The sequence below is a fragment of the Hordeum vulgare genome, chromosome 7H, assembly GCF_904849725.1.
Source record: "Hordeum vulgare subsp. vulgare chromosome 7H, MorexV3_pseudomolecules_assembly, whole genome shotgun sequence".
In the NCBI taxonomy this organism is placed as follows: Eukaryota; Viridiplantae; Streptophyta; class Magnoliopsida; order Poales; family Poaceae; genus Hordeum; species Hordeum vulgare.
In genome coordinates, this window is record NC_058524.1 from 107,636,063 (window position 1) to 107,708,151 (window position 72,089).

The 72,089-nt window shown below is 45.7% G+C and overlaps 2 protein-coding genes across 2 annotated transcripts; one reads left to right on the forward strand and one right to left on the reverse strand.

The window, feature by feature from the left end:
* The first annotated feature begins 34,963 nt into the window (after window positions 1-34,963).
* On the forward strand, window positions 34,964-38,803 carry LOC123407117 (MACPF domain-containing protein At1g14780-like). The gene is made up of 8 exons (XM_045100172.1): window positions 34,964-35,422; window positions 36,091-36,332; window positions 36,724-36,928; window positions 37,033-37,116; window positions 37,197-37,380; window positions 37,462-37,631; window positions 37,743-37,807; window positions 37,907-38,803. The coding sequence occupies exons 1-8, from the start codon at window positions 35,126-35,128 to the stop codon at window positions 38,538-38,540; spliced, it is 1,881 nt and encodes a 626-aa protein (XP_044956107.1). The 5' UTR covers window positions 34,964-35,125; the 3' UTR covers window positions 38,541-38,803.
* LOC123407116 (microtubule-associated protein 70-3) lies at window positions 38,729-44,513 on the reverse strand. Its single transcript, XM_045100171.1, has 11 exons — window positions 44,336-44,513; window positions 44,172-44,257; window positions 42,310-42,375; window positions 42,057-42,227; window positions 41,443-41,613; window positions 41,183-41,338; window positions 40,956-41,102; window positions 40,719-40,790; window positions 40,057-40,623; window positions 39,786-39,970; window positions 38,729-39,234 (listed from the first exon to the last, which is right to left on the reverse strand). Exons 1-11 carry the CDS (start codon window positions 44,496-44,498, stop codon window positions 39,195-39,197), a joined length of 1,824 nt encoding a protein of 607 aa, XP_044956106.1. The 5' UTR covers window positions 44,499-44,513; the 3' UTR covers window positions 38,729-39,194.
* Between the last annotated feature and the right edge of the window lie 27,576 nt (window positions 44,514-72,089).

Genomic DNA, 72,089 nt, shown 5'->3' on the forward strand with positions numbered 1-72,089 from the left:
TAATCGAGTTAGTTTGGTTAGGATTTGATCCCTAGTATCCATTATGTTCTGAGATTGATGTTGTTATGACTTTGCTATGCTTAATGCTTGTCACTAGGGCCCGAGTGCCATGATTTCAGATCTGAACCTATTATGTTTTCATGAATATATATGTGTTCATGATTCTATCTTGCAAGGTATAGACGCCTATTACGAGTTATGATCCGCATCCCCCAGGGTGAGAATAACTGGGATTCTTTCCGGTTATTACCATCGTTTATGGAGTTCATGTATTCACTAAGTGCTAATGCTTCCGTCCGGTTCTCTATTAAAAGGAGGCCTTAATATCCCTTAGTTTATATTAGGACCTCGCTGCCACAGGAGGGTAGGACAAAAGATGTCATGCAAGTTCTTTTCCATAAGCATGTATGACTATATATGGAATACATGCCTACATTACATTGATGAATTGGAGCTAGTTCTGTATCACCCTATGTTATGACTGTTGCATGATGAATACCATCCAACATAATTATCCATCATTGATCCATTGCCTACAAGCTTTCCACTTATTGGTCTTTGCTAAGTTACTTTTTCGTTGCTATTGTTACAATCACTACAAAACTGCTACTGTCACTTTTCCCACTGTTACATTAACTTCCATATTACTTTGCTACTAAACACTTTGATGCAGATATTAAGTTTTCCAGATGTGGTTTAATTGACAACTCACCTTCTATACTTTGAGAATATTCTTTGGCTCCCCTTGTGTTGAATCAATAACTTTGGGTTGAATACTCTACCCTCGAAAATTGTTGCGATCCCCTATACTTGTGGGTTATCATGCACCTATTTGGCATAACCCCATTTTATATTTATTCAACAGGAAAATAAAGTGCATCATGTTATTCTACACATTTTTCTAGGCAAGTTAAATATATAAAATATTTGAATTGGGTTATGATTATTTATTTATGCAATAAACCCTTTTTAACATGTCATTTACATGAACTAATTGAAATAGAAACTTTAAACATTTTGAACATGGTTGAAAGTGGGATATTGTGAATCTAAATGAAATTTTAATCATTTTACAGTTTAAATCATTTTTATCCATTGAAAAGTTTGTGAGATATTAAATCATTTTACATTCTAATCTTGTTTTGGACTCTAATTTGCATGATTCAAATGAAACTAACGCGGGACTGACGTTGTTTTCACCAAAACTGCCATGGTGTTGTTTTTATGCAGAAATAAAAGTTCTCGGAATCAAATGAAACTTTTTGTGGATTTTTTCTGGAAAATATAAGAATTATTGGAGCGAAGACCCACCAGAGGGGGCCACCTGTTGTTGCCAAGCCAACAGGGCACGCCCACCCCCTCGGCGCGCCCTAATGGCTTGTGGACATCTCGTAGCTCCTCCGGCCATAATTCCAGTCGTATAAATTCACATTTACGGAGCCGCCGCCACCTCGTGTTCTTCCTCGCGAGGGCTAATCTCGATTCCATTTGGGGCTCTAGAGAGGGGGATTCGTTGATGTTGTCATCACCAACCCTTCTCCATCAACAATTCTATGATGCTCACCACCGAGAGTGAGTAATTCCTTTATAGGCTTGCTGGACGGTGATGGGATTTGATGAGATTGATCATGTAATCAAGTTATTTTGATAGGGCTTGCCTAGTATCCACTATGTTCTGAGATTGATGCTTCTATGACTTTTTTATGCTTAATGCTTGTTAGTAGGGCCCGAGTGCCATGATTTCATATCTGAACCTATTATGTTTTCTGTGAATATGAAAGTTTTAGATCCTATCTTGCAAGTTGTATGCACCTATTACGTGTCATGATCTACATACTCCAAGGTGGCAATAATCAGGATTCTTTTCGGTGATTGTCGTAGATTGAGGAGTTAATGTATTCACCATGTGTTAATGCTTTGTTCCGGTTCTCTATTAAAAGGAGTCCTTTATATCCCTTAGTTATCCTTATGGGCCCCGTTTCCATGGGAGGGTAGGACAAAATATGTCATACAAGTTCTTATCGCAAGAATGTGTGACTATATAACGAATACATGCCTACATTACATTGATGAGTTGGAGCTAGTTCTGTGTCGCTCTACTGTGTAACTGTTACATGATTTATATCATATAAATCATTATACATCACCGGTCCACATGCCTATACTTTTCATATATTGCATCTTGCTAAGTTACTATTGTTGTTGTTGTTGTTGTTACAATCACTATAAAAACTACCATTGTTACCACTACTACTACTATTTTGTTGTGCTACTAAAATCTTTGCTACAGAGAGATATCCCAGGTGTGGTTGAATTGACAACTCAGCTGCTAAGACCAATAAATATTCTTTGGCTGCCCTTGTGTCGAATCAATAAATCGGGGTGAAATACTACCCGTGAAGATTGTTGCGATCCCGTGTACTTGTGGGTTATCAACGGTCCCTCGGCGCAGCCATCTACATCACCATACCAATCGGCTGCCTCTTCTTTGACTATGGCAACACCGGCCTGGGATCAAGTTTCTCCCATTGTGTAACGCCCTGGACACACCCGCCGGTGGTCGTTACTCTTGGAGGGATCTAGATTGTCCCCACATATCAATACTAGTCTTTCCTGCGCACTTTGTCCTCACGCATCGGTCACCCATCCTAGAACTACTGCAAGCCGAGCACGCTTAACATGGGAGTTCTGTTCGAATGGGCTCCCGAAAAAGGAAGAATTCCTTATTGATATGACTAGTCTATCATCCCTAATAAGCTAGGCTATCACATATGCCACCACTCAGAGCAACTGACGTCCTCGTCGAGCCACAGGAGCGTTCCCTCTTGGCACAAATATCTATGCATCCAGTCCAGTACATGTGCCATGCCATGTGCCACGACGGGTTACAAATGTCATGAACAACATGATCGCCCCGCACACACCCGTCGGTGGTCGTTACTCCTGGCAGGATCTAGACTGTCCCCACATATCAATACTAGACTTTTCGGCACACTTTCTCCTCACTCATCGGTCACCATCCTAGAACTACTCCAAGCCGAGCACGCTTAACACGGGAGTTCTGTTCGAATGGGCTCCCAGAAAAGAAAGAATTCCTCTAACATCCTCGTTGGGCCATAGGAGCGTTCCCTCTTGGCACAAACATCTGTGCATCTAGTCCAGTACATGTGTGTCATGTCGTGTGCCACGACGGGTCACAAACGTCATGAACAACATGATCGCACACCTATCCGCACGCATCCATGTAACCGCGAGGGTCGGCTCTGATACCAACTTGTAACGCCCCGGACACACCCGTCGGCGGTCGTTACTCCTGCGGGATCTAGATTGTCCCCATATATCAATACTAGTCTTTTCTATGCACTTTGTCGTCACTCATGCGCACGTGGGATCAACTTCCCGGTCGGTCACCCATCCTAGAAGTACTCCAAGTCGAGCACGCTTAACCTGGGAGTTCTGTTCTAATGGGCTCCCGGAAAAAAAGGAATTCCTTATTGATATGAGTAGTCTATCATCCCTAATAAGCCAGGTTATCACACATTGTCACTCTGAATTCCCTTACCATTCAGGACACGGGTACATAATGGATCTTCAATTCTAGTGCATCTTCGCATATGTCTGCATCTAGTAGTACGCTATCTTCCATTCATCCCTCCATTCTCTTTCCCTCAATTACAATTAGTGATGGCTCTACTGTTCATGTTTCATGTGTTGGTTCATCCACCATTCCCTCTTCCCAATCATCGATTCTTCTTCGTGAAGTTCTAGTAGCCCCTGCTCTCATTAAAAATATAGTTTTTGTCTGTCTTTTTACTATTGATAACCAAGTTTATGTTGAGTTTGATCCATTCGGGTTGTTTGTGAAGGATCACCACAACAATACGGTGATAGCTCGGTTCAATAGCTCTCGCGATCTCTACACCATCCACGACGCACCTTCCCCGACACCTCAAGCCATGCATGCTTCCGTGACCCTCTAACATCGCCGCTTGGACATCCCAACACCAACACCATGTCCAAGCTCCTTCAAGTTTCAGCTTCCACATCCGAGATTCCCATGACACCAACCTGTGCCAAGCCTGTCAAATGGGAAAACATGTTCGATTGCCTTTTGGCACTTACACAACCAGTAATACCTTTCTATTTGAGACTTTGAGTTGTTGCATTGTGACCTATGAACCTCTCCCATACCTGGTGTTTATGGTTTTAAATATTACCTTGTACTTGTGGATGATTACTCTCACTATATATGGACCTTTCCCATTGTCAACAAATCTGATGTTCATGGTGTTCTCGTTAATTTTCAGTGATATGTATACACCCACTTCTCCCTTCCCATTCGCTTTGTACAATGTGATAACAGACGAGAATTTGACAACACACGCAATCGCGAGTTCTTTCTACATCATGGCATTTTCCTACCTACGCTGCTCCTGGCCCTACACATCTTCTCAAAATGGAAAAGCAAACCGCTCGCTACGTACTATTAACGACATGATGCAGACTCTCCTCATCCAAGCCTTCATGTCACCTAAATTCTGGATAGAATCCCTCTGTCATGCTACCTACCTCCTCAACATTCGTCCCATCACCAAGTGCCCTAAATTTTGACCATACGAATCCCTATTTCTTGTCTCACCCACCTATGATAGCCTGCACATTTTTGGTTGCTTCCCCAATATCAGCGCAACAACACCTCACAAACTCTCTCCTAGAACTTTACCATGCGTGTTTCTTGGCTACTCTGATTTCCAAAAAGGATGTCGTTGTCTTGATTAGCAGATCGGTCGTGCCCTCATCTCTTGCCACGTCACCTTTGATGAAGCAGTATTCCCCTTCGCTTCCCACTTCGCGCCGGATTTTCCGCTCCACTCTCTACCACCAAACATGTCAGCCACGACTCCAATCATGGTGACGTCCATGGCATGCATGGCCCTGTTCACGTGGTCTTGTCACCATAGTCCCATCACCTGAACCCATCACCACCTCGATACCTGACCCGCCCGTGCACGCAACATCTCAGGGATCCACTCCCCTCACTCTCCCAATCATTGCTCTGCACCCACTCCAAGCCCACCACCCACTGCTGCTCCCTCTGGTTACCATGCAACCAATCGCTCCTCAGATTCTCACGGGCCCACCACCACTTCATAAATTATCGATACGATCAAGACGTATCAAAAACCGATGCAACCTCCATCAAATTTCAATTCAGAGTGTCCATATCCTACTCATGCTAATGTTCAATGTTAATTATTATCAATGCATGACTATGACCGTTTTCGCTATTTAGTTGGTCGCTACTCAATCTATTGCTAGCCTTCACATGTACTAAGTGGTAATACTGCTTGTTGCATCCAAAGTATTGAACCCAAGTTATGCCAAATGAGTCTGTCATACCTACCTATATGCGGTATTAACGTGCCACTCCAAGTAAATTTGCATGTGCCACCCCTAAACATTCAGATCAACATATGTTTTGTGTGCTCATATCACTCATGGAGCGATGGGGCAGTCGGTATCTTCCATGCTAAACATGTTATTATAGAGATGGGCGTTTATTCACCTGTCATTGCACGATAAAGGCTGGTAAAAAGGATGCGCAGTCCTGCATAATTAAAATAAATTAAACAAAACTCCTGGGACAGTTGATATGTTGGAAGGCACCCGTGGATTCGGTCAACCATTGTTTGTGTATGGATGGTGGAAAGGAGTAAACTTTATATTTCCACTTGGAAACCGCCAATAGTGTGTTCAGCATGGAAGATATTGAAAACTCTATCGTGGCATTGACAGGAAAAGCACACCACCCAAAATTACAATTTCATCTTTGTTTTAAACCTTGAGCTCTCGCACCTCTGCAAATCAATGCTTCCCTCTATGAAGGGCATTTCTATTTAATTTCATTGTTATTTTGTTTTATTTGAGTCATCATCTTCTTACTAAAAGCACCACTATTGTCATTCTTATCCATTGGGTATAGTTAATGTTGGATGTGAGCATAACTGCATCTTTTCTACTGTGAATTACAATATTTAGTCATTGCTTGGATCTCATAGGTTCTCCGTGTTTATGATTTGCGGTCTCAGAAAGGGCTAGCGAGATACCATATCATTATATTACATCATGATTGTTTTGAAAAATTGTTGGCATGTGAGATATCTTATTATTTCTCGCTAGTTGGTTATGTTATTGCCATGAATGAATATGATGTTTAATTTTTATCATGGATATGGTTATTTATGATTTATGCTGAAAACCTGAACACTAACTAAGCATACATATAGCTACGAGAAGAAAAGAGTTTGTAAATGTTTTCTTTATCACTTTCAGTTTATCAACTGAATTGCTTGAGGACAAGCAATGAGTTAAGCTTGTGGGAGTTGATACATCTGAGACGGGTCTACTTTTACAAACACATTTGCTCTTGTTTTGGACTCTCATTTGCATGATTCGAATGAAACTAACGCAGGACTGGCGTTGTTTTCAGCAAAACTGCCATGGTGTTGTTTTTATGCAGATATAGAAGTTCTTAGAATCATACGAAACTTTTTGAGGATTTTTTCTCAAAAATATAAGAACTATTGGAGCGAAGATCCACCAGAGGGGGGCCACCTGTTGGCGCCAAGACAACAGGGCCCCCCCTGGGTGTGCCCTAATGGCTTGGGGCCATCTCGTGGCTCCTCCGACCATAATTCCAGTCCTATAAATTCACATTTACATAGAAAAAATATGAGAGAAGTTTTCATTGCATTTTGCGAAACAGAGCCGCCGCCACCTCATGTTCTTCCTCGGGAGGGCTAATCTGGAGTCCGTTTGGGGCTCCGGAGAGGGGGATTTGTTGTTGTCGTCATCACCAACCCTTCTCCATCAACAATTCCATGATGCTCACCACCAACAGTGATAAATTCCTTTATGGGCTTGCCAGACGGTGATGGGATTTGATGAGATTGATCATGTAATCGAGTTATTTTGATAGGTCTTAATCCCTAGTATCCACTATGTTCTGACATTGATGGTTCTATGACTTTTTTTATGCTTGATGCTTGTTAGTATGGCCCGAGTGCCATGATTTCATATCTGAACCTATTATATTTTCTCTGAATATGAAAGTGTTTAGATCCTATCTTGCAAGTTGTATGCACCTATTACGTGTCATGATCCACATACCACAAGGTGGCAACATTGGGATTCTTTTCTGTGATTGTCGTAGTTTGAGGAGACCATGTGTTAATGCTTTGTTCCAGTTCTCTATTAAAAGGAAACCTTAATATCCCCTAGATTTCTTATGGACCCCGCTACCACTGGAGGGTAGGACAAAATATGTCATGCAAGTTCTTATCACAAGCATGTATGACTATATACGGAATACATGCCTACATTACATTGATGAATTGGAGCTTGTTCTCTGTCGCTCTATTGTGTAACTATTACATGATTGATGTCATCTAAATCATTATCCATCACTGGTCCACATGCCTACGATTTTCATATATTGAATCTTGCTAAGTTACTATTGTTGTTGCTGATGTTACAATCACTATAAAAACTGCTACCATTACCATTACTACTACTATTTTTTTGTGCTCCTAAAATCTTTGTTGCAGAGAGATATCCCAGATGTGGTTGAATTGACAAATCAGCTGCTAAGACCAATAAATATTCTTTGGCTCCCCTTGTATCAAATCAATAAATCAGGATGAAATACTACTGGTGAAGACTGTTGTGATCCCCTATACTTGTGGGTCATCAATGGTCCCTCGGCGTAGCCATCTACATCACCATACCAATCGGTTGCCTCTACTTCGACTATAGCATCGCCTGCCTGGGATCAAGTTGCTCCAATTGCTACTCTGAATTCCCTTCCCACCCAGGACACAGGTACATAATGGATCTTCGATTCCGGTGCATCTTCGTATATGTCTGCAGCTAGTATGATATCTTCCATTCATCCCTCGATTCTCTTTCCCTCAATTAGAATTGGCGATGGCTCCACTGTTCATGTTTCATGTGTTGGTTCATCCACTATTCCCTCTTCCCAATCACTTCTTCTTCTTCGTGAAGTTCCAGTAGCCCTGGTCTCATTAAAAATATATTTTGTGTCTATCATTTTACTATTGACAACCAAGTTTCTGTTGATTTTAATCCATTCGGGTTGTCTACGATGGATCTCCACAGGAAGGTGGTGATAGCTCGGTTCAATAGCTCTAGGGATGTCTACACCATCCACGGCACACCTTCCCCAATACCTCAAGCCATGCATGCTTCCATGACCGTCTGGAGTCGTTGCTTTGGACATCCCAACACCAGCACCATGCATGCTCCTTCAAGAATTTCAGCTTCCACATGACCGAGATTCTCACGACACCAACCTGTGTCAAGCGTGCAAAATGGGAAAACATGTTTGATTGCCTTTTGGCACTTCCACTACCAGTAATACCTTTCCGTTTGAGACATTGAGTTGTTGCATTGTGACCTATGAACCTCTCCCATACCTGGTGTTTCTGGTTTTAAATATTACCTTGTACTTCTGGATGATTACTCTCACTATATATGGACCTTTCTCATTCGCAACAAATCTGATGTTCGTGGTGTTTTCGTTAATTTTCAGCGATATGTATACACCCACTTCTCCGTTCCCAATCGCTTTCTACAATCTGATAATAGACGAAAATTTGACAACACACGCAATCGCAAGTCCTTTCTACACCATGGCATTCCCCTACCTACGCTGCTCCTACCCCTACACATCTTCTCAAAATGGAAAAGCAAAACGCTCGCTTCGCACTATTAAGGACATGATGCGGACTCTCCTCATCCAAGCATTCATGCCACCTAAATTCTTGATTGAATCCCTTCGTCATGCTACCTACCTCCTCAACGTTCGTCCCATCACCAAGTGCCCTAAATTTTCACTATACGAATCCCTATTTCTTGTCTCAGCCACCTATGATAGCCTGCACATTTTCTGTTACTTCCCCAATATCAACGCAACAACACCTCACAAACTCTCTCCTAGAACTTTACCATGCGTGTTTCTTGGCTAATCTGATTTCCACAAAGGATGTCGTTGTCTTGATTTGCACAGCGGTCGTGCCCTCATCTCTCGCCAAGTCACCTTTCATGAAGCAGTATTCCCCTTTGCTTCCCACTCCGCGCCGGATTTTTCCGCTCCACTCTCTACCACCAAAACTGCCAGCCACGACTCCAATCATGGCGATGTACATGGCATGCATGGCCCTGTTCATGTGGTCTTGTCACCACCGTCCCATCCAGCCGAACCCATCACCACCTCGATACCTGACCCACTCGTGCACACAGCATCTCCAGGATCCACTCCCCTCACCCTCCCAAACATTGCTCTCCACCCTCTCCAAGCCCACCACCCACTGTTGCTTCCTTTGATTCCCATGCAACCAATCGCTCCTCAGATTCTCAGGGGCCCGTCACCACACTATCTCCCACTACCCCCAATGCAATGTTCGCGACCTCCCAATTCCAACGCCAAAAATGCTACACCTACGTAACCTTCTACGTGATGTTATGTAACTTTCCTTTTTCATAAACTTATCGCCCCCTGAATTTGTTGGGATGGGCCTGGGCCTTATTTTCTTCCAACCAAACTAAGCCACGTGAACTGCTACATAAGTTTTTGTAGGATATATATGTACATGTAGCAAAGCTCTTCCAACGCCCACTGCCTCCCCGCTGCTCCTGATTCTGCTCCTACTAACGATCACACTATGTACACTCGCACCACGACAAGTTTTCATCTCCATGCAAAACGCCTCAACCTCGCAGCCTCGTCTACTCCTCTCTCTCCCCTATTCCCTCTTCTTACAAGGTAGCTCTCCCCGACCCCAACTGGTTTAATGCCATGGAGGAGTACGCTTCTCTACTCCTTAACAACACATGGTCCCTTACCCCTCGTCTACACGGTGCCAATGTTGTTTCTGGCAAATGGGTTTTCCGGCATAAATTTAACTCCAACGCTTCTCTCTCTCTCTCCTTCCCTCCCTCTCTATCTATCTATCTCTCCCTCCCTCCCTCCCACCCACCCTCCCTCCCCCTCCTCTCTCTCTCTCTCTCCCTCCCTCCCTCCCTCTCCCTCTCTCTTCCTCCCTCTCCCTCTCTCCCTCCATCTCTCTCTCTCTCTCTCTCTCTCTCTCCCTCTCTCTAGCTAGATGGGTTTGTCGGCGTGATTCTCATCAAGCCGGCATTGACTTTGATGAAACATTCCCTCACGTGGTCAAACCAAGCATGATCCGTGTTGTGCTCAGTCTTGTCATTTCTTCATCCTCGACCATTCACCAGTTATATGTCAAGAACGCCTTTCTCCACGAATCTTTCAGTGAGACTATTTTCTGTTGGCAACCTCTCGGATTCGTTAATTCTTCCCTCCCTGCCAAATTGACATCTGCAAAAATTATTGTATGGCCTAAACCATGCCCCACGCGCATGGTTTCACCGTTTTGCCACCTTCATTACCACCCTCGGCTTTTCTTCCTTCTTGTTCAGATTCTTCCATCCCCCTCCTCTCCCTCACCCTCCTCTCTCTCTCTCCCTCTCTCCCTCCCTCCCTCCCTCCCTCTCCCTTCCTCCCTCTCCCTCTATCCCTCCCTCCCTCTCCATCTCTATTCCTCCCTCTCCCTCTATCCCTCCCTCCCTCTCTCTCTCTAGCTAGATCGGTTTGTCGGCATGATTCTCATCAAGCCGGCATTGACCTTGATGAAACATTCCCTCACGTGGTCAAACCAAGAATGACCCGTTTTGTGCTCAGTCTTGTCATTTCTTCATCCTCGCCCATTCATTAGTTAGATGTCAAGAATGCCTTTCTCCATGGATCTTCCAATGAGACTATTTTCTGTCGGCAACCTCTCGGATTCGTCTATTCTTCCCTCTCTGACCATGTTGTCATGTGCACAAATCGTTGAATGGCCTAAACCATGCGCCACGCGCATGGTTTCACCGTTTTGCCACCTTCATTACCACCCTCGGCTTTCCTTCCTTCTTGTTTAGATTCTTCTCTTTTGATTCTCAAGCCCCACAACCAAACTTCGTATCTCCTTCTCTATGTTGACGATATTGTGCTCAGAGCCTCTTCTGATTATTTTCTTAACCACATCATCCTCTTCCTTCGCAATGAATTTTGCATGACTCACCTCGGTCCTCTCCACCATTTTCTTGGGATTCTTCGGTCTCGTTCTCCCTCCAGCGTGTTTGTCTCTCAATGCCAATATATACTCGATCTCCTTTCTAAGGCCGGTGTGACAGACTGTCATACGTGTTGCACACCAGGTGAAACTGGTTCCAAGCTCTCATCCGATGGCGAACCACTATCCGATCCTACCCTATACCACAACATCTTTGGAGCCCTCCAATACCTCACTCTCTTCGCCCTCCCACCCTCCCTCCCTCTCCCTCCCTCCCTCCCTCTCATCTCACTCTCCTCTCCTCTCTCTCCCCCTCTCCCTCTCTCTCTCTCCCTCTCTCCTCCATACCTCCACCCCTCCCTCTCTTGATCTCTCTTGCTCGCTCTCTGGCTAGATGGGTTTGTCATCGTGATTATCATCAAGCCGGCATTGACTTTGATGAAACATTCCCTCACGTGGTCAAACCAAGCATGATCCGTGTTGTGCTTAGTCTTGTCATTTCTTCTTCCTGGCCCATTCACGAGTTAGACGTCAAGAACGCATTTCTCCACAGATCTTTCAATGAGATTGTTTTATGTTCGCAACCCCTCGGATTCGTCAATTCTTCCCTCCATGGCCATGTTGTCATCTGCACAAATCGTTATATGGCCTAAAGCATGCGCCACGTGCATAATTTCACTATTTTCCGTCTTCATTACCACCCTCGGCTTTCCTTCCTTCTTGTTTAGATTCTTCTCTTTTGATTCTCAAGCCCCACAATCAAACTGCATATCTCCTCTATGTTGATGATATTGTGCTCATAGCCTCTTCTGATTCTTTTCTTAAGCACATCATTCTCTCCCTTCGCAATGAATTTTGCATGACTGACCTCGGTCCTCTCCACCATTTTCTTGGGATTCCCGTGTCTCATTCTCCCTCCAGCGTGTTTCTCTCTCAATGCCAATATGTACTCGATCTCCTCTCTGAGGCTGGTATGACCGATTATCATCCCTATCGCACACCAGGTGAAACTGGTTCCAAGCTCTCTTCCGCTGGCGAGCCACTATCCGGTCCTACCGTATACCGCAGCATCACCGGAGCCCTCCAATACCTGACTCTCTCTCGTCCCGAAATCACCTATGTTGTTCAACAAGCGTGTTTGTACATGCATGATCCTCGCCTCCTTCCACAAAAATGTCATAAATTCCAAAGATTGCAGTGGTGCTCGTGATATTTCAAAATCAAAATATTTTTTAAACCATGCATAATTTCCGCCCCGGGATGCCAAGTCCATGCTTTGGAACAGCTTCAGCAATGAGGCGACGAGTACGTATCCACCAATAGTCACTCTATGGACTTGAAACAATCGTCCTAGAGAATTTCATTGGGAATCGGGTCTGTGCACCACAAAGGCACAGAAATAAGCAAGTAATTAAAAGGTGTTCAATTCAAGAAGAAGTCAAAGAAAAAGGAGATGAAAAATAGCAGCCATGACCATGCCGCCGCCTCCCTCCCTCCCTTCGTCCTTCCTCCTACCTCCCTCCCTCCTTCCTCCCTCTCCCTCCCTCCGTCCCCTCCTCTCTCTCTCCCTCCCTCCCTCTCCCACCCTCCCTCCCTCTCCCTCTCTCTCCCTCTCTTTCCCTCTCTCTCTCTCTCTCTCTGGCTAGATGGGTTTGTCGACGTGATTCTCATCAAGCCGGCATTGACTTTGATGAAACATTCCCGCACATGTGTTGGGGAACGTCGCATGGGAAACAAAAAAATTCCTACGCGCACGAAGACCTATCATGGTGATGTCCATCTACGAGAGGGGATTTTCGATCTACGTACCCTTGTAGATCGCACAGCAGGAAGCGTTAAGAAACATGGTTGATGTAGTGGAACGTCTCAGTCCCTCGATCCGCCCTGCGAACCGTCCCACGAACCGTCCCGTGATCCGTCCCACGATCTGCTCCGATCTAGTGCCGAACGGACGGCACCTCCGCGTTCAGCACACGTACAGCTCAACGATGATCTCGGCCTTCTTGATCCAGCAAGAGAGACGGAGAGGTAGATGAGTTCTCTGGCAGCATGACGGTGCTCCGGAGGTTGGTGGTGACCTTATCTCAGCAGGGCTCCACCCGAGCTCCGCAGAAACGCGATCTAGAGGAAAAATCGTGGAGGTATGTGGTCGGGCTGTCGTGGCAAAGTTGTCTCAAATCAGCCCTAATACCTCGGTATATATAGGAGGGAGGGGAGGGGCCTTGCCTTGAGGCTCAAGAGAGCCCCAAGAGGTCGGCCGAAGGGGGGAGGAGGATTCCTCGTCCAATCCTAGTCCAACTAGGATTGGAAGGTGGAGTCCTTCTCTTCCTTCCCACTTCCCCTTTTTTTCTTTCTCTTTCATTTTTCTTATCTCCTGCGCAGGGGCCTTCTTGGGCTTGCCCACCAGCCCACTAAGGGATGGTGCGGCACCCCTAAGGCCTATGGGCTTCCCCGGGGTGGGCTGCTCCCCCCCCCCCCGGTGAACATCCGGAACCCATTCGTCACTCCCGGTACATTCCCGGTAATGCCGAAAACTTTCCGGTAATCAAATGAGGTCATCCTATATATCAATCTTCGTCTCCGGACCATTCCGGAAACCCTCGTGACGTTCGTGATCTCATCCGAGACTCCGAACAACATTCGGTAACCAACCATATAACTCAAATACGCATAAAACAACGTCGAACCTTAAGTGTGCAAACCTTGCGGGTTCGAGAACTATGTAGACATGACACGACGGACTCCTCGGTCAATATCCAATAGCGGGGCCTGGATGCCCATATTGGATCCTACATATTCTACGAATATCTTATCGTTTGAACCTCAGTGCCAAGGATTCATATAATCCCGTATGTCATTCCTTTGTCCTTCGGTATGTTACGTGCCCGAGATTTGATCGTCAGTATCCGCATATCTATTTCAATCTCGTTTACCGGCAAGTCTCTTTACTCGTTCTGTAATACAAGATCCCGTGACTTACACTAAGTCACATTGCTTGCAAGGCTTGTGTGTGATGTTGTATTACCGAGTGGGCCCCGAGATACCTCTCCGTCACACGGAGTGACAAATCCCAGTCTTGATCCATACTAACTCAACGGACACCTTCGGAGATACCTGTAGAGCATCTTTATAGTCACCCAGTTACGTTGTGACGTTTGATACACACAAAGCATTCCTCCGGTGCTAGTGAGTTATATGATCTCATGGTCATAGGAATAAATACTTGACACGCAGAAAACAGTAGCAACAAAATGACACGATCAACATGCTACGTCCATTAGTTTGGGTCTAGTCCATCACATGATTCACCCAATGATGTGATCCAGTTATCAAGCAACAACACCTTGTACATAGTCAGAAGACCCTGACCATCCTTGATCAACTGGCTAGCCAACTAGAGGCTTGCTAGGGATAGTGTTTTGTCTATGTATCCACACATGTATCTAACTCTTCATTCAATACAATTATAGCATGGATAATAAACGATTATCCTGATACAGGAATTATAATAACAACTTATTTATCATTGCCTCTAGGGCATAATTCCAACAGTCTCCCACTTGCACTAGAGTCAATAATCTAGTCCTCACATCGCCATGTGAATTACATTGTAATAAATCTAACACCCATACAGTTCTGGTGTTGATCATGCTTTTCCCGTGAAAGAGGTTTAGTCAGCGGGTCTGCCACATTCATATCCGTGTGCACTTTGCATATATTCACGTCCTCCTCCTCGACGTAGTCGCGGATGAGGTTGAAGCGTCGTTTGATGTGTCTAGTCTTCTTGTGAAACCGTGGTTCCTTTGCTAAGGCAATGGCACCCGTGTTGTCACAAAACAGGGTTATTGGATTCTGTGCGCTCGGCACCACTCCAAGATCTGTCATGAACTGCTTCATCCAGACACCCTCCTTAGCTGCCTCCGAGGCAGCCATGTACTCCGCTTCACATGTAGAATCAGCTACGACGCTTTGCTTGGAACTGCACCAGCTTACCGCACCCCCATTAAGAATAAATATGTATCCGGTCTGCGACTTAGAGTCGTCTGGATATGTGTCAAAGCTTGCATCAATGTAACCCTTTACGGCGAGCTCTTTGTCACCTCCATATACGAGAAACATCTCCTTAGTCCTTTTCAGGTACTTCAAGATATTCTTGACCGTCGTCCAGTGATCCACTCCTGGATTACTCTGGAACCTGTCTGCCATACTTATGGCCAGGCTAACTTCCGGTCTAGTGCATAGCATTGCATACATGATAGAACCTATGGCTGAAGCATAGGGGACGGAACTCATTGTATTTCTATCTTCCTCAGTTGCTGGGCACTGAGTCTTACTCAATTTTATACCTTGTAATACTGGCAAGAACCCTTTCTTGGACTGATCCATTTTGAACTTCTTCAAAACTTTATCAAGGTATGTGCTTTGTGAAAGTCCTATCAGGCGTTTCGATCTATCCCTATAGATCTTAATGCCTAGAATGTAAGCAGCTTCTCCTAGGTCCTTCATAGAGAAACTTTTATTCAAATAACCTTTTATGCTCTCCAAAAGCTCCACGTTGTTTCCAATCAGCAATATGTCATCCACATATAATATTAGAAATGCCACAGAGCTCCCACTCACTTTCTTGTAAATACAGGATTCTCCAACCACCTGTATAAACCCAAATGCTTTGATCACCTCATCAAAGTGTTTATTCCAACTCCGAGATGCTTGCACCAGTCCATAAATGGATCACTGGAGCTTGCACACTTTGTTAGCATTTTTAGGATCGACAAAACCTTTGGGTTGCATCATATACAATTCTTCCTTAAGGAAATCGTTAAGGAACGTCGTTTTGACATCCATCTGCCACATTTCATAATCGAAAAATGCACCTATTGCTAACATGATTCTGATGGACTTAAGCATCGCTACGGGTCAGAACGTCTCATCATAGTCAATTACTTGAACTTGTGAAAAACCCTTTGCCACAAGTCGAGCTTTATAAACGGTCACATTACCGTCAGCGTCCATCTTCTTCTTAAAGATCCATTTGTTCTGAATAGCCTTGCGGCCTTCAGGTAGTACTTCCAAAGTCCACACTTTGTTTTCATACATAGGTCCTATCTTGAACTTCATGGCCTCCAGCCATTTGTTGGAATCCGGGCCCACCATTGCTTCTTCATAATTCGCAGGCTCATTGTTGTCTAACAACATAATTGATAAGACGGGATTACCGTACCACTCTGGAGCATTACGCGATCTCGTCGACCTGCGAGGTCCGATAGGAACTTGATCCGGAGTTTCATGATCATCATCATTAACTTCCTCCTCAACCGGTGTCGCAACGATAGGGGTTTCCCCTTGCCCTACGCCACCATCTAGAGGGATGAGAGGTTCGACAACCTCATCAAGTTCTATCTTCCTCCCACTCAATTCTCTCGAGAGAAACTCCTTCTCGAGAAAAGCTCTGTTCTTAGCAACAAACACTTTGCCCTCGGATTTGAGATAGAAGGTATACCCAACTGTCTCTTTTGGGTAACCTATGAAGACGCACTTTTCCGCTTTGGGTTCCAGCTTTTCAGGCTGAAGCTTTTTGACATAAGCATCACATCCCCAAACTTTAAGAAACGACAACTTTGGTCTTTTGCCATACCACACTTCGTATGGTGTCGTCTCAACGGATTTTGATGGTGCCCTATTTAAAGTGAATGCAGCTGTTTCTAATGCATAACCCCAAAGAGATAACGGCAAATCAGTAAGAGATATCATAGATCGCACCATCTCTAATAAAGTACGATTACGACGTTCGGACACACCATTACACTGTGGTGTTCTAGGCGGTGTCAACTGTGAAAGAATTCCACATTGTCTTAAGTGAGCATCAAACTCGAAACTCAGATATTCACCCCCACGATCAGACCGTAGGAACTTGATCTTCTTGTTACGATGATTTTCGACTTCACTCTGAAATTGTTTGAACTTTTCAAATGTTTCAGACTTGTGCTTCATCAAGTAGACATAATCATATCTACTCAAATCATCATTGAAGGTGAGAAAATAACGATATCCGCCACATGCCTCCACACTCATCGGACCACACACATCGGTATGTATGATTTCTAACAAGTCACTTGCACGCTCCATTGTTCCGGAGAACAGAGTTTTAGTCATCTTGCCCATGAGGCATGGTTCGCACGTGTCAAGTGAATCAAAGTCAAGTGACTCCAAAAGTCCATCAGTATGGAGTTTCTTCATGCGCTTTACACCAATATGACCTAAGCGGCAGTGCCATTAAAACATGGCGATATCATTGTTAACTCTAACTCTTTTGATCTCAATGTTATGTATATGTGTATTATCACTATCAAGATTCAATATGAACAATCCTCTCACATTGGGTGCATGACCGTAAAAGATATTACTCATAGAAATAGAACAACCATTATTCTCTGACTTAAATGAGTAACCGTCTCGCAATAAACAAGATCCAGATATAATGTTCATGCTCAACGCAGGCACTAAATAACATTTATTCAAGTTCATAACTAATCCTGATGGTAACTGAAGTGAAACTGTGCCGACGGCGATTGCATCAACCTTGGAAGCATTTCCCACGCGCATCGTCACTTCATCCTTCGCCAGCCTTCGCTTATTCCGCAGTTCCTGTTTCGAGTTGCAAATATGAGCAACAGAACCGGTAACGAATACCCAGGCACTACTATGAGAGCTGGTTAAGTACACATCAATAACATGTATATCAAATATACCTGTTTTTTCTTTGGACGCCTTCTTATCAGCCAGATACTTGGGGCAGTGGCGCTTCCAGTGACCCATACCCTTGCAATAATAGCACTCTGTTTCAGGCTTAGGTCCAACTTTGGGTTTCTTCGTTGGATTGGCAACAGGCTTGCCGCTCTTCTTTGAATTACCCTTCTTTTCTTTGCCGTTTCTCTTGAAACTAGTGGTCTTATTCACCATCAACACTTGATGCTCTTTACGGAGTTCTGACTCTGCGACTTTTAGCATCGCGAATAACTCACCGGGTGACTTGTTCATCCCTTGCATGTTATAGTTCAACACAAAGCCCTTATAGCTTGGTGGCAGTGATTGAAGAATTATGTCAGTGATAGCCTCTTGCGGGAGTTCAATCCCCAGCTCAGCTAGACGGTTTGAGTACCCACACATTTTGAGCACATGTTCACTGACAGACGAATTCTTCTCCATCTTGCAAGCATAGAATTTATCGGAGGTATCATACCTCTCGATCCGGGCGTTCTTCTGAAAGATAAACTTCAACTCCTGGAACATCTCATATGCTCCGTGACGCTCAAAGCAACGTTGAAGTCCCAGCTCTAAGCCATACAAGACTGCACATTGAACTACTGAGTAGTCCTCCTTACGTGTTAACCAAGCGTTCTTAACATCTTGGTCAGCCGTAGCGGGTGGTTCATCTCCTAGCGCAGCATTAAGGACATAATCCTTCTTCCCAGCTTGCAGGAGCAACTTAAGATTACGAGCCCAGTCTACAAAGTTGCTTCCATCATCTTTCAACTTAGCTTTCTCTAGGAACGTATTAAAATTCAGGGTGACTCTCGCGTGAGCCATTGATCTACAACAAAAATATATTCAAAATGGACTTAGACTATGTTCAAGATAATTAGAGTTTAACTAATCAAATTACTTGCTAAACTCCCACTCAAAAAGTACATCTCTCTAGTCATTTGAGTGGTTCATGATCCAATTCCACTAGCTCAAGTCTGATCATCACGTGAGTTGAGGATAGTTTCAGTGGTAAGCATCCCTATGCTAATCATATCAACTATATTATTCATGATCGACCTTTCGGTCTCATGTGTTCCAAGGCCATGTCTGCACATGCTAGGCTCGTCAAGCTTAACCCGAGTGTTCCGCGTGTGCAACTGTTTTGCACCCGTTGTATGTGAACGTTGAGTCTATCACACCCGATCATCACGTGGTGTCTCAAAACGACGAACGGTAGCAACGGTGCACAGTCGGGGGGAACACAATTTCGTCTTGAAATTTTAGTGAGAGATCACCTCATAATGCTACCGCCGTTCTAAGAAAAATAAGGTGCATAAAAGGATTAACATCACATGCAATTCATAAGTGACATGATATGGCCATCATCACGTGCTTCTTGATCTCCATCACCAAAGCACCGGCACGATCTTCTTGTCACCGGCGCCACACCATGATCTCCATCAACGTGTCGCCATCGGGGTTGTCGTGCTACTCGTGCTATTACTACTAAAGCTACATCCTAGCAATATAGTAAACGCATCTGCAAGCACAAACATTAGTTTAAAGACAACCCTATGGCTCCTACCGGTTGTCGTACCATCGACGTGCAAGTCGATATTAACTATTACAACATGATCATCTCATACATCCAATATATCACATCACATCGTCGGCTATATCACATCACAAGCATACCCTGCAAAAACAAGTTAGACGTCCTCTAATTGTTGTTGCATGTTTTACGTGGTGACCATGGGTATCTAGTAGGATCGCATCTTACTTACGCAAACACCACAACGGAGATGTATGAATTGCTATTTAACCTCATCCAAGGACCTCCTCGGTCAAATCCGATTCAACTAAAGTTGGAGAAACCAACACTCGCCAGTCATCTTTGAGCAACGGGGTTGCTCGTAGCGATGAAACCAGTCTCTCGTAAGCGTACGAGTAATGTTGGTCCGAGCCGCTTTGATCCAACAATACCGCGGAATCAAGAGAAGACTAAGGAGGGAAGAAAATCGCACATCACCGCCCACAAAAACTTTTGTGTTCTACTCGAGATGACATCTACGCATGAACTTAGATCATGATGCCACTATTGGGGAACGTCGCATGGGAAACAAAAAAATTCCTACGCGCACGAAGACCTATCATGGTGATGTCCATCTACGAGAGGGGATTTCCTATCTACGTACCCTTGTAGATCGCACAGCAGGAAGCGTTAAGAAACGCGGTTGATGTAGTGGAACGTCCTCACGTCCCTCGATCCGCCCCGCGAACTGTCCCACGAACCGTCCCGCGATCTGTCCCACGATCCGCTCCGATCTAGTGCCGAACGGACGACACCTCCGCGTTCAGCACACGTACACCTCGACGATGATCTCGGCCTTCCTGATCCAGCAAGAGACACAGAGAGGTAGATGAGTTCTCCGGCAGTGTGACGGCGCTCTGGAGGTTGGTGGTGATCTTATCTCAGCAGGGCTCCACCCGAGCTCCGCAGAAACGCGATCTAGAGGAAAAACCGTGGAGGTATGTGGTCGGGCTGCCGTGGCAAAGTTGTCTCAAATCAGCCCTAATACCTCGGTATATATAGGAGGGAGGGGAGGGGCCTTGCCTAGAGGCTCAAGAGAGCCCCAAGGGGTCGGCCAAAGGGGGGAGGATTCCTCCTCCAATCCTAGTCCAACTAGGATTGGAAGGTGGAGTCCTTCTCTTCCTTCCCACTTCCCCTTTTTTTCTCTTTGATTTTTCTTATCTCCTGCGCAGAGGCCTTCTTTGGCTTGCCCACCAGCCCACTAAGGGCTGGTGCGGCACCCCTAAGGCCTATGGGCTTCCCCGGGGTGGGCTGCCCCCCCCCCCCAGTGAACATCCGGAACCCATTCGTCACTCCCGGTACATTCCCGGTAATGCCGAAAACTTTCCGATAATCAAATGAGGTCATCCTATATATCAATCTTCGTCTCCGGACCATTCCGGAAACCCTCGTGACGTCCGTGATCTCATACGGGACACCGAACAACATTCGGTAACCAACCATATAACTCAAATACGCATAAAACAACGTCGAACCTTAAGTGTGCAGACCCTGCGGGTTCAAGAACTACGTAGACATGACACGAGGGACTCCTCGGTCAATATCCAATAGCGGGACCTGGATGCCCATATTGGATCCTACATATTCTACGAAGATCTTATCGTTTGAACCTCAGTGCCAAGGATTCATATAATCCCGTATGTCATTCCCTTTGTCCTTCGGTATGTTACTTGCCCGAGATTCGATCGTCAGTATCCGCATACCTATTTCAATCTCGTTTACCGGCAAGTCTCTTTACTCGTTCCGTAATACAAGATCCCGTGACTTACACTAAGTCACATTGCTTGCAAGGCTTGTGTGTGATGTTGTATTACTGAGTGGGCCCCGAGATACCTCTCCGTCACACGGATTGACAAATCCCAGTCTTGATCCATACTAACTCAACGGACACCTTCGGAGATACCTGTAGAGCATATTTATAGTCACCCAGTTACGTTGTGACGTTTGATACACACAAAGCATTCCTCCGGTGCCAGTGACTTATATGATCTCATGGTCATAGGAATAAATACTTGACACGCAGAAAACAGTAGCAACAAAATGACACGATCAACATGCTACGTCCATTAGTTTGGGTCTAGTCTGTCACATGATTCACCCAATGATGTGATCCAGTTATCAAGCAACAACACCTTGTACATAGTCAGAAGACCCTGACCATCCTTGATCAACTGGCTAGCCAACTAGAGGCTTGCTAGGGATAGTGTTTTGTCTATGTATCCACACATGTATCTAAGTCTTCATTCAATACAATCATAGCATGGATGATAAACGATTATCTTGATACAGGAATTATAATAACAACTTATTTATCATTGCCTCTAGGGCATAATTCCAACAACGTGGTCAAACAAAGCATGCTCCGCGTGGCCGATTCACCAGTTAGATGTCAAAAACGCCTTTCTCCAAGGATGTTTCAATGAGACTGTTTTCTGTCGGCAACCCCTCAGATTCGTCAATTCTTCCCTTCCTGGCCATGTTGTATTCTGCACAAATCATTGTATGGCATAAACCATGCACCAGGCGCATGATTTCACCATTTTGCCAATTTCATTAGCACCCTCGGCTTTCCTTCCTTCTTGTTCAGATTCTTATCTTTTGATTCTCAAGCCCCACAACCAAACTGCATATCTCCTTCTCTATGTTGACGATATTGTGCTCACATCCTCTTCTCATTCTTTTCTTAACCACATCATTCTCTCCCTTTGCAATGAATTTTGCATGACTCACATCGGTCCTCTCCACCATTTTCTTGGTATTCCTGGGTCTCGTTCTCCCTCCAGCGTGTTTCTCCCCCAACACCAATATGTACTCGATCTCCTCTTTAAGGCCGGCATGACAAACTGTCATCTGTGTCCCACACCAGGTGAAACTGGTTCCAAGGTCTCTTCCAATGGAGAGCCACTATCCGATCCTACCCTATACTGCAGCATCCTTGGAGTCCTGCAATACCTCACTCTCTCCCTCCCTCCCTCCCTTCCTCCCTCCCAACCTGTCTCTCTCTATCTCTATCTCTCTCCTCTCTCTCTCTCTCTCTCTCTCTCTCTCTCTCTCGCGCGCTAGATGGGTTTGTCGTCATGATTCTGATCAAGCCGGCATTGACTTTATGAAACATTCCCTCACGTGGTCAAACCAAGCATGATCTATGTTGTGCTCAGTCTTGTCATTTCTTCTTCCTGGCCCATTCACGAGTTAGACGTCAAGAACGCCTTTCTCCATGGAACTTTCAATGAGACTGTTTTCAGTCAGCAACCTGTCAGATTCGTCAATTCTTGCCTCCCTGACCACGTTGTCATCTGCACAAATTATTGTATGCCCTAAACCATGCGCCACGCGCATGATTTCACTATTTTTCCACCTTCATTACCACTCTCGGATTTCCTTCCTTCTTGTTTAGATTCTTCTATTTTTATTCTCAAGCCCCACAACCAAACTGCATATCTCCCCTATGTTGACGATACTGTGCTCACAGCCTCTTCTGATTCTTTTCTTAACCACATCATTCTCTCCCTTCGCAATGAATTTTGTATGACTGACCTCGGTCCTCTCCACCATTTTCTTGGGATTCCCATATCTCATTCTCCCGCCAGCGTGTTTCTCTCTCAACGCCAATATGTACTTGACCTCCTCCTTAAGGCCGGTATGACCGACTATCATCCATGTCGCACACCAGGTGAAAGTGGTTCCAAGCTCTCTTCCGATGGCGAGCCACTATCCGGTCCTACCCTATACCGCACCATCACCGGAGCCCTCCAATACTTGACTCTCTCTCGTCCCGAAATCACCTATGTCGTTCAACAAGCGTGTTTGTACATGCATGATCCTCGCCTCCTTCAACCAAAATGTTATAAATTCCAGAGATTACAATGGTGCCCGGGGTATTTCCAAATTGGAATAGTTTTGAAACCATGCATAATTTCCGTCTCGTGATGCCAAGTCCATGCTTTGGAACAGCTTCAGCAATGTGGCGACAAGTAGGTATCCACCACTAGTCACTCTATGGAATTGAAACACACATCCTAGGGAATTTCATGTGGGAACCAGGTGTCTGTCACGAGGAAGGCACAGAAATGAGCAAGTAATTAAAAGGTGTTCAATTCAAGAAGAAGCCAAAGAAAAAGGAGATGAAAAATAGCAGCCATGACCATGCTGTCGCCCCCCTCCCTCCCTCCCTCTCTCTCTCTCTCTCTCTCTCTCTCTCTCTCCCTCTCGCTAGGTGGGTTTGTCGTCGTGATTATCATCAAGCCGGCATTGAATTTTATGAAACATTCCCTCACGTGGTCAAACCAAGCATGATCTGTGTTGCGCTCAGTCTTGTCATTTCTTCTTCCTGGCCCATTCACGAGTTAGACATCAAGAACGCCTTTCTCCACTTATCTTTCAATGAGACTGTTTTCTGTCGGACCCCTGTCAGACTCGTCAATTCTTCCCTCCGTGACAACTTTGTCATCTGCACAAATTGATGTATGCCCTAAAGCATGCCCCACGCGCATGATTTCACTATTTTTCCACCGTTATTACCACCCTCGGCTTTCCTTCCTTCTTGTTTAGATTCTTCTCTTTTGATTCTCAAGCCCCACAACCAAACTGCATATCTCCTCTATGTTGACGATATTGTGCTCACAGACTCTTCTGATTCTTTTCTTAACCACATCCTTCTCTCCCTTCGCAATGAATTTTGTATGACCGAACTCGGTCCTCTCCACCATTTTCTTGGGATTCTCGTGTCTCATTCTCTTGCGAGCGTGTTTCTCTCTCAACGCCAATATGTACTCGATCTCCTCTCTAAGGCCGGTATGACCGACTATCATCCCGTCGCACACCAGGTGAAACTGGTTCCAAGCTCTCTTCTGGTGGCGAGCCACTATCCGGTCCTACCCTATACTGCAGCATTACCGGAGCCCTCCAATACTTGACTCTCTCTCGTCCCGAAATCACCCATGTCGTTCAACAAGCGTGTTTGTACATGCATGATCCTCACCTCCTTCAACCAAAGTGTTATAAATTCCAGAGATTGCAGTGGTGCCCGGGGTATTTCCAAATCGGAATAGTTTTGAAACCATGCATAATTTCCGTCCCGAGATGCCAAGTCCATGCTTTGGAACAGCTTCAGCAATGAGGCGACGAGTATGTATCCACCACTAGTCACTCTATGGAATTGAAACAGACATCCTAGGGAATTTCATGTGGGAACCAGGTGTCTGTCACCAGGAAAGCACGAAAGTAAGCAAGTAATTAAAAGGTGTTCAATTCAAGAAGAAGCCAGAGAAAAAGGAGATGAAAAATAGCAGCCATGACCATGCTGTCGTCCCCCCCCCCCTCCCGTCACTTCCTCCCTCCCTCTCTCTCTCTCTCTCTCTCTCTCTCTCTCTCTCTCTCTCTCAAACTCACTCACTCACTAGGTGGGTTTGGTGATTCTCATCAAGCCGGCATTGACTTTTATGAAACATTCCCTCACGTGGTCAAACCAAGCATGATCCGTGTTGTGCTAGTCTTGTCATTTCTTCTTCCTGGCCCATTCACGAGTTAGACGTCAAGAACGCCTTTCTCCACGGATCTTTCAATGAGACTGTTTTGTGTCGGCGACCTGTCAGATTTGTCAATTCTTCCATCCCTGACCACATTGTCATCTGCACAAATTGCTGTATGCCCTAAAGCATGCGCCATGCGCATGATTTCACTATTTTTCCACTGTCATTATCACCCTCGGCTTTCCTTCCTACTTGTTTAGATTCTTCTCTTTTGATTCTCAAGCCCCGCAACCAAACTGCATATCTCCTCTATGTTGACGATATTGTGCTCACAAACTCTTTTGATTCTTATCTTAACCACATCATTCTCTCCCTTCGCAATGAATTTTGTATGACTGAACTCGGTCCTCTCCACCATTTTCTTGGGATTCCCGTGTCTCATTCTCCCTCCAGCGTGTTTCTCTCTCAACGTCAATATGTACTCGATCTCCTCTCTAAGGCCGGTATGACTGACTATCATCCCTGTCGCATGCCAGGTGAAACTGGTTCCAAGCTCCCTTCCGGTGGTGAGCCACTATCCGATCCTACCCTATACAGCAGCATCACCGGAGCCCTCCAATACCTGACTCTCTCTCGTCCCGAAATCACCTATGTCGTTCAACAAGCGTATCTGTACATGCATGATCCTCGCCGCCTTCAACCAAAATGTTATAAATTCCAGAGATTGCAGTGGTGCCCGGGGTATTTCCAAATCGGAATAGTTTTGAAACCATGTATAATTTTCGCCCCGCGATGCCAAGTCCATGCTTTGGAACACACTAGTAGAAAACGGGCCTTTGGCCGGGACCCTTTAGTCCCGGCCTGCCTCTGGGCCGGGTCTAAAGGCCCGGCCACATCGCCCCAATTCTCATATCCTCCCTCGAGGCTTTAGTCCCGGCCCGTAAGGAGCCTTTAGTCCCGATTCGTGTCCCAAACCGGGACTAAAGGGCTACGCGGTGGGCAGCCCGCATGTGCGCCACCTTTAGTCCCGGTTTGTGTCTCAAACCGGGACTAAAGTCCTCTGCCTATATATAGCACAGCCCCCCTCTCCCCTCTTCGTTGCATTTTTCTTGGATGGAGGATTGTGGGTGGGTGCTTGATCTCCACTTTTTTTGATGCACTAGAGGTGTTTGTTGAAATGTGTGTTAGAGCGATGCCGCTTCAGTTCACCGAACACAACTACGATATGAGATGCCCGAGCCACGCTTAAACCTCTTCCTCTTTATTTCTACTTATTCTAAAAGGTTAGCAACTATATTTCCTCGTTTAGACCGTGCGGTACTAATTTTTAGGATCGTGATTGTATTTGATATACTGTCGTATAACGCAGATGAGCCATCCATGGATGTACGGTGATCGACGCACAGCCGCTTATAGAGAAGGCGTGCATTCTTTTCGAGATGCAGCCGATGCGAACAAGCATCGTGGTGGCTATATGTTTTGTCCATGTGTTGAATGTTGGAATGAGAAGGATTACACTTCCTCAAGAGTCATTCAGAGCCACCTGCTTCGGTCCGGTTTTATGTCGGGCTATAATGTTTGGACCAAGCACGGAGAAAGAGGGATTATGATGGAAGACGACGATGAAGAAGAAGAGAACGATGATGCCAACTACCGATCTATGTTCCCTGAGTATGCTGATACCGCAATGGAAGACAATGAAGAAGAAGATCAGGATGAAGAACGGGAACCAGATGAGCCCGCTCATGATCTTGGTCGGGTCATTTCTGATGCACGGCGAGGTTGCGACACAGAAAAGGAGAGGTTGCAGTTCGAGCAGATGTTACAGGACCACAACAAATTGTTGTACCCAACTTGTGAAGATGGCCAGAAGAAGCTGGGTAGCACACTGGAATTGCTGAAGTGGAAGGCAGAGACCGGTGTGACTGACTCGTCATTCGAAAAGTTGCTGGTACTGATGAAGAAGATGCTTCCAAGAAAGAACGAATTGCCCGCCAGCACGTACGAAGCAAAAAAGCTTGTCTGCCCTCTAGGATTAGACGTGCAGAAGATACATGCATGCCCTAATGACTGCATCCTCTACAGCGGTGAGAAGTACGAGAATATGGATAAATGCCCGGTATGCACTGCATTGCGGTATAAGATCAGAAAAGATGACCCTGGTGATATTGAGGGCGAGCCACCCAGGAAGAGGGTTCCTGCCAAGGTGATGTGGTATGCTCCTATAATACCACGGTTGAAACGTCTGTTCAGAAATAAAGATCATGCGAAGTTGTTGCGATGGCATATGGAAGATCGTATGAAAGATGATAAGTTGAGGCACACCGCTGATGGTCGGCAGTGGAGAAAAATCGAGAGAGAGTTCCCGAGATTTGCAGCTGACGCAAGGAACTTATGGTTAGGTCTGAGTACAGATGGCATGAATCCTTTTGGGGAGCAGAGTTGCAGTCACAGCACCTGGCCCGTTACTCTATGTATCTACAACCTTCCTCCTTGGTTGTGCATGAAGCGGAAGTTCATTATGATGTTAGTGCTTATCCAAGGTCCAAAGCAAGCCGGCAACGATATTGATGTGTACCTAAGGCCATTAGTTGATGAACTTTTACAACTATGGGCCGAACCAGGTGTACGTGTGTGGGACGAGCACAAACAAGAGGAATTTGACCTTCGAGCGTTGCTTTTCGTAACCATCAATGATTGGCCTGCTCTTAGTAACATTTCAGGACAGTCAAACAAGGGATACAATGCATGCACGCACTGTTTGGATCAGACAGAAAGTATATATCTCGACAACTGTAGGAAGAATGTGTATCCGTACAATCATCGTTTTCTTCCGCCCAAGCATCCCTTAAAGAAAAAAGGCAAGCATTTCAATGGCAAGGCAGAACCCCGGGGGAAGCCTGTCATCCGTATTGGTCCTGAAGTATTTGATATGGTCAAAGATTTAAAAGTAATCTTTGGAAAGGGTCCTGGCAGCCAACCTGTTCCTAACGGCCCTGATAAGCGCGTACCCATGTGGAAGAATAAATCTATATTTTGGGAGCTACCCTACTGGGAAGTCCATGAGGTCCGCTCGGCAATCGACGTGATGCACCTGACGAAGAATCTCTGCGTGAATATTCTAGGCTTCCTGGGCTTGTATGGGAAGTCAAAAGATACACCGGAAGCACGGGAGGACCAGGAACGTCATAAAGGAAGAGATGGCATGCATCCAGGGCAGTTTCAAGGGCGTGCCAGCTACGCTCTTACTAAGGAAGAGAAGGAAATCTTCTTTGAAGTCCTGTTCAGTATCAAGGTCCCGACTGGCTTCTCGTCGAATATAAAGGGAATCGTAAATATGAAAGACAAAAAATTCCAAAACCTAAAGTCTCATGACTGCCACGTGCTTATGACGCAATTGCTTCCGGTTGCATTGAGGGGAATTCTACCGGAAAATGTTCGCCTCGCAATTGTGAAGGTATGTGCATTCCTCAATGCAATTTCTCAGAAGGTAATCGATCGAGAAAGTCTATCGGGGTTACAGATTGATGTGGTCCAATGTCTGGTCAGCTTTGAGTTGTTGTTCCCGCCATCCTTCTTCAATATAATGACACACCTCCTAGTTCACCTAGTCGAAGAGGTTAGAATTCTCGGTCCTGTGTTTCTACACAATATGTTCCCCCTCGAGAGATTCATGGGAGTCTTAAAGAAATATGTTCGTAACCGTGCTAGGCCAGAAGGAAGCATCTCCAAGGGCTATGGAAGAGAGGAGGTCATTGAGTTTTGTGTGGACTTTCTTCCTGACCTTAAGCCGATTGGTGTTCCTGAATCTCGGTATGAGGGTAGGCTGACAGGAAAAGGCACACTAGGAAGGAAAGCAAAAGTATGTATGGACGGGCATTCTTTCTCTCAAGCACACTACACAGTTCTACACAATTCCACCGTGGTGGCTCCGTATATCGTGAGACACAAGAATATTCTATGCTCCGAAAACCCGGGGAAGGCTGACTCTTGGATTAAAGGGGAACATGAGAAGACTTTCGGCAGTTGGTTGCAGACACATCTCATGAATGACGACACCGTTGAAGATGAGTTGTACTATTTGGCCAGGCCACCATCTTCGACTATATGTACTTTCCAAGGGTATGAGATAAATGGGAATACATTTTACACGGTTGCCCAAGATAAAAAGAGCACCAACCAAAATAGTGGTGTCCGCTTTGATGCAACAGACGAGAATGGGCACTGTTTGGAAACATATTACGGGTACATAGAGGAGATATGGGAACTTGACTATGGACCTACTTTTAAGATCCCTTTATTTCGGTGCAAATGGGTGAAGCTGACAGGAGGCGGGGTAGTTGTAGACCAAAAGTACGGCATGACAACAGTGGATCTCAACAATCTTGCGTACATGGACGAACCATTTGTCCTAGCCAATGATGTCGCTCAGGTTTTCTATGTGAAGGACATGTCTACATTAACGAGAAAAAGAAATCCGATGAGCCAAAACGCCACATAGTTCTTTCAGGGAAAAGAAACATCGTGGGATTAGATGACAAGACAGACATGTCAGAAGATTATAATAAGTTTCATGAAATTCCGCCCTTCAAAGTGAAAACTGACCCAAGCATCCTACTGAATGATGAAGATTCTCCATGGCTACGACCCAGAAGAAAACAGAAATAATAGATAGGAATATTGGTGCAATAATTTAATAATGTATTAAGCCTTTTATGTAATGCATGTATGGAATGTACTAAATTTCAAACACTTTTCATTTTCATAGTATCTATGTAAGAGATGAGTTCTCGTTCGAAACCCTGATACTTCGAGAGAGATTGTCCGTTTTGTACACGAAGTGCATCCAGTTTTTGTCGTAGCCCTCTCAACTTTTTAACACATGCTATGTGGGTGAAATGATGATAGAATGTCAACTTTCAACATTTTCAGAGTTCATTTGTAGTGCTTTTCAATTTCAGGGTGAACTAGCTCAAAAAAATAAGTAAATGCACGAAATATACCAAATGAAGTCAGAAATTGTTGAAATTTTGTGATGTGCCTTTCAATGGTGCATTTTGAACACACAAAAAGTATGGAGTTCAAATAAGTTCAAAAAAATGAAATCCCTTTGTAAGAGATGAGTTCTCGTTCGAAACCCTGATACTTCGAGAAAGATTGTCCGTTTTGTACACGAAGTGCATCCAGTTTTTGTCGTAGCCCTCTCAACTTTCTAACACATGCTATGTGGGTGAAATGATGATAGCATGCCAACTTTCAACATTTTCAGAGTTCATTTGTAGTCCTTTTCAATTTCAGGGTCAACTAGCTCAAAAAAAAAAGTAAATGCACGAAATATACCAAATGAAGTCAGAAATTGTTGAAATTTTGTGATGTGCCTTTGAATTGTGCATTTTGAACACACAAAAAGTATGGACTTCAAATAAGTTCAAAAAAATGAAATCCCTTTGTAAGAGATGAGTTCTCGTTCGAAACCCTGATACTTCGAGAGAGATTGTCCGTTTTGTACACGAAGTGCATCCACTTTTTGTCGTAGCCCTCTCAACTTTTTAACACATGCTATGTGGGTGAAATGATGATAGCATGCCAACTTTCAACATTTTTAGAGTTCATTTGTAGTGCTTTTCAATTTCAGGGTCAACTAGCTCAAAAAAAATATGTAAATGCATGAAATATACCAAATGAAGTCAGAAATTGTTGAAATTTTGTGATGTGCCTTTGAATGGTGCATTTTGAACACACAAAAAGTATGGAGTTCAAATAAGTTCAAAAAACCATTGCAGAACATATGACCAAATTAATACAAGTTCATCATCACATTAAAGCCAAAGAACAGTAGTGATCAAATGTTATTATTGCAAAAAATAAATACATAAAGTTCTCTCATAAAACAACATACAACTATGTAAAACATTTAAATGCAACAACAAACGCGATCAAAATCGCAACTAAGGTAACAATTGACCCAACAGCATAATGATACCAAGCCTCTTTATCAATGGCATATTTTCTAATATTCTTAATCTTCAAGCGCATTTCATCCATCTTCAAGCGCATTGCATCCATCTTCAACCGCATCGCATCGATCTTCATCTTGCGATCATCGATGACATCGGCGACATGCAACTCCAGTTCCATATTCTTATCCTTAATTATTTTCAATTTTTTCTTCAAGTATTTGTTTTATTTTTCAACCAAATTTAACTTCTCGACAAGAATTTTTATGTGGGTTGGAATTTCCGGTTCACATACCTCCTAGATTAAAAAAATATATGTCACATTGGTCGTCATAATTGTCATAAACACTAAATAAAACAAATAGTTATAAAAGATAATATATACCACATCCGAATCATAGACAGGACGAGGGCCGACGGAGGCGGATACCAAAACCATCGCACTATATAATAACAAAAAATAATGAAAGTGAGTAATTTATACAAGTATGTATCTAAATCATACAAGTAAGATTTTTTTGATTTTAAAAAGAAGATAAGAACAAGAGGCTCACCACGGTGGTGCTCGTAGTTGATGCACGGCCAAACCTAGACAAATATTAAGGAAAATGGAGCTTGGAGGTCGAGCTTGGAGAGGAGAAAGCTTAAGTAGAGTGGCTCGGGCATTTCATCGAACACGTCATGTGCATGAACTAGAGTGGCAAGAGCATGGCATGGTCACACTTCAACAACCAAAAAACAGGGGATATGGCGGGCAGGGGCGAGGGTCTATATAGGCAAAACTCTAGTCCCGGTTCTTGCCACGCCCCGGGACTAAAGGCCACTGCTTCCCGCCTTCTGGTCTGCCGAAAAAGGGCCTTTAGTCCCGGGTCGTGGCTCCACCCGGGTCTAAAGACCCCCTTTAGTCCCGGTTCTTGCCACGCCCCGGGACTAAAGGCCCCTGCTTCCCGCCTTTTGGTCTGCCCGAAAAAGGGCCTTTAGTCCCGGGTCGTGGCTCCACCCGGGACTAAAGGGGTCTTTAGTCCCGGGTCATGGCTCCACCCGGGACTAAAGATCCACCTGTATAAGCGGGAGTTAGAAAATTTCGAACCCAAATCGTCCATTTCTCTTCTTCTTCCTCTCGTTCTCCTGCCCAACGCGGCAAGCGACGAACTCGACGACGCCGTCAGGCTGCCCGCCGTCCTGCTCGCCGCCGCCTGCTGTCCTGCTCGCCGCCGCCGTCCTCCTCGCCGCGCGCCGCCCTCCTCGCCACGCACCGCGGTCCTCCTCGCCGCGCGCCGTCGACACCTCCGGCCGGTAAGCCCCATGCCCCCTCCTCCCCAACACTCCGGCCAGCACAAGCAAAGAAGAAAAAGGAGAAGCAAAGAAGAAAAAGGAGAAGAAAAGAAGAAAAAGGAGAAGAAAGGAAGAAAAAGGAGAAGAAACGAAGAAAAAGGAGAAGAAAGGAAGAAAAAGGAGAAGAAAAGAAGAAAAAGGAGAAGAAAGGAAGAAAAAGGAGAAGAAAGGAAGAAAAAGGAGAAGAAGAAGAGGAGGAGAAGAAAAGAAGAAAAAGGAGAATAAGAAGAGGAGGAGAGGAGAAGAAGAGGAAAAATAGAAGAAGAGGAGAGGAGAAGTAGTAGAAGAAGAGGAGAAGTAGAAGTAGAAGAAGAAGTAGAAGAAGAGGAGAAATAGAAGAAGAGAAAAAACTAGTTTAGGGTTACAAGAAGAAGAGAAAAAATCACGTGCAAGTGCAAGTGGGAGCAAATCAAGTTCAACTACAAGCAAGAAAAAATCAGACGTTCCTCAACTTGGACAACAGGCCAAACAGTCGATCCCACCCCTCAAGGTGTCAACCGAGAATGTTCCCCCTCCGGTGCATGGGCTAGCTTTAGAAAGTGCAAAGGAGTTGGCGGCTGCATGTGGTGTCTCGGTTGAAGAATTGTTGTCTTCCCAAGACGACAAGATACCCAAGGCTGTGGTAGCCCCTAAGCCACAGTTTGTCATGGGTGAGCCTTTGGTCAGCAAAGATGATCTCCCAACAAATATGCGTTACTTGCATCAATGGTACTTAAGTGAATCAAAGAATGGGAGAACGATGATCGTGCTGAGTGTCCCACAGGAGTACTACAGCCGCCCCGAACAAATCCATATCGACTTTGATGAACTCTTCCAGATGTACAATGGCGACGCCCTCGACAAATCGCTTATGAGTTGCTATTGTCTGTAAGTTTTTCAATTCGTTGTCTACATATAACTTGTTTAGTTATTTCAATTCATTGTCTATATATAACTTGTACTCTATTATGCAGAATGAAGATTCTGGATTGTAAAAGTAAGAGCATCCTAAATATTGGGTTTATTGACCCAGATAAAATACATATAGCGACGCTAACTAATTATCCTAAGGAGACGGAGGAAAACCTTCTAAGATTTCTAATAGATCAAAATTTCTGTGACCACATACTGTTTCCATACAACTTCAGGTGAGGGTCTTTACTCTGTTGTGTCCATTCACTTATAAGTGTAATTGATAAGTTACTCACACACACACACACACACACACACACATATATATATATATCTGTGTGTGTGTGTGTGTGCAGCTTCCATTGGATTCTGTTGGACATTCAAATTGATAAGGGAAGAGTTGATGCCTTCGACCCATTATCAAGACCCTTGGAACAGTTCCAAAGCCTGCAGGACATGCTCCAAGGGTAATTTTAATCATTCTTGCGCTCTATCGGTCTCTTTCGATGATTTTCTGATATATCAATTAATGAAAAACTTAGCAAATCATTATCCTTGTCGGGCAGGGTTTGGAAGCGGTTCAAGTGCGTGACTCCCGGTAACTTTCATGAGAAGCTCACCTTTAGAGCGGCTTAGGTAAGTAGTAGTAGGATATACTTCTATTAATTTTCAATACATTTATGATGCTAGATTATTATTTTGATTATATATATTCTATTCTCGTAAAGTGCGACCAACAGCCACGGGGAACGCATCTATGCGGATACTATGTTTGCGAGACCATTCGCACGTTTACCTCTGAGCACAAGGATCACAGATTCGACGTAAGCAATGAACATTCACACCTCTATTTTTACCCGTCATTCTTTGTTATCATGATTGATATTCATATTCATCTCCTCTTCTTATATAGCACACGGCCATGACGACGAAGGTCCTACCAGAGCAACGCGCGATTGCTGTTGTAGAGGAGCTTGCGACCTTTCTGAGGACGGAAGCTATAGATGACAAAGGACGATTTAGTGTAGCTAGGGGCCATTACTGATGTTCGTCCATGTAATCGAATAGACGGGCTCTAGTCCCGATAATTCAGATCTCCATGTAATTGTATATATATATATGCTCGCTTGTAAGATAAGTTAATCTTATATATATGCATAATTATTTCTATTTAAATTATATGAAAACTAATTTCCGAACACCAAACGAGGCATCACGTTAATCTCCCGAACACCTAAACCCTAAAACCCTAAAACCCAAAAATAATTTCATTCAAAAAAACCAAAAATAAGCAAAATCTGAAAATCTTTAGTCGCGGTCCTTGTAACGAACTGGGACTAAAGGGCCTGCCCCTGGGGCGCTACGAGGCGCCCACGTGGAGCACCTTTAGTCCCGGCTTGTAACAGGACCGGGACGAAAAGGTTAGGCCTTTAGTCCCGCCCCTTTAGTCCCGGTTGGTGAACCGGGACTAAAGCCCCTTACGGGCCGGGGCTAAAGGCCCCGTCCCCACTAGTGACAGCTTAGGGAATTTCATGTGGCGACGAGTAGGTATCCACCACTAGTCACTCTATGGAATTGAAACAGTCATCTTAGGGAATTTCATGTGGGAACCAGGTCTCTGTCACCAGGAAGGCACAGAAATGAGCAAGTAATTAAAAGGTGTTCAATTCAAGAAGAAGGCAAAGAAAAAGGAGACGAAAAATAGCAGCCATGACCATGCCGCCGCCCCCCTTCCCCCTCCCCCCCTCCCGTCACTTCCTCCTCTCTCTATATATATATGCGCTGAGACAACAAGTGCCAATTATGCATCGGCAGCTCCAAATCGACCATCGCAATCTCTGGCCGTTTCCAGGCAGCACGAGCCAAGCCACGAGAGACGGACAGTTGGATACATCACATGCGTTTGACGTCTTGAGAAACCTCCTTCGATTGATCCGGTCCATTTTCACTGTGCACCTAGTAGCAAGGTTTGTTGATCGGTTCATGGTGGGACGAGCAATGGCCAGGGCCAGGCAGGTGACCGGCGGTGGCAGCGAGGAGATGGCGGCAGCGGTGGCGAGGGCGGTGAGCTGCCTCGGCACGGGGGTCGACATGGCGGGCGACCTCCGGCTGAAGCACTGCAAGGCTGCGGAAGGATGCCTCGTCGCCAGGAGCGGCGGGAAGGCGGCCGCGGCCGTCTCCGTGCCCGGGATCGGTGCGGTGCCGGACGTGCCGTCGGACGTCATGTGCGGCAAGGGCAACCGGATCAGGATCAGGTCCGACGTCCTCGAGTTCAACAAGGTTTGTTAGCTGCTCAACTGCACCTTTCCTCTTCTTCTCCTTTTTTCTTGAGAGGTCCTCTAAATTTTCTACTGATGCCTTAAGAGTTAGGGGAGAAAGATTCTGCCTAAAATGATTCAATATGCAAGTGGGATTTGTTGAGCTATGTTCAGCTGTTAGACCTAATTATATCCACCCAAAAAAAATGTCAGAATGACAAATCTGAGATTTTAAAAGGAAGAAATACTAAAAATCAACTAGTCAAGGCATGAAACTAAATGACCAAAACAATTCATTCATCATTCCAATCCAGTACCCTCGCAATCCCACCCAAGTACTCAACTCCTCCCCCCAGGTCAAACTTTCTCATCAAACTAATCGGAGCAGCATGACGAATTACATTATCTTGTAAATTGACTTTCTTTAGATAGTTGTCTTGAATCATGGAGCTCTTGACCAAGCCAACCGATAGAACAGTTGCTAGTTAGGAGAGAATTCTACCGAGGTTTAAAATAACAGACAATGGCAAATAGGCAAATAGGGACAGCCTGAAAATAAGCTAAAACTGAGCCGCCAAATGACGTTATTTATTCTGCTAAAACCGTTATAGACTTTGAATTTTACACGGAACTAAAGAGCGCGTTCGTGGCTGTGGATCGGGTCTTGACCACGCGAGTGCGTGCATGCAGATGACTGAGCTGTTCAACGGCCGGAGCTCGGTGGCGGGGAAGATCCCGTCGGGGCTCTTCAACGCGTGCTTCGGCCTGGACGGCGGCTCCTGGGCGCAGGACGCCTCCAGCACCAAGTGCCTGGCGCTCGACGGCTACTTCATCTCCCTCCTCGACCTCCGCCTCGACTGCCGGCCGCTCGCGCTCGCCGAGCGCGTCGTCGCCGACGTGCCCGCCACCTGGGACCCGGCAGCCATTGCAAGGTACTGTACTCTACAGTCTACACTGCACACACATGAGCAGCTCCTGATTGACCGTACTTAGGAACGAATCATGCAAGTTGACGAGGTGATCAATAGTGGACGGTGACCTCCTCGTCCTTGCCAGGATAGTGCAAGACCGCCCACGACACTCGTGCCCATGTGGTGTGAAAGATCGCAGGCGTGCGCGGTGGAAAATCATTGCAGGACTTGACTTGACTTGTTCAAGGTCTAGAATTACCTTTCACAACTTTTGTGGGGCCTAATAGTAGTCTGAACTCTGAGCATGATTTGTTGTCTTGTAGTTCAGGACTCAGGAGTCAGGATGCAGATTCAAACTCTCAACTGCCCTGCATGAAAACTAATATCCCACTCTCTCTGAATTTGTGAGCAGTTTCATCGACAAGTACGGGACGCACATCGTCGTCGGGGTGAGCATGGGCGGCCAGGACGTGGTCTACGTGAAGCAGGACAGGTCGTCGCCGCTGCCGGAGTCCGAGATCAAGGAGCACCTGGAGAAGCTAGGCGACCAGCTCTTCACCGGGACATGCCCCATGCCTGCTTCACACTCCAAGTCCAGAGATAATAACAAGACCAAGGTGAAGAAATTTTGTTGATTTTCTGACCGTCCCAAACTGAGACTATGATCACCTCAAGTGAAATGTGCTTAAAAGAAGATTATCCATGATTATGACTGCAGCAGGTCCCTGGGGCCTTCAACGTATTTGATGGCCAGTTAACACAGCCGAGGGTTGAAGGAATGACCAGTCAAGTCGCATGCAAGGAGGTTCTACTACTACTCTTCCAAGTTGCGACTTATCAACAGTCATGAAGCAGGTCTTCTTTGCTGATTTTCTACTGATGCAGGGTGTGACGGTGATATACTCCAAGAGGGGAGGGGACACGGCGGCGAGGAGCCACGCCGAGTGGCTGCTCACCGTGCCGGCAAAGCCCGACGCCATCGGCTTCAAGCTTGTTCCCCTGACATCCCTTCTCAAGGGAGTGCCAGGCTTGGGCTTCCTCTCCCATGCCATAAACCTCTACCTGAGATGTAAGACCTCCACTAACACACATTTTGGTTAGTCATGATCCGCACTTAAAAATGATTAAGTATGTCACTGATCTTCAACAGACAAACCTCCGGTAGAAGATTTGAGGTACTTCCTCGACTTCCAGCACCACAGATTGTGGGCCCCTGTGCTCAGTGACCTACCCCTCGCTCTGTGTTCGAACCGCCAGGGCGCGAGCCAAGCCTTGCACTTCAGCCTTGTGGGATCAAAGCTCCATGTCAACTCAAACCAGGCAAGCAATCATTCCCCTTCGCTTAAAACCATCTGCAATTTCCCCTTTTCAAAAAAATAAAAAAACCATCTGCAATCCAACAGAGATGCATGCTCACTCAACTAAATGCAGGTTATCATTCCAAACTTGCCAGTGACCGGGATGAGGCTGCATCTAGAGGGCAAGAAAAACAACAGGTACCTGTGCTGTCTGCAGTTTGCTGCAGCATTCTTTTAGCAGCACGTTCAGTCTTCTTCTGTTGGAATGTTGACTGAACATCTTCGTGTCATGACCAGGCTAGGCCTCCACCTGCAGCATCTGGCGAGCAGCCCGTCGTTCATCAACGGACGGCGCGACAAGCCGCCGGTATGGCGCGGCTCGGAGACGATCTCCGACGAGCGGTACCACGAGCCGGTCCAGCGGAGGATGTTCGCCCACGTCTGCACCGCGCCGGTGAAGTACGACCCCCAGTGGTGCAGCGCGCACCGGCGGACCGCGTACGTCGTCTCCGGCGTGCAGCTGCACGTCAGGGCCCATGACTCGACCACCGTGCTGCACCTCAGGCTCATGTACACCGAGCTGGTAGGGTACACCGTGGTGCAGTCGAAATGGGCGCACAACACGGCGAGGCTTTCGGGCAAAGGGAGCTTCCTGTCGAAGTCATTTGCGTCGGCGGCGTCGTCTTCAGGCGCCGCTGAGAGAGATCGGCAGGGGCCGGCGAGAGTCAATGTCGACTCTGGCGTGTTCGCCGGAGGGCCGCCGGTGCCCGTCGGGGAGCAGAAGCTGCTCAAGTTTGTTGACACGTCGCAGGTCACCATGGGGCCACAGGACGCCCCTGGTTACTGGCTGGTCACAGGTGCAAAGCTTGATGTCCAGAAAGGGAAGATCTCACTGCATGTCAAGTTCTCACTGCTGGCTCCAGTTTCTTGACAAGGTGCTCCCAGGACTGTACAGTATCAGACTTGCTATAACTTTGTCACTCATTCTTTCAAAAATTGTACAGAGAATCAGGCCCAAGGAAATCCAATGGGCAACATTTCTGTTTCTGGTTGTCAGGCTGGAATGTAAATTAAAGAAAAGTATCGTGATGGGATCTCCAACTAAAACACCATGGTGAATAGAGCAGAGCCAATAATAATCATGTGAGAATAACAATATTCACAACCTGGGCAACGGGGTATGCAGGAGCAGGACCAAGCAAACACTCTAGCTACATTACAGATGGGAGAGGACGTGGAGACCGCCCAGCCTATACAGAAGCATCAGGTGTGTCGACGACAAAACGAGGGCGAGCCATAGGGGGTTAGACCTCGCCTCAGGGTCACCTCCACTGCGGCAGAGAAGCAATCACATCAACGAGGGCGAGCCGTAGGGGGTTAGACCTCGCCTCAGGGCCACCTCCACTACGGCAGAGAAGCAATCACGTCAGATCCAAGCCTGCTACCCTTTCCCCAACTCCCAAGATATCACAGGGCCATCTGTGCTATGATCTCAACCACAAAAGCTAATAGGTAATGGAACGAAACAAATACAGAGCGAAATGGACTCTATGGAATAACACGCCGCCTCGAGTTAGTGCCGCCGTCATTGGAAGTTGCGTGCCAACCCACTTCGTGGTGCGCTTCTGTACACAAGGAACAAAATTCACGGTGGGTTAGAGGAAATAACTATATGATGTAATTTCAGGAAGAGGGTGGTAAAAGAGAATGTCTCCTTAAACTTTTTCAGTTTCACCACATAGCAGTTGAGGTCATAGGTTTAGACTGAGCTTTCTCCAGTATCAAAATTACTACTCCCTCTGTATCACGATACTTGTAGTTGGGGGTACTTGTATTAGTGTTCCCTAACAACAAGTATTTAGGTACAGAGGGGGTATGTGGTAAAACAATTCTAAGCTTTTGTTGTAGATGGAGTTCATCGCACCTCAACTATTCTAAGAGCAAATAAGGACACAAAAATGGAGATGCACCATAATAAAACTAAGATCACTGGGTAATGGAAACATTATTAAGCAACTGCTACGAATGTCACGTACGTAATGGTCAAATACTTCAAAATATCACGCTTTCACTACTTCTGGGTATGGCAAATCATTATCCGAATGCCATCTGAACTATTTGTCTATTTCAATCACAATAAGTTCCTGAAAACGTTTAAGAATCTGTAAAGATGTACCTTCCAGGAAGCAGTTGAGAACTCCCAGATCCTTTTGAATTACCAAGTCGTCTGGCTTTGATTTCTTGGTCCTTATCGACACGCATAGCTGCAACTTCTTTCTCCATAGCAGCAACCTCTCGCCTCATCTTTTTAGCCTCCACTTCCATTGCTTTGGTCAAGGTATCAACTTTCCTTGCTAACATCTGCAGGAAAAAAGCAGATAATAAGTAACTTTATAATGACCGCATGACGTCCACACAAACTGCATAAGTAAGAAATGGTTGCATACTTCAATGGCATCATCTTTGTCCTTCAAACTTTGATCTTTCTCGTGGCATGCTTTCCTCAAAGAAACCACCTCCTTCTGCAACATATTATACAGGAAACCGGAGACCATTTCAATTGAATTGCTATTTGTGGTTTCATTAGTTTTCTGATCTGCGTTGCTACTTGGGCTTCCATTAGTTCCCTCATCCACAGTCCCTTTCCAACCATCATCCGCCTCACGATCTTTAACTGCATCTGTGGATTTGTTAAGTAAATGTGATCCATTCCCATGGACCTTTCCCCTGTCTAGTGACCTAGTTCCACCATCAAATGATTTTGAGGTTCCTTTAGCGTGTTTTAGTATCAAGCTGCTGCTGGAAGAAAGAGAGGATCTTGAATGGAAAGATGGAGATCTCCTTGTTAATAGGCCGTTTGGTGACACTTTAGACACATTATCTGCTCCACCCAGTGATAACCGACGGGAAGGACCATTGCTGAAACTCTTCCCTTCAGTAGGCGGTCGACTAGAGCCACTTGGTGGCCCTCGCAGTCCATCTTCCAAAACTTTCAGGCGCAATTGGAATTTTTCCTGAGTTTGTGAAGAATTAACAAGCTTAGCATGTCTGAACAATTCCCTTAACAAGGTTTAGCTCAAACTGAATTAAAACAGAAAGGTTTGCAAACCTTTAGTTGAGCTTCAGACCGTGCTGTTCGTTCTGCAACAGCAAGCTTATCACGAAGTTGTTGCATTTCACCCTGCAGCAACAAATAGAAGGTAATTACAGATTGCCACATATTATTTCGATAAAAAGAACCAGTAGGCAAAAACGTTTAACTTTACCAAGAACAAACATATGCCTGCATTTAAGAAGCAATGCAAATTGGTAACAGAAAGGCATAAGTAAATCCTACTAGTCTCACCTGCATGAATCTGCGCTCTTCAAGCCACTGTTTAACTGGCATCACTTTATCATTAGAATCTTTCCACTCATTTGCAACCACAACAGCAACCCTATTTGCTGTAACTTTAGCACGAGCAAGTTCACGGTCAAGTGTTTTTCTTTCGTCCTGACAAAATCATGAACATAAATGCGCATGAGCCAATTAATACTTATGGCAAAGGCAACAATTTAAGGGTAGTTCGTTACATTCATCTCCTGCACTTTGCGCTGGTAATCTCTAACAGCATTGGCCGCTGCACCACCTGCAAGAACAGACTCTTCCAGCTCCCTCACAGTTTGACTAAGTTTTTCAACTTCTGCAACCTTTTGGCGATGCAACTTGTCCAAGATCTTATTTTCTTCCTGCAATGCATAAAGTAAGCAATTAAGCATTTTCATAGTTCCATTGTTATGTTGGAAATTATTTACTCCAGATGACCAAGAATACACTACATGCACCCACATACATGACAAATCTCAATTTGCTTCATCAAATCTTGGTTCTTGTTTTGCAAGTCATCAACCATAGCAGCTTTTGCCATTGCTATTTGCACAGTCCTTTCTGCTTCCAGTAGTGCTGCCTCTTTTTGCTTTGTTAGTCGATCCAAGGCTCTATTATCCTCCTGGAGCTTTGCAATCTGAAATCAACCAAGTCAATTTCATAGTTTATCATCTCCATTGTTCACAGTGAATACATGACTACTGGAAAGTTGCAATTAGATACTCCCTCTATATCACAAATAAGTGACGTTTTGAACGTTGACACGGTCTTCGAGGTGTAACTTTGACCACCGACTTCTATTGTAATATATGTATAAAATACAAGAAAACTAGTGTTCTAGAAATATTTTTTGAGACAATTTACACGTGATTTTCAAATTTCCAATATGAATAATTAAAATGATATTCTCAGTCAAAGTTAAAAAAATCACTGAAGCCATGCCAAAACATCACTTATTTTTATAGAGAGTAACCATCTAGGCACATTGGAGGATGAAGACTGTGGGTGATTAGGGCGACATTATAAATTCATGACAAACACAAAAATAGAAGGGGGGATATATGAAGTACAAAGTAGAACCTCTTGCCGAGATAGCTTTAGCTCAGCTTCTAGTGGAGCAAGAATGGCTTCAATTGGTGGCATGTCATCGTCTTTTTGAGCTGCATGCACTCTTCGCAAAGTAGCTTCTGCCGCAAACTGAGCAGCCATTGCAGCCTTTTTCTCGTCATTTATCTTCTTGACTTCTAGATTCTACAAGTTTTATTCTCTATGTTAAAGCACAATCACAAAGACAGAGAAGAGCAATAGATAGACATAAATCATAAGACAGTACTTTGTTTTCTAGGTGAGATTCTGTCAACTTGAGCTTCTCGTCCATCCTCTCCAGCTCATCTGTAAGCTGCCGCACAAGATTACAATCATGTTAATCCAAGAAAGTAGGTAATCGTCATCAGGTTTATGGTTAATAATAAAATAACAAGTATCAACAAGTAATTCAGCGTTGTAACTTGAACTTACACGAAACAGGAAAAAAAAGATCAGTGTAATATGAGCTCCAACAACTTAAACTCAACCATTTTTTTTAATTCATAGTTCATTAGTTAGAGGATTTCAAGCCCTAAGTTTCAATCCATAATGATAACAAACAAGTAAAATTCAATATTGTATAGAATTCTCCAACACAAACATTTTTAAATTAAATAATCCGACACCAATTTATAGTTAAAAATTCATTGTCCACCAAAAAAAATATTCAATCATAGATAGTAATTCACACAAAAGGGCCATTGGTGCATTACGAACATCAAATGGTCAAGAAAAATTACAATAATAATCAATAGCACAACATAAATATTGTTGTGTATTTCAAAGTCTGTTGACGGCGCAGTGTGAAGTACTCCCCACTTGTGCCAAAAGGTCCTGGGTTCGAACCAGCCTCTCTGCATTGCACTGTAGCAGGGGTAAGACTAGGTTCCTGTAATCGCTCCCCAGACCCCACCTTGTGTGGGAGCTTCTATGCACTGGGTCTGTCCTTTTTTTTCCATTTCAAAGTCTGTTGACATGAAAGCAGGATATAGTATGCCAATGCACGATTACATAAGCTCCTCAACCTTATCTATGTACCACAGAACGTACCGAAACCACAGTGTTGAAGAAAGCGGCATTATTAAGTGCAACTCAAGAACTTAATTCATGAAAAGCCATGCTACCATATTTGACCAATTAACTCTTGGCGCAAAAAAAAGAAATCGATCAAAGAATAACAGAGGGTGAAAGTAAGCTATAAGCATATAGTAACCCAATCATGGCAATGCTAAGAGTTGGCAACAACAAGAGCCCCTGTGTTACAAGAAAAGTAAAGCCAGACACCTCCTATACAACAGTTTGGCAGAATAAGTCCCCGGTTAGCAGAATGTTCTCATTGCTGTTGAGCATCTAAACCCATTCAGTCCTTGCAAATCTAAACATTTAGTTTGATAACCTAGCATGCAGTAGATTGAAATGGACCAGAATTCAATGACAGCACAAAGTATAACCTCAGCACACACAGCAACAGCCATGAAACTAGCATACTAAAGTGCTCATTCTAAATAAATACTCCCTCCGTAAAGAAATATAAGAGTGTTTAGATCACTAAAGTACGAACATCTTTACCTTTCTACTACAGGTGCTTCTGGCATTGCATAAGAATGTGGTAGTGAAAATTTGGTAGAGTTGAGCACTGAAATACCACAATTACAGCCTCGAAAAATACTAGGAACAGGACAGCTAAAAAAAAATTGAAGCATGAAAAACAAGTAGCTATACTCCATTGCTAAGAACAAAATTAAAGATAGCTGTAGAAACTAGAAGCAGAAACACCTCCAATACGACAGTTGACAGCATAAGTGCCCACTTAGCAGAACGACTTCCTTGATGTTGAACACCTAAACTCATCGTTGCCAAACTAAGATTTTGGTTTGATAATCTAGCATACAGTGGAACGAAATGGACCATAACGCAATGACGGTACAAGGTACCTCAACACCTCAACAAGAGGCTAGAGCGATGAAATCGGCATGCCGAAATGCCAATTCGAACAACTAACCTAACCAAATTTGGCACTTCCCCGCAAGCCCTAACATCAATTCGAGCCCAAAATAGCAGACGCCACGTCTCCGCAGCACAAAACCTCAAGAGCAATCGGCAATTTACCTCCTCAACGGCCTTCTCTCGCGCCCTCTCGGACAGCCGCAGCGCGCGTATCTCCGTGTGCGCCTCCCCGAGCTCCCGCTCCTTGTCTAGCAGCACAAAGCAGCAAAACAGTCAGAGCCTTCCCCGGCGCATTGAAAAACAGCGGGAGCAGATCAGCGGCTCACCCCTGAGCTCGTTCTCGAGGCGGGTGAGCTCGACCCGGACGGGATCCGAGCCGTGCATGAGCGCCATGAGCTCGTCGGCGTCGAGGCTGGCCCGCACCGCGCCCCTGCGCCGCGAGAAGCCCCTGGGCACCGCCGCATTCCCCTCCTCGCCGCCGTCGGCCATCTCAGATCTGAGCCCCGGCGGGCCGCCCCGGCATGCAGGGTCCGCCGGTCGGAGGGAGCCCTCGCCCCCGCCGCGTCAGGCGGCGAGCCTCCCCCGCGTCAGGCGGCGGGCTCCCTGTCGCGCGCCGGATCGGGGGAAACCCTAGCTAGCTGAGCGAGCTCCGGCGCTTGCTCCTCCTCTTCCCCTGCGCGTCACTGTGCGTGTGCTGTGCTGTGTGTGTCTCGCTTTTAGTAGTTGCGGTTGTCTTGCTCTTAAGTGGCGCGTTTAAAAAAACTCGGGCAGGGGAGGGGAGGGGAGGGGCTTTTTGGATTATCTTTAGTGTAAGCGTGTGGGGTTTTGAGAGCGATTAGTGGCTTGTTTTCTGTTTTGATGGAGGTAGATTAGGGTGGTCACGGTGCTATTTATAGAGAGGGAAGGATCGTTTGCAATGCTCTCACCAAAAAGAACAGAATCAACACTTTAAACAAGTTATTACTTACTAGCAAAAGGGTCAAGGGTTGCAACGGGAGAAAGAAATACCATACGGCACACGCTCTTAATTTATAAAAAATGTCTATAATTTAAGAATTTATAGTTACGATACAAATAAAGATGGTCTTATCCTACAAAAATGCAGTTCAAAATTTCACGAGTCTTCTATTTTAACACGGCTTGCATGTAGATTTAATGCGTACAAAGAATCAGTAAGTGACCTTCGGTTTCATCTCTAATCCTGATTTTGTTGACGTGTTCATCCCTAACCCGGATGAGTACCGGTATGAAAGAAAGACGAAACTTATTTATTAAGATTGCACCCTAGATAGTATTTTTATTAAATGTTTAACAGATAAAATAATATCATATCTAAATTCTACATATTTTTATAATCAAATTCCATGTATAATATGTTAAATTTGGAGTTACGGTTTAAAAGATATGAGTATTTAAAAAAATATTTAATATATACTACGAGTTTAATGTCATAAACAGTAAGGGCTTTTTTGTAAAATCACCTCGGTGGGTTTTCCGACGAAAGTTATAGCCTCTTTATTATTAGGTAAAGATTTCGAAAAAAAAGTATTGGCCTTACAATAAAAAAAAGTTTGCATTGGAATTACTCCCTCCGTTTCTAAATATAAGTATTTTTAAAGATTTCATAAAGGAACTACATACGAAGCGAAATGAGGGTAACTTTTTTATATGGATTTTTATCTAGGATTGAAAGGAGTATTTTTATCTACATACGAAGCAAAGTGTGGGGAAGCTGGAATTGAGCGAAACTTCTAAAAAGATTTTTACCTAGGATCGGAGAGAGTATTTTTTATGTTGACAACTTTTTTATATGGATACAACTTTTTTATGGCAAATATAAGGTCAAGTTTGTTCAAAAAAGTTTGAACTGTTGTTGGCTTGTTTGTAATTGCCATAAAAAATCATATATCATGCATATACACCGGAGAGCCAAAAGTATTTCCCTACAATGCTCATGCTATATTGTCGATGAAGTGTGTGTCTTTCCATTCAGCCTTTGTACTTTATTTTTCTTTATTTCTTTAGGATCTTTGCGCCTTATATTTGTTATGAAAGGGTGTGTTTATTTATCTCTAAAAAGACACTTTGAATATGAAGGGCAACACATGGTAACTTCAAGCACGAGTCTCGGCCTTGGGTGTGAAAATCACATGTCTCGTTTTTTATGGTTGCACTTGGCAATGTGATGTTTGGGTATCTCGTCTTGTCTTTGTTGAAGGCATTGTTTTCGAGTCTACTCATACGTACTTTTCGGAATGAAAACCTCATATATGATCTTCAGCGCTAGGCTCGGCGATGATGGCGCCTATGATCACTTCATTCCTAAAGGGATTGCTTTGGGAAAATCTTTTTCATAGTTTGTGTGTTATCAAGCAAGGTTGATGGTGTTCGATTGCAAGTTTGTTGATCGCGCGAGCTCCCTTTGTTTTTCTTCTTGGTAAAGTTTGATAGAAGTAGTGGTGGAAGTAGCAGCACTGGCGGCAGGGGTTGTTGCGTGGTGGCGCACCGGACCTGGAAGCGGCGACTGCATGTGTAGTTATGTGATGGACAACTTGGACGTGATCAAGGTGGTGTGTGCCCGAGAGGTTGGTGTCGGCAGAGACAACAGGCTTTAGTGGCGGCTGTCGGCTTGATCTAGACAGACCGGCGGCGTGAGTCGGTGGATGTTGCCTTGACAATGGTCGATGACGGTGTCCGCCAAGTGATGGTTGGTCATGGCAATGTAGGGTCTCCGTATCGCATCCTGGTTGAAGGCATTGTTTTCGAGTCTACTCAGACGTGCTTTTTGAGATGAAATCCTAATGTATGATCCTCAATAGGGGGGCCAACAACAACGACACCCAGGATCGCTTCATTCTCGAGGGGTTGCTTTTAGAAAACCTTCACTGGTAGAGAAATGGCTAGCCACAACTTTAGTTGATGACGCCCTATTTTCAATCAACGACACCGCTATATTTTCCAAATAACAGTGGCGTTGGCATATTTGGTACGACCTCACTAAGATAATATTGGTGGCATTGGAAAAAATTTGAATGACACTTATATGTGGGACCCACCATTGGTACAAGGCGTCACAAAGTGATAACGTGGCATAACATAGAAAGCCAACACTATTAGATTTTATTGCGGTGTGATATGTGTTGGCACTTTACTGCTATACTCCCTCCGTTTCATAATGTAGGACCAATAGATTTATATAAAAGTCAAATTTTACAAATTTTGACCATATTTATAGAGAAAAATAGGAACATCTTGAATATCAAATGCACATCGTCGGATGCATCATGAGTTATACTTTTATAATGTACATATTTTGTAGTGTAGATGTAGAGAGTTTTCTCTACAAACTTGGTCAAAGCTGACAAATATTTTTATTATTTTAAATATTTTAATATTTTGAATCTTTATATTATTTTAAACTTTTATTAGTTTGAATATTTTTGTTATTTTGAGTCTTTTAATACTTTGAATCTTTTTATTATTTTGAGTCTTTTATTTTTTTGAAATATTTTATAATTTTGAGTCTTTTATTAGTTTGAATATTTTTATTACTTTTTAGTCTTTCTTATCATTTTTAGTCTTTTTTCATTTTTGAGTCTTTTTATTGTTTTCAAATCTTATTATTCTTTTTAATCTTTTTTTAAGTCTTCTTATTTTTTTTGGGTTTATTTTATTGATTTTTGGACCTAGACCAACATTGCATTCGGCCTAGCCCAATGTTGTTGGATCAAAACATAGGTGGCCACGACCCCCTCTAACTCGACACCTCTCTTGCCCTTTCTCGATCGTCTTTCTTGTCGCTTCCCTCTCTATCGATTCCGCTTTGTAGACGACCTTCGTCGGTCGACTCCGACGTCCCCCAGTGTTGTGCTACACTTCTAGACCTCCTCCCATCTTTGCCATACATCTAGACCTCACATGCGGCTGTCATTTCTTTATAGGGTTTCAGCGACGACAATGATGATGCTTGCAAGTGACGGCGCGAGAGAAGTGGGAAGACGACGACTTACCTCGCCTCCAATTTTTTGTGAGCACCTCGGCATCTCATATTGTTTGGCGGGTCATTATTTTTGGGAGCTCATAATTAGTTAGGGTTCGTGATTTGGCAGCTTCGCCAATTTTGGCTTCTTTGAATTTTGGTGTAGTAGAATTAGTTTGCTAATTTTGGCAGTTCATAATTTTGGCAGCACATAATTAGCTAGGGTTCATGATTTGCCCATGTGTGTCAAACTTTAGATGATTGCAAACTAGTATACATTCTGCTAGATGATTGCAAAACAATGCCAAACTGCTAGTATATTCTGCTAGAATGTGTACATTGCCCATGTGTATCAAACTAGTGTACCAAAAAGTGACAAAATCTTACCAAATGTGTACATGCCCATGTATATGATTGCAAACTGTTGTGTTAAAATGTAAGCAATACCAAATCAGTGTCCAAACCATTGTAATAACAATGTCAACAAGTGTGGCATTCTACGAGTACATTGCCCATGTAGATGATTTCAAAACAGTGTGTGAAAGCTTTGTCATTGCCAAAAAAAATTGTTTGAGAAAGCTTATATGAACTAGTGTTAAAAAAAATATGCATTCATAGACTCTAGTTCATCCTCTAGTTCATACACTCTAGTTCATATATCCTTTTAGTTGCATTCATATACTATAGTTCATATATTCTTTTAGTTACATTCATATACTCTGGTTCATATATTCTTTTAGTTGCATTCATATACTCTAGGTAATCCTAGGCATATGCTTGAAGTGCCAAAAATAGTTCATACACTCTAGTTCATCCTCTAAGTCATACTATAGTCCTAATCACTAGTGTCAACTATGAAATTGTTAACTACTATCAACTATGAAATTGTCTTCGGTTTTGGATTCTATTCGTAGAACTTGTTATTATTTTCTAGTTGGCACCGATGAGTACCTACAATAGCCACCACAGGTCTTATTGCAACTTCGCGAGGTATGCCCCCAAAGGCAAAGCAAGCACCAACCAAGTAGTATTCCAAACACATCCATGATCATTGCGAACACATGCATATATGTAATCATCCATGATGATTGCACACACATGCATATCTAATGATTTCAAATGTTTGACTTGGTAGGGATACGTACCGAATCTGACACTCATTGAGGAGCATGTCTATGATGCGGACATGCTCAACCGCTAGGTTATAGATTCTCATGAAAGTACCACCAAGGCCTGGAAGAAGGTGAATGTCGTGCTGAAGGCGGAGATGGATCAACTGATCTACAATAAGGGTGGTATCTTCCATATCACTCTTAGGCTGAGGGAATAGAGAGATCTGCTGATCGAGGAGAGGGATCAGCTAAAGAAGGGGAGAAGGCTCCTGATGGGGTTATAGTCCTAGGGTAGGGTCATAGGCCTGCCCTGTAGGTCCTACCCAGGGACTACCCCTCGCAGAGGACAAGACCCTTAGTCAACTCTGACTGAATTAAGGAATCCATGTCATCCAGTCGGTAACATACCCTCGGTCCTCCAGTCAGCGACTAGCATTCGTAGCATATCGAGTCAACCGACTGTATACCACTCGGTACATCGTAACCCCCCTGGAGGGAAACGGTCGTACATTTCCGGGTGCATTTATTAGCATTAAGGGCGTACGTTACCTGTAACGTACACATTCAATCGCCACTACTCCACCCCTGTACCGGAACCGTTGTGGAGGGCAGCGCACTCTATATAAGCCACCCTCCCCCACTGGTAAAGGGGTTAGCAACTCATTGTATTCCCTATTCCACTCAACAACAAAGCTCCCTGAGCACTGAGACGTAGGGTTATTACCTCCCCCGCAGAGGGGCCCGAACTCATACATCCTCGCCGTAGCTGGGACTCTGCCCATCTTTTTCGTACCCTACACATCTACTGTCAGGCTTATACCCACGACAGTTGGCGCCCACCGTGGGGCAGGCGTCTAAGCGACTTTCAGCGAGTTTGCGACTACTTCCTTTCGTCATGTCGTCCAATGGAGGTTCGAGCATGGGTCACCAGATCTTCTTCGGCGCTCTCTCCTTCATCGTCGACGATTCGGCGTGGCTTCGGGATGCTCCTCTCAACGTCGAGGCGCTTCCCCGTCGCGGGGCTACGCACTTCCGTGCCGCGCGCTCGCGGCATCCTTCTTCTCCAACAGTCGACTCCGGTGTCGACCTGCACCGCCGCCACGCACCACAGCAAGCGGTCCCGCCGTCCGCGGCTCCAGCGTTGGGTGCAGCATGCCCAAGCGCACCAGAACGCGTCTTCGCAAGTGGCGGTTCTTGAGTCCGTTGTGGTTGCCCCGCCATCCCAGCACTCGGACTCGGTTCCGACTGAGTTTCCTTCCGAGTATGCGGGTCGCGGGCCCGCAGCATAAGTACACATGGCCAACTCCCATGAAGATCCCCGTCAAGCTGGCCGAAGCGAGCGCGAGGTCAGTGAAGCATCCGGTGCGCGCCGTCCACCTCGCCGTTCTGCCAGTCGGCACACTCGGCGGAGCAACGTGGAGTTGTTCCGCACGCCCCTCCTCAACTTGGCTGCGGCTGCCAAGATAGCCGATTCCCTCCAGCCGACTGATTCAGAGGCAGGAAGGGGGATCGAACAGATCCGAGCCCTGTTGCACACGGCGCAGCAGCAGAATTTGGCGGTCTCCCAGTCACACAACCGGATCTATAATAGTTTCGTCCACGCGAATACGCATCGGTCGGTTCACAGCCCTGGTTCCCATCAGCGCCACAGGGGAGGCAGCCGTTCCATGATTCATGAAGATCGGCGCCGCTCACGCACCCCTCCGCGTGGTGGGCCCTATGGGTCCTGACATCATGATGATCGGCGTTCAGTCGGCGACACTTACGACCCAAGACCCGACGCAAGAGGACGTATCGCCCAGCGAAGAGTCGATAGGGCTCGAGCCCACCGTGATGGTCACGATATGGACTGTCCAAGTGGAAGCAGGACCATCGTGTCCGGTCCCGAGTGTTTTAGTCGAGCCATCCGCTCGGGTGACATCCCGCCCAACTTCCGATTGGCAGCGGGAATCAGTAAATTTACAAGAGAGTCCAAGCCAGAAACATGGCTAGACGACTACCGAGTGGCAGTCCAGATCAGAGGAGGGGACGACCACGTCGCCATGAAGCACCTCCCTCTGATGCTCGACGGCTCGGCGCGAGCGTGGCTGAATCAATTAGCCCCCTCGAGCATCTACAGTTGGGCGGATCTGGCCCGAGTGTTCATCCGGACCTTCGAAGGGACATGCAAGCGCCCTGCGGGCCTCGTGGAACTCCAGCACTGCGTCTAGAAGCCGAATGAGCCCCTGCGCGACTTCATCCAGCGTTGGACGACTCTCTACCACATGGTGGAGAACGTCACCGAGCATTAAGCAGTCTGCGCCTTCAAGGCAGGCGTGAGGTACAGGGAGCTGTACCTGAAGTTTGGACGAACAGGCGACATCTCCATGAGCAAGATGATGGAGATAGCAGCTCGCTACGCAAATGGCGAAGAAGAGGACCGCATCCGAAGCGGCAAGCACAAGACAGTCGGCGACGGAGAAGGAAGCAACACTCGGAAGCAAAAGCAAAAAGCTCCATCCACTCCGCAGGCAGAAGCTGCAGTCGTGACCAATGCCAAGTTCAAAGGCAAAGGGAAGGCGCAGTATACCCCCAAGAAGAAGCCGTTCAATAATCCCATCCTAGACCAACCATGCCCGGTTCATACGAAGATGGACGAAGAGGGCAACCCCATATATCCCAAGCATACCACTCGGCAGTGCCGACTCCTGATCCAGGGATTCGGCGAAGGGCAACCGAGTGAGAAGGTCAGTGAATAGGATGAGGAGGATAAGGAGGACCCGTTCACCCAAGTCCATGCGACACTCATGATTTTTGCTGACGTCGAAAGCAAGAGTCGACTGAAGCTGGTGAACAGGGAGGTCAACATGGCCGTTCCGACCAGCCCCAAGTTCCTTAAATGGTCTCAGACTACGATCACCTTTGACCAGTCGGATCATCCAGCGCATGTTCCCACCCCAGGAAGACAGGCTCTGGTCGTCGACCCGGTGGTGGAAGGAGTCCGACTGCGCAAAGTCCTCATGGACGGCGGCAGCGGTTTGAACATCATGTACGCCAACACTCTCAAGGGAATGGGCATTCCGATGTCCAAACTCAGCGAGAGCAGTATGCAGTTCCATGGAGTCGTTCCTGGACGGAAGGCCAAGTCACTCGGCCAGATCGCGTTGGATGTCGTTTTCGGCTTTGACAAGAACTTTCGCAAGGAGAAGCTCACATTTGAGGTGGTGGATTTCCAGAGCGCTTACCACGCAATTCTGGGCCGCCCAACGTATGTGAGCTTCATGGCCCGTCCATGCTACGTATACTTGAAGCTGAAGATGCCAGGTCCAAAGGGCGTGATCACCATCACGGGCAATCGGCAGCGAGCCGAAGAGTGCTTGCAGCAAGGATCAAGAATCGCCGACCAGCAGATGGCCATCCTCGAGCTCGACGAGTACAAGAAAACAGTCGACCCCGCCGACCTGATGCGCTCAAAGAAGCCAGCTTCAGAATCCACATTCCAGTCGGCGGGAGAGACGAAGAAGGTCAACATCCACCCGACGGACGACACTGCTGCCCCGACAAACATCTCCACCACCCTCGATCCTAAATAGGAAGCCGAGCTCACCCAATTCCTCCGTGAGAACTGGGACATCTTCGCATGGAAACCTTCTGACATGCCAGGTGTACCCAGGGAGTTGGCTGAGCACCGACTACATGTAGATCCCGTCGCTCGGCCTGTCCGAGAGCGCTTGCGCCGGTCTACCGCGCACAAGAGGAAAGCAATCGGGGAAGAGGTGGCCAAGTTGCTGGCAGCCAACTTCATTCGCGAGGTTCACCACTCCGAGTGGCTTGCCAATGTTGTCATGGTGCCCAAGAAGGACAAGTCACTCAGGATGTGCATCGACTTCAAGCACCTCAATAAGGTCTGCCCGAAGGACCATTTTCCACTCCCCCGCATAGATCAAATTGTCGATTCGACCGCGGGGTGCGAGCGTTTGTCATTCCTTGATGCCTACTCGGGCTATCATCAGATCCGTGTGTATGGTCCCGATGAATTAAAGACAGCCTTTATCACCCCATTCGGGTGCTTCTGCTACATCACTATGCCATTTGGTTTGAAGAATGCAGGAGCTACCTTTATGCGCATGATCCAAAAATGCCTTCTCGACCAGATCGGTCGAAATGTGGAGGCATATATGGATGACATCATAGTCAAGTCACGCAAAGGTTCCGACTTGCTGACTGACTTGGCGGAAACATTCGCCAACCTTCGTAGGTACGATATCAAGCTCAACCCCGCCAAATGTTCATTCGGTGTTCCCAGCGGGAAATTACTCGGTTTCTTCGTTTCCGAACGAGGGATCGATGTCAACCCCGAAAAGATCGGGACCATCGTTCGAATGGAGAGGCCGGTCAGAATACATGATGTTCAACGGCTCACAGGTTGCCTAGCGGCTTTGAGCAGGTTCATCAGTCGACTCGGCGAGAAAGCACTACCTCTGTACCGACTCATGAAGAAAGCAGATACTTTCGAGTGGACAGACGAAGCCCAAGTCGCATTCGACGACCTCAAAGTCCTACTTTCCACCCAGCCGGTTCTTACTGCTCCGCTCAGTAAAGAGCCCCTTCTTCTGTACATCGCGGCTACAAATCAAGTCGTCAGTACTGTTCTTACAGTCGAACGAGAAGAAGAAGGCAAAGCATACAAAGTTCAGCGGCCAGTGTACTACGTCTCCAAGGTCCTGACTCCTTCCAAGCAGAGGTATCCCCACTATCAAAAACTTATCTACGGGATTTACATGACTGCGAAGAAGGTGGCTCATTATTTCCAAGACCACTCGGTATCTGTCGTTTCCGATGCTCCGTTGTCGGAAATTCTCCACAATCGAGATGCGTCAGGCCGAGTGGCGAAGTGGGCGATGGAGATGCTGTACTGCGATATCAAGTTCGAGGCCAAGAAAGCTATTAAATCTCAAGCCCTGGCTGACTTCATAGCGGAATGGGTAGAACAACAGCAACCGACCCACATCTACTCGGCCCATTGGACAATGTTCTTTGATGGGTCCAATATGTTGAATGGCTCCGACGCTGGCGTTGTGATCATATCGCCAAAGGGCGACAAACTCAAGTATGTGCTGCAGATACACTTCGATTCCTCCAACAACGAGGCAGAGTATGAAGCTCTCCTCTACGGGTTGCGTATGGCCATCTCACTCGGCGTCCGTCGCCTGATGGTCTACGACGATTCAGATTTGGTGGTCAATCAAGTGATGAAAGAGTGGGACGTCAGGAACCCCACCATGACCACATACTGCAATGCAGTAAGAAAGCTTGAGAAGAAGTTTGAAGGTCTAGAACTTCACCATGTTCCAAGACTAAAGAATCAAGCAGCTGATGAGTTGGCAAAACTCGGATCCACTCGGAGACCAGTCCCGAGTGACGTCTGCCTCGAGCACCTTCACCTCCCTTCAGTCAAAGAAGATCCTTTTAAAGAAGAGCCAGTACAACCAAAGAGTTCAACAGATCCGACTGAAGTCGATGTACCTGCTGTGGTTGATCTGGTTATGGAGATTCTCGCTGCCATCCCCGAGTGGACTGTGCCGATCATTGCATATATCCTAAGACAGGAACTACCAGAAGACGAAGCCCAGGCCAGGCAGATAGTCCGCAGGTCGAAGGCGTTCACTGTCATTGATGGCCAATTGTACAAGGAGAGTGTTTCAGGCGTTCTTCAACGTTGCTTTTCCCCAGAGGAGGGGCAGTTGATCCTGGAAGAGATTCACTCGGGAACCTGCGGTCATGACGCCTCTTCAAGAGAAATCGTCGCCAAGGCATTCAGGGCTGGTTTTTTCTGGCTGCAGGCGAATGAGATGGCTAAAGATATGGTCGACCGATGTGAGGGCTGTCAGTTCTACTCCAACAAGTCCCACAAGCCAACTTCTGCGTTGAAGACAATCCCGCTTGTGTGGCCTTTTGCAGTTTGGGGATTAGATACAGTCGGACCATTCAAGACAGGCCAAGGAGGCTACACTCATCTGTTGGTGGCAGTCGACAAGTTCACAAAATGGATAGAAGCTAAGCCCATCAAGAAACTCGATGCCTCAACAGCCGTCAAGTTTGTCAGGGACATCATCTCCAGATTCTGTGTACCTCACAGCATAATCACGGATAACGGGACAAACTTTGACTCGGACAGATTCAAAGGTTTTTGTGCAAGCCAAGGTATCCGAGTGGATTTTGCTTCCGTAGCACATTCTCAATCCAATGGACAAGTAGAGCGGGCGAATGGACTTATTCTTCAGGGTTTAAAGCCCCGACTTCTGCGAGAGGTGGGACATGCCGCTGGCGCTTGGGTCACCGAGTTACCTTCAGTACTTTCGGGTCTTCGCACAACAGCGAACAGATCTACAGGGCGATCGCCGTTCTTCCTCGTTTACGGAGCAGAAACGGTCCTTCTGAGTGACTTGCTTCATAATGCTCCACGAGTCGAACTCTTCTCCGAAGCTGAAGCAGAACAAGCAAGGCAAGATGGAGTGGACCTTCTAGAGGAGGAGTGCGAGATGGCACTGACTCGCTCAACCATTTATCAACAAGATCTATGGCGGTTTCATCCACGCCACGTCAGGAGTCGCACGTTCCAAGCAGGCGACCTGGTGCTCCGAGTGGATCAGCAAAGACCTCACAAGTTAGCCCCGGCCTGGGAAGGACCCTTCATCATCTCCAAGGTGCTGAACAACGGAGCATACAGACTCTACAACATCGAGAGGGAGACAGACGAGCCGCACGCATGGAATGGAGACCTCTTGAAGCGCTTCTACACGTGATCGTCGTCTGAAGCAGTGTAAAGAACTAGTATTGATGGAATAATATAAAGCGGATTCAGTTTTTGCAGTCTCAGAATTCTTCCACAGTTGCAGACTCTGGTCACACACACAAAAAAACTTAGCTGTGATCAAGAATCACCTAAGTCATAACTTTCTCCGAGTGTGCACTAAGCGTCGCACTCGGGGACTTAGCTGTGATCAAGAATCACCTAAGTAATAACTTTCTCCGAGTGTGCACTAAGCGTCGCACTCGGGGACTTAGCTGTGATCAAGAATCACCTAAGTAATAACTTTCTCCGAGTGTGCACTAAGCGTCGCACTCGGGGACTTAGCTGTGATCAAGAATCACCTAAGTACTAACTTTCTCCGAGTGTGCACTCAACGTCTCACTCGGGGACTTAGCTGTGATCAAGAATCACCTAAGTTCTAACTTTCTCCGAGTGTGCACTAAACGTCGCACTCGGGGACTTAGCTGTGATCAAGAATCACCTAAGTAATAACTTTCTCCGAGTGTGCACTAAGCGTCGCACTCGGGGACTTAGCTGTGATCAAGAATCACCTAAGTAATAACTTCCTCCGAGTGTACACTAAACGTCGTACTCGGGGACTTAGCTGTGATCAAGAATCACCTAAGTTCTAACTTTCTCCGAGTATGCACTAAGCGTCGCACTCGGAGACTTAGCTGTGATCAAGAATCACCTAAGTAATAACTTTCTTCGAGTGTGCACTAAGCGTCGCACTCGGGGAATTAGCTGTGATCAAGAATCACCTAAGTAATAACTTCCTCCGAGTGTACACTAAGCGTCGCACTCGGGGACTTAGCTGTGACCAAGAATCACCTAAGTAATAACTCCCTCCGAGTGTACACTAAGCGTCGCACTCGGGGACTTTGCTGTGATCCAGAGTCACCTAAGTAATCACTTTCTCCGAGTGTGCACTAAGCGTCGCACTCGGAGACTTAGCTGTGATCAAGAATCACCTAAGTAATAACTTTCTCCGAGTGTGCACTAAGCGTCGCACTCAGGGACTTAGCTGTGATCAAGAATCACCTAAGTAGTAACTTTCTCCGAGTGTACACTAAGCGTCGCACTCGGGGACTTAGCTGTGACCAAGAATCACCTAAGTAATAACTCCCTCCGAGTGTGCACTAAACGTCACACTCGGGGACTTTGCTGTGATCCAGAGTCACCTAAGTAATCACTTTCTCCGAGTGTGCACTAAACGTCGCACTCGAAACAACATTCAAACACAAGAGTAAACGCTTTGATTCGGATTCCAAAATTCTCGCAAAGATAGCTAACTCGGTGCGGATCAAGCTTACCCGCACCGATTTAAGAATGTGACAGCCAACAGAAGTGGCCAAAGTACCTTACAGATAAACACTCGGCATACCGAGGATAAAGTTTTCTTACGCGTCAGCTGGGTCGGCGCCAGGACTGGAGGGCTCCACGAAGGTGTCCAAGTCGATTCTGTCGGCGATGCGGGTAGCACTCTCAAGGAACGTCTCCATGAAGTCTTCGAATCGAAGCTTCTTCGTGTTGGCGACCTTCAGTGTCTTCAGCTTCTCCTCACGCACCTCCTTGCAATGGACTCGGACCAAGGACAGAGCAACATCTGCACCGCAACGCGCTGCCGATTTCTTCCACGATTGCACTCGGTTCGGAATCTCCTCCAGTCGCGCCATCAGGCTCTCCATCTCCTGCCGCGACTCATCTTCTGGCCAAAGTTCCTTGTCAATTCGGCCGACGACCTCTCTCAGTCGACCGATGAAAGGACCCACTTTGCCTACGCGGATATGCGCCCGGAGCAGATCCCGATTGGCGTCCTCGCTGAGTGGCACGTTGTCGCGAATGGACCGCTCCACGTCCGCTGCTTCAGCTTCAGCTTCAACGCAAAAATCTGCAACAAAAGGGCAAGCATACAATAAACGCCTAGTGTCACGCACACAGTATAAGCACTCGGCAAAACATAAGAGTTACCAGCCAGATGCGTCATCATTTGCCCAGCCGAGTCGCTCACATACTTCTCCTGAGCTATGCATCGTTTATTCAGGACGACCATCTGATTCGTGAGAGCAGTCCTCTGTTTCTTCATTTTTTCCACTTCCTCAGTCAACACCTTGTTCGCTTCACGAGCCTCCTCCAAGGACTTCTCTCGTCCCTCCAGAGCATCCTTCATGCCGGCCATTGCGAGCATAGCCGCATCAAGCTCACCAGCGAACTGGTTCCTCTCTGCTCTGAGAGCCTCATAGGCCGTCCCCATTTCACAAGTTTTCTGCCACCAAGCACCAAGGGACAATCAGAAAGTTCAACAGTTAAAAGTCTAAGTTCTTCAGACCCCTGCCGACGCAAGCAGTCGACAGCGGTCTCGGGGACTACACCCAGTGGGTTCACTGAGAGTGACCCCACTGGCATGCAGCTCAAGCAGGCCTGCCCTATTGAGATGCATGTTATCACCTACGCCTACGAGGCCAATACTACCCGACCTGAGTACAACTTACTCTCGAGGACTCTTATAGTAAGTGCACTCCAACTGCAACAACTACTCGTACTCGGTCATACTATTTACAGACACAACCAAAGTAAAGACAATATGTATAAAGACAAATGTCGGTGCAAGCACTCGACAGAAGTCTCGGGGACTACACCCACTGGGTTCACTCAGAGTGAACCCATTGCAAACGACAGCTGCTATTCAAGAACAACCAGTGGGTTACAGGAGAAAAATAAATACTTACTAGACCACTTACTCGGATATCATCCCGCAGCTCCAAGCTCCGCTGGTACAAGGCCGCAACGGAGTCGTAGGCCCTCTTGGCTTCTCCAGCCATCAGCTCCGCCTGCACCATAGCCCCCTTGGCCGCTCCCACCTGCTCCTTCGGAAGACGCTGGATGCTGAATTCAGCATTCGACGAGCCTGGAATCGTCGGAGGTTCCTGAGGCATCCCAAGGTCCGCCCTAGTCGGCTCCTCATCCACCAGCACTGGTTCAGTCTGTGGCAGCGCCTCAGTCGGCAGCACGTCGGCGGCGAGAGCGGCAGCAGGAGGAGCAGCCTCAAGAACAGGCTCCACAGCTGGGTCGGCTCTCCCCTGGTCGCCCTCGTCCAGGCAAATCGCCCCTGACAGGCCGAATGACACGAGGTCTCAGAAAAAGAAAGAAGCAGGACCTATGATAGAATTCGAGACGCGATAGTATAAAACACTCGACGTCCCTACAACGCACCTGGCTGGGACGAGATGACGTTATGCGTGTCCATGGGATCGTCTTCCTGGCGCGCCGGAGAGGTGGCAGAAGTAGCGACCCTGTCGAGTGAAATCCATTCGGCCAGTAAACAGAAGTTCACTCGGATATCAGAAAGAATTGAAAGCTGGGTACACTTACGTGGAGGTGACAGGGACAGCAACCCTCATTCGCGGCAGAGCCTTCCGAGGCTTAGGCCCACTCGGCTTGGCCGCCTTAGAAGACTGACCCGCAGGCTCAGCGGCGGCACCCCTGGTCCTCTTAGTGCTTCGAACACTCGGGACCACTGGAGCAGTAGGCGGAGCACTCGAAGACGCGGGAGGAGCCGAGGGGACGGCGGGCTCGTGTCGGCGCTTGGTCCGATGCTCTAGTTGCGGAGGTGGCGAATCCTGCTCTTCGTCTTCTTCCTCCTCGTCGCTGGTCTCCTCCTCCGATTCCCCGCTGTCGGAGACGTACTCGGCGCTCTCCACGCTGCCCTCCTGGCTGCCTTCCTCCTCTTCCTCTGCCGGATTCCCATTCGAGACGGGGGAGAACCAGTTGGTCCACGCCTGCATAAATTTCAGTCGGCAACATCAGACATCACACAGAGATATAGACAAACGACAGGAATTAAGACAGTTCAGTGCACTCGACAAGTGTCACTCACCAGATTCGGTGGAGGATGATCCGCACTGTAAGGCTTCACTCGCCGAGATCCTTTGGGATTCTCGTAGGGGCCCGTGATTTGGAGCACCCATGAGGTCACCCTCTCCTCAGTCACGCCCACCACGTTGGTCCGAGTGGAGTCTCCGGGCCCCGTGTAATGCCACATGGCATGGTCGCGAGCCTGCAGAGGCTGGATCCGCCGACCAAGGAAGACCTCCAGCAAGTCTATGCCGGTGACCCCCCTCCTGACGACGTCCACGAGTGCCTCAACCAAGGGCTGGATGTCATTCTTCTCTGCCTTCGAGAGTGCGAGCTGCTTAGGCGGGGCGGGCCGATCTAAACTAAAAGGAGGCAGCCCAGTCGACGCATTCGGACATGCGATATCCTGGCAGTAGAACCACGTCGACTGCCAGTTCCTCACCGACTCACTTAACTGAAGAGCAGGATAACTACTCCGACTCTTTTTTTGGAAACCTAAGCCCCCGTAGAGCTGGAGGAGATGCGTCTTGTCATCCGACTGGCTAAGTCGTTTGATGGTTTGGGATCTGGCGGAAAAGATGTGTTTGAACAAACCCCAATGGGGAGGGCAGCCGATGACACACTCGCACAAAACTATAAAGGCAGAAAGATGGGCGATGGCATTCGGAGGAAAATGGTGAAGTTGGGCCCCGAAGTGATTCATGATGCCCTTGAAGAAAGGATGCGGGGGCAAAGAAAAACCTCGGTGGACGTGGCTGAGCAGCAGGACGCGCTCCCCCTCCCGAGGCGCTGGCTCGACCTCGTTCTCCGCCGGCAGCCTCCAGGACTTGTGCACGATCATCCCGTGCTCCACCAGCTGCAGCAGATCCCCCTCCGTCACCGTGGAGGGGAGGAAGTCGCCCTGGATCCATCCCGTCGGCAGCGGCCGCTGCCGCCGCTGAGCAGGCGCTGCCGTCTTCCCCTTCTTCTTCCTCGCCTCCATCTTGCTGGTCTGGCCCTTGGTCATGGCGGCAGCTGCGAGCCCTCGGGAGGAAGGAGAAGGGAGGAGTATAGGAGCGCTGGAGGTGGCGAGAAGGGCGGAGCAGGCGAGAGCAAGGGATTCGGCGAGCGTAGCGGAGAAGCCTCGCCACCGAGATTTAGGGTTCCGACTGGGTCGCTGGCAGGTGGCCCCGAAACCTTATCCCCCCGACCCAGCGCGGCGATATTAGTGGAGAGGTTGAAGGCGCGAGAATCGAGGCGTCAGGCGCTACTCGAGTGCGCTGGCGTCATCCCCGCTGAGCGCGCGGAAACCGAAATTTGAGGATCCCAGAAAATCCGCCGATGTCAGTTGACCGGTCGCGTCAGAAGATGCCGCCGAAGCACTCGGTTCCCGACAGTCTGTTTCGCGAGTACTTCCACTCGGATCGTCGATCAGAAAAGTCGAAATGGACTGAGGCAAGCAACGCCCAAGCCGAGTCTGTTCCAGTCGGATCCAACTTCAAGCATCGCTTCGTCGTTCCAACCCCAATCCATTCGGGGACTAATGATGGGGTTATAGTCCTAGGGTAGGGTCATAGGCCTGCCCTGTAGGTCCTACCCAGGGACTACCCCTCGCAGAGGACAAGACCCTTACTCAACTCCGACTGAATTAAGGAATCCCTGTCATCCAGTCGGTAACATACCCTCGGTCCTCCAGTCGGCGACTAGCATTTGGAGCATATCGAGTCAACCGACTGTATACCACTCGGTACATCGTAACCCCCCTAGAGGGAAACGGTCGTACGTTTCCGGGTGCATTTATTAGCATTAAGGGCGTACGTTACCTGTAACGTACACATTCAATCGCCACTACTCCACCCCTGTACCGGAACCGTTGTGGAGGGCAGCGCACTCTATATAAGCCACCCCTCCCCCACTGGTAAAGGGGTTAGCAACTCATTGTATTCCCTATTCCACTCGACAACAAAGCTCCCTGAGCACTGAGACGTAGGGTTATTACCTCCACCGCAGAGGGGCCCGAACTCATACATCCTCGCCGTAGCTGGGACTCTGTCCATCTTTTTCGTACCCTACACATCTAATGTCAGGCTTATACCCACGACAGCTCCTCAAGGACGAGAGGAATGAGCTCAAGTGGGGAAATCTCATTTTTAAAAAGAGGGAGAGAACAATAGGTACATGATTCGACATATGAAGTTAATCCTGGATCAGGAAATGTGATCGACCACCTAGGCTATCTATGGATGATGCAGTTTGTTAAGTTGAACTAGTTTAGTTGTTGAAGTGCTAACTTTTATATAGTTTGTTAAGTTGATGAGTACCTGATACGTCCATTTGGCATCATGAATTCTAATTGATATATATATATATTGTTTTTGGCCATTATTCTATTTTATGATACAATTCTAATGCATTTTCTCTCTTAATTTACAAGGTACATCACAAAGAGGGAAATTGCCGAAAACTGGAATTCTCGACCAGAAACACAAGGAAAAGGTTGAAAATTCTCTCGACTACAAATGACGTGAAACTTCATGAGGATTTTTGTGAAATATATCTTAATTTATGGAGCAAAGAAGTGCCCGAGGGGGGCACCTGTGGCTCCCAAGCCAACAGGATGCGACCACCCCCTTGGTGCGCCCTGATGGCTTGGGAAGCCCATAGGCAGGACCAACCCCCTCTTCTGCTATATAATGTGTTGTGACCTAGAAAAAATCAAGAAGATACATACGGGGAGAAGCACCATCGTCTCGAGGCAGAAACCTAGGTAGGGGCCCTTTTACTCTCCGGCGAAGTGATTCTATCACGGAAACTTCCCTCCGGGAGGGGGGAGTTGAAGCCATTGTCATCACCAACGTTTCCTCCTTCATGGGAGGACCAATATTCATCAACACCTTCATCGGTACCATCTCATCTCAAAGCCTAGTTCATCCCTTATATCCAATCTTTGTCTCAAAACCTCAGATTGGTACCTGGGGCCACTAGTAGTGTTGGTTACATCTTATAGTTGATGCTTGTTGGTTTACTTGGTGGAAGATAATATGTTTAGACCCTTTATCATATTTATTATACCTGTGATCTTGAACATTGTGATTATTTGTGAGTAGTTGCTTTTTCTCTCGAGGACATGGGAGAAATATTGTTTTAAGTAATCATGTGAAGTTGGTGTTGCTTCCTTTAGTGGTGCCATGTGAACATCGACTACATGGCACTTCACCATACTTTAGCATAACAGAAGGCATTGTGGAATAATAAGTAAATAATGGTTGCTAAAGTGATAGAATCTTAAACCCTAGTTTATGTGTTACTTCGTAAGGGGCTAATTTGGATCCACATGTTTCATGCTATGGTTAGATTTATCTTAATTATTATTTCGTAGTTGCGGATAATTGCGAGAGGGGGTAATCATAAGTAGGTTGATTGTTCAAGTAAGAACAACACCTAAGCACCGCTCCACCCACATATCAAATTATCAAAGTAACGAACGCGGATCAACTCAACATGATGAACATGACTAGACATAAATTACCATGTGTTATCGACAACACTTTACTTTATATAAGAGAACTTTCAGGCTTGTCATTTGCTATAAAAAAGATTTGGCCACCTTGCTGCACCTTTTCTACTATTATTACTTGTTACTTGTTACCAATTATCTTGCTACAAAACTATCTATCACTGTTACTCACAACACCTGCAAAGAATACCTTGCTAATAATTGCTTATCATTTCCTTCTGCTCCTCGTTGGGTTTGACACTCTTACTTATCAAAAATACGAAGATTGATACCCTATGCTTGTGGGTCATCAAGATTATTTTTTGGCACCATTTTCGGGGAGTGAAGCGCTTTTGGTAAGTGAAAATTGGTAATGAAACATTTTCCGTACGTGCTCAAATATACTATTGCTTGTTACTATGGAAGATAATCCTTTGAAGGTCATGTGTGGGGTATCTTCACCCCAACCAGAAGTGGAATAAGTTTCCCCTCAACCTACTGAACCTACTGAAAATATTTACTATGAAATTCCTTCGGGTATGTTAGAGAAACTGCTATCTAATCCTTATGTAGGAGATGGTACAACTCATCCTAATTTGCACTTGATATATGTAGATGAGATTTTTGGATTATTTAAGCTTGCAGGCATATCTAAGGACAAAGTTAATAAGAAGGTTTTCCCTTTAACTTTGGAGGGAAAGCATTGATTTGGTATAGGCTATTGGATGATATTGGATCATGGGTCTGGAATCGCTTGAAGCTGGAATTTCATCAAAAAAATTATCATGTGCACCTGGTTCATCGTGATCGGAATTACATCTATAATTTTTGGCCTCGTGAGGGACAAAATATCGCTCAAGCTTGGGGGTGGCTTAAGTCTATGATGCACGCATGCCCCACTAATGAGCTCTCAAGAAAAATAATACTTCAAAACTTTTATGCTCGGCTTCTTATGTTGATCAATCGACGCCTGATTCTTCTTCTGTTGGTTCCTTGATGAATAAAACTACTAAATTCAAATGGGACCTTCTGGAAAGAATTAAATGAAACTCTGAAGAGTGGGAACTCGACAAAGGTAAAGAGTCACATATAAAGCTTGAGTTTGATTGTGTTAAATCTTTTATGGAAACTATACTTTTCATAAGTTTAGCAATAAATATGGGCTTGACTCTCAGATAGTAGCTTCTTTCTGTGAAGCATTTGATACTCATGTTGACCTCCCTAAGGAGAAGTGGTTTCATACATCCATTTTGCGTCATGATTTCCTATTGATATTTATATTTTTCTTGGTAATTATTCTACTTTATGATACAATTCTTATGCCTTTTCTCTCTAAGTTTACAAGGTATATCACAAATAGGGAAATTGCCAGAAACTGGAATTCTGGACAGGAAACCCAAGAAAAAGGCTAACAATTCTTTGGACATCAAATGACTTGAAACTTCTCGAGGATTTTTTGTGGAATATATCTGAATTTTTGGAGCAAAAACCCACCACAGGGGGCCACATGTTGGTGCCAAGCCAACAAGGCGCTCCCTGATGGCTTAGCAAGCCCATAGGTGACCCCCTCCCCTCTTCCGCTATATGATGTGTTCACACCTAGAAAAAATAAAGAAGATACTTTTTGGATGAAGCGCCGCCACCTCGAGGTAAAAATCTGGACAGAGGCCCGTTTGCTCTTCGACTGAGTGATTTTGTCGGGGAAACTTCCCTCCGGGAGGGGGAAATTAAAGCTTGATACACCCATTTTGCATTATGATTTTCTATTGATATTTATATCATTCTTGTTCATTATTCCACTTATTGTTACAATTCTTATGCATTTTCTCTCTAAATTAGAAGGTACGTCACAAAGAGGGAATTTGCCGAAAAATGGAATTTGGACCTGAAAATCGAGAAAAAGGCTAAAAATTCATTGGACTCCTAGTGACTTGAAACTTCACGAGGAATTGTGTGGAGTATATGTGAATTTATGGAGTAAAAGTATACCAGAGGGGGCCACCTGTTGGTGCCAAGCCAAGAGGGCACGCCCACCCCCTAGGGGCGCCCTGATGGCTTGGGACCACCTCCCAGGTGTCGTGACCTCCCTTTTTACTATAAGACGGGGTTTGACCTAGAAAAAATAAGAAACTGTTGGGATGAAGCGCTGCTGCCTTGAGGCGGAAACCTGGATAGATGCCCTTTTGCTCTTCGGAAGAGCGATTCTGCCAAGGAAACTTCCCTCCAAGAGGGGGAAAACGAAGTCATCGTCATCACCAATGCATCGTCCTTCATGGGAGGATCAATCTTCACCAACACCTTCATCAGCACCATATCATTTCAAACCCTAGTTCATACCTTGTATGCAATCTTTGTCTCAAAACCTCATATTGGTACGTGGGCCACTAGTAGTGTTGGTTACATCTTGTAGTTGATGCTTGTTGGTTTACTTGGTGGAAATAATATATTCAGATTCTTTATCATATTTATTATACCTCTGATCTTGAACATGGTGATGATTTGTGAGTAGTTTCTTTTGTTCTAAAAAACATGGGAGAAGTCTTGTTATAAGTAAGCATGTGAAGTTGGTATTCGTCCGGTATTTTGATGATACACTACTAGGAAAAGGCCCGCTAGTGGCGCACCTGTTTTGGCTACTAATGGCGCACTACAGGTGCGCCACTAGCATCACACCATTAGAATTTTTTTACTAATGGCGCATCACAGGTGCGCCATTAGTATCTGGTATACTAATGGCGCACCAGGCAGTGCGCCATTAGTATAGCTCATGGTGCGCCATTAGTATGTGGTATACTAATGGCGCACGAGGGAGTGCGCCATTAGTATCTGGTATACTAATGGCGCACCAGGCAGTGCGCCATTAGTATCTGGTATACTAATGGCGTACCAGGAAGTGCGCCATTAGTATCTGGTATACTAATGGCGTACCAGGCAGTGCGCCATTAGTATAGCCCATGGTGCTGCATTAGTATGCCTCCTAGGGCATATATACTAATGGTGCACCAGGCAGTGCGCCATTAGTATAGCCCATGGTGCTCCATTAGTATCTGGTATTCTGGCATATATATGTTTTGTTTCAAAACCACAAATTCAACAACACATAACATATATATCAAATATATAATACATAATATGTGCCCAATAGTTTTACTGATCCACAACACATAACATATATGCAAAGTTGCATAACAAATTTCATGATCCATATATCAAAATTCCATAGCATCCATACATCCAAAATTCCATAGCATCCATATATACATATAGTTCCATAGCATCCATACATACATAGCTCCATAGAAAATATAATACACAACGATACTTTGCAGGCATTAGTAAGTAATATTTGGCACTAAAACAAATGCCTTCATGTCCATATCGTAGTCCAAAGAGCATCCGCGTGGCAACCTACAAGATGAAATCATCAACATGTCAAATTTAACACTCTAAATCATGAAGATTACGTGGCATCCGTGGACCATGAGAACAACAGTACAAAAGAGAGTTCACTTTTTTAGCTTACAGTATATGACAAACTTAATATCTTGTTCAATGGCATCAACCTAAAAGTGCTACCAAATCTATGGTGAAATGAATAGAACAAAAGATGTAAGATGTAAAATGAATAGATTTCATAAGGTTCTTTGGTGACAGTGGTAAATAGTTGCTCTCTACATGATAACCAGACTCACTACAAAACTCTGAGTGACTTTATTTGGTAGTCTGGAATAACTCCATTCAAATTGTTGTGTGATAAATCCCTACATATGTTTTGTGCTTAGGGTCATAAAAATATAAAAAATAATCACATTTAGCTCATTAATATTTAGTGGTAGGCACCACTTACAAGTTTTCCAATGATACCATGTTCATGAAGACTATGACCAATCCACCTTTCAATCCACTGGTAGATAAATCTCTGCAAAACAACTCATTTTAGTACATGTCTATCAACTTACAAATAGTATTGAGATAACATGTTTCTGTAATATTATTCAAGTATCTACATGTGCTTCGTTTACACTAAATTGAATGTGTTTTCAAGCTTTCAACTAAATTAACTGCATTTTCAAGATATTAGCCAGTAAGACACGTGATGAGTTTTTCTTACCAGATCAAAGCAATGCACTTTGAAGGTTAAAAATATGAAATGTGATGTTCTTACACTGTAACAATCCTTGGATTCCGGTTCCTCTTGGAGCAGTCGCAAGCCAAACCTTCCCAGGAATACTCTCTTGGGGAGCATGGATCTCCATTCCAGTTTATTCGTGCCAAATTGTAGTGCTTCTTGACTTCGTTCATATAATGGGCTACAATAGCAAAAAGACAGCACAAAAAAATTGGAACGGAATAAGAAGGTTGTTTATTTTGGGTATGGGTGCCTGTGTGTATTAAAAATAATGGAAACATTAACTTAACTAGTTGCAAAAATTATGCCATATATGCAAGTTTTATCTTTTCCTGGAAGTGAATAAATTGTCTTAATCTATTTATCTACTAGGGTCTTGGCCATGGCTCATTGGCAATTGAACTTTAGAAGGTGGCTTACTAAGGAGTTAGTACTGAATCAGCTGGGTGATAAACTTGTTTCTATTGCTTTAATGTGGATACTGACAATGTCAAATGGAGGTGAGGATCTTCGGGGGTCTACACAGTGAGATCTTGGTAATTAAGAATTGTTTAAATGCAGGGAGCTGGAGGTTCTGTTCCACCAACTGAATAAACTGCATGATGATAATGTGAATCTGCCACCCTCCGTCCCAAAATAAGTGACTCAAAAATGACTCAATTTTGTACTATCTTTAGTACAAAGTTGAGTCACTTTTGAGTCACTTATTTTGGGACGGAGGGAGTACAAGACAAAAGTGTAATGTACATTTAGCAAAACTACAGAATAAAATAGTTGCAGAAACATAATATCTTTACTACTAAACTATGCCTGTGGCTGAACTGTGATAGACATAACAAAATAGTTGGAGAAACAATTAACTGACATACAGTTAGTAGGAGCTAATTATCAATGCATTTTTAAGTAATTTGAGGCACATGAACAGTCGGAAGTGTCATACATGGAGATTCAACAAAATATCTATCTGATGTGGCATGCTAGAAACTAGATCTCTTGGTTAAGTTACATTTGGTTTTCCTGGTGTGGCATCTTAGAAACCAGATCGCATCCAACACCACTAAAGTCACACCTCATGTACTCGGTCTTGTTCCTATTAAGTCTAAACACCATGGATTCCAAACTCTGTCTCCATAGCTCCATAGATTCATATCATCTACTAGCACGACATCATCAGCATAGAGCACACACCAAGGAATCATGAAGAAACATCCAAAGGAAGTAAACATGGACAGTTAGATGACTTACATGCCGGGCACCAACGGCGTTGTGCTCACTTTCGGCTGCACGACATCCCCAATAGTGAAAATTCCTCCACCATTTATGGTGTCCAAGCAATGTGCGAAGACCTTCCTCACTTTTCCTGCAACCGCTAACTGTGACAGCATGGATGAATTTGACTGACCAAATCCAAGAATCCCATCAAGGGCCTGGCTTGACGACCCCAAATCTCCACCAATCTTAGCACCACACCTACAAATGAAGGAAAAATCAGTACCAGCTTCCAGCCGACTGCCAGAGGAAATAGAGTTAAAAGTATCATCTCGAAACATAGAGTCTTCTTAAGTTTAAACTATGTGGCCCATATAGTTTTTTTGCTCTGGTTCTGGGTAAAAATAGGATTTCATCTCGTTTTTTTCTTATGCATTCACAAAAGAAAATATGAAGATCTGCAATCAAAAAGGGTTGATAGGCATTGATTGAGCACGACATTTTGTACTAACCTCAATTCGGGCATATAGGGGACTCCTGGTTGAAGGCACGGTCAACCTGTACGATTCATCCACCCCGAACTTGAGCTGCAGCAGAGCAAAATGCAGAGCATGTAAACAAGGAAGCATCAAGATTAATCAATCCTGCGGCATGGCAGATCAAGACACAACAACATAGTAAGTACTACTACATACCTCGTCGTCTGGGGAACGGACGACCACATTGACACCGACGAGCACGGGCAGGCCATCGTAGCTGCCATTGATGGCATGGTCCAGCTGGATGGCGGCCGCCATCCTCCTGAAGGCGTCGGCCAGGATGGCCTTCCCGTCCTTGTACCCGGCCCTGGCCGTCGTCAGCTTGAGGTCCCTGGAGACGTAGAGCATCCTGGCCCCGTGGCTCACGGACGCAACAGCCTCATCAGCGCCGGCGCCGTCATCTCCGCCGCAAAGCTAGCACCACCTGCACCGGTGGAAGTGGAGCATGCGGGGTGTGTGAGTCACCGCAGAGCCAGAGTGTGCTGGGATGGCACGGAATGCATGCGGATGGAGTTGCGAGCCGGGCGAGGGTGACGGGGATCCCGCACCTACCAGACGGTAGCCGTCGGCGCTAAATCTGATAGCGGGGAGAAGGCAGAGCTGCGCCAGCCACCGCACATGAAGAAGAGGTGGAAAATCTGATAGCGGCAAGGCGTGAAGTAGTGGTGGCGGCACTGACCTGAGGACAGGGAAGGCACAGGAGGAACGAGAGAGCGGGCCGTTGCGCTCGGGTCTGCATCAGCTGCCTCTCTAGCCCCATCTCCTCCTCTACAAGCACCATGGCGGCCGGGCAGAACAGCAAGAGGGCGCCTTCTCAAGTGGCCGGATATGGCGGAGTAAGGATGGTAGTGGTGGCTATGGCGGCGCCAGCGGGAACCCTAGCCGCCCTTCTAGTTGGGTGGAAAGAAGGATATGCGAGAGGAAGAGGAAAAGAACGACGCATTGTGTTTGATGGCGCATCCCAGAGAGGTGCGCCATTAGTAACCCTAGTTACTAATGGCGCACCAGCTGGTGGTGCACCATTAGTAGTTTTGCAATATATATATATATATATATATATATATATATATATATATATATATATAGTAGTGGCGTACTAGATGAGTGGTGCGCCATTACTAGTTAAACTAGTAATGGCGCACTCTGCCCCGGTGCGCCATTAGTATTTTTGGAAAAAAAGTTTGTTAGTAGTGGCGCACCGTGTGGTGGGTGCGCCATTAGTGTCCATCACACTAATGGCGCACCTGCACATGGTGCGCCACTGCTATATAGTAGTGGCGCACCACTTGTCTGGTGCGCCATTAGTGTCTATATCATCTATAGCCCTTTTCCTAGTAGTGATATGCATGTTGTTGCTTCCTTTAGTGGTGTCATGTGAACACCAGCTACATCATACTTCACCATACTTTGGCCTAAGGGAAGGGTGGAGTAATAATTACATGATGGGTTGCTAGAGTGACAAAATCTTGAACCCAAGTTTATGCGTTACTTCATAAGGGGTTGATTTGGATCCACATGTTTCATGCTATGGTTAGATTTATCATTTATCTGAATTTTTCATTTATAGTTGCAGATGCTTGCTAGAGAGGGTAATCATAAGTAGGTTGCTTGTTCAAGAAATAACAACACCTAAGCACCGGACCACCCACATATCAAATTATCAAAGTAACAAACACGAATCAACTCAACATGCTGAACATTACTAGATAGAAATTCCCATGTGTTCTGAGGAGCGATTTTCCTTATATAAGAGTACTTTCACGCCTGTCCTTTGCTACAAAAAGGATTGGGCTATCTTGCTGCACACTTTCTACTATTTTCACTTGCCCCTTGTTTTGAATTATCTTGCTACAAAAGTATCTATCACCGTTACTTACAACATTTGCAGAGAATACCTTGCTAAAAACTGCTTATCATTTCCTTGTGCTTCTCGTTGGGTTCCACACTCTTACTTATCGAAAGGACTATGATTGATCCTCTATACTTATGGGTCATCAAAGCCATCGTCATCACCAATGCTTCCTCCTTCATGGGAGAATCAATCTTCACCAACATCTTCACCAACACCATCTCATCTCAAACCCTAGTTGATCTCTTGTATGCAATATTTGTTTCAAAACCTCAGGTTGGTACCTGGGGGCTACTAACACATGTTCAACGTGTTTATAATTTTTGATTGTATCATACTATAATATTATCATTCAAGGATACTTTTTGGGCATTTATTTGTTGATTCATATTATTTTTTAGCACTAAATTCTCAACCCAGTGCCAAGTGCGAGTTGTTGTTTTCTGCATGTTTTTGACTTTTCATGTTTATAGTACCAAACGGAGTCCAAATACAATGAAACATTTTGATGATTTTTTATGGAACAAAAGAAGACGTGGAAGCTTCGGGAGAAGATCAGAGGCCGCACAGGGGCCCCACAAGCTAAGAGGGCGCGCCCAAGGGGGTGATCGCGTGCTATTAGCTTGTGGCCCCCTCCCGGCTCTCCTAAATTCGTACTCTCGCTTATAAATTATCATATATTCCAAAAACCCTAGGAGAGGTCCCGACACACTTTTTTTCGCCGCGCAAGCTTTTGTTCCACCGTGTGACCATCTAGAGCCCTGTTTCGGTGCCCTGCCGGAGGGGGGATCGATCATGGAGGGTGTTGGGTATATACCCCACGGTATGACCTCGCGAGAGTATGACCTCGTCACCTAGCGGCGGCTCATAATTAGGATCATTATTGGGCCGAGGTTAGCAACAAAGTTCACGGCCCATGAGGCCTCTCAAGGCGAACGCCGACTTACAAACTAGTGCTTTATATGCCGACTCAAGGAGGAGGTTATGAGTAATTTCCCTTACTTGAGAGGCAAGATGAGTAGGAAGTAGATTAAGGCACGGGTTGTAATACGACCCGGAATCTATTGTGACCTCAGGTCCTCAACCTATATATAAAGGAGAGCCCCTAAGGTAGAGGGGCCAAGAAAGAAAGAAACTCTT

Bases quoted from the DNA above. Each gene is read 5' to 3' on its own strand.
- LOC123407117 (XM_045100172.1), top strand. From the start codon at position 35,126: ATGGTGGGACGAGCAATGGCCAGGGCCAGGCAGGTGACCGGCGGTGGC. The intron at 36,333-36,723 runs GTACTGTACTCT...ATTTGTGAGCAG, and splicing joins GACCCGGCAGCCATTGCAAG to TTTCATCGACAAGTACGGGA. The intron at 36,929-37,032 runs GTGAAGAAATTT...TGACTGCAGCAG, and splicing joins GAGATAATAACAAGACCAAG to GTCCCTGGGGCCTTCAACGT.
- LOC123407116 (XM_045100171.1), bottom strand. From the start codon at position 44,498: ATGGCCGACGGCGGCGAGGAGGGGAATGCGGCGGTGCCCAGGGGCTTC. The intron at 41,614-42,056 runs GTTCTACTTTGT...GGTTGATTTCAG, and splicing joins TAAAGCTATCTCGGCAAGAG to ATTGCAAAGCTCCAGGAGGA. The intron at 40,791-40,955 runs GTGAGACTAGTA...TTGTTGCTGCAG, and splicing joins AAGAGCGCAGATTCATGCAG to GGTGAAATGCAACAACTTCG.